The sequence below is a fragment of the Quercus lobata genome, chromosome 3 (assembly GCF_001633185.2).
Source record: "Quercus lobata isolate SW786 chromosome 3, ValleyOak3.0 Primary Assembly, whole genome shotgun sequence".
In the NCBI taxonomy this organism is placed as follows: Eukaryota; Viridiplantae; Streptophyta; class Magnoliopsida; order Fagales; family Fagaceae; genus Quercus; species Quercus lobata.
This window is the reverse complement of record NC_044906.1, coordinates 4071748-4132926: the sequence shown is the minus strand read 5'-3', so window position 1 is coordinate 4132926 and position 61179 is coordinate 4071748. Positions and strand designations below refer to the sequence as shown.

The following is a 61179-nucleotide window of genomic DNA, read 5'->3' as shown; positions in this document are numbered from 1 at the left end:
TCTCCCTAGACTTTACATCATCATCATGGATGGCCCTCCCTAATTATTTTGGTGTAATTGATAAGGACATAATTATTGCTCAACTTTTATTTACTTAATATCCATTGTTCTATGATGGCATCATTCAGATTTCTTCAACTTCTTACCAAATTTGCACAATAGCTGAAAAAAAAAAAAAAAAAAAAAAAAAAAAAAAAACCATGAAAAGTGATGGCCTTTTGCCAAAGCCAATTTAGTAGAAGTTAGGCTTTAGTTTAACATGCATGTGTCGTGACACATTTTCAAAAAAAAAATTTGATTTTCCTATCAATTTTTTTTTTCTTCAATACGATTGAAAATCTTAATGGAATTGGCAAAGTGCTTGTTACCAAAATTTATATAGTACAAGACTGCGTTTAAAACTAAAGGGGGACATTGCAATAGTGTAGTATATATATACTTTTTTTTTTTTTTTTTTTTGAGAAACATAGTATATATATACTTAAGAGTACAATTTACTTAAAAAGATATTTAAACCTTAAATTTTTTATTGGGTTGTATTTATTTAAAAGGTAAAATACTATTTTAGTTTCTAAACTTTACCAAAAATTAATTTTAATATGTCTTTAAACCATAAAAAATTATTTTTTTCATCCTTTAACTTTGTAAAAAGTTTTTTTAGTAGTTTTGAGACAAAACTATGGATGAAAAAAGAATTTTGTCTATAGTTTAAGGATGAAAAAAAAGTTGATAAGATTTAATGACAAAAGGTAAAATATTTTCAATAGTTTAAGGATACAAATTAAATTTTCAATAGTTTAAGAATGAAAATTTTAATTTTTAAAGTTTATGGACAAAAAAAAATTAGAGACCAAAATAATATTTTACCCTTCTTTGAATTTTTACAAAATAAATACCATTAAAAGTGAGGCAAAAAATACAGACAAAAATGTTGACGCCAAAAACGTATTGGTTGGCAGTTGACACCAAAAAAATTTATTTATCGGTCAAAAGTTGACATTTAGATTTTAGGTGTCACAATTTAATTACCGCATCCTATCTACGCAAAAAAAAAAAAAAAAAAGGTTTTTAACGACAACATATTATTTTTAGCTTCAACTTTTAGTTGATGGCAAAAGTAACTTTTTCTGTTGTGTACAGACAGGATGTACTGTTTCTCTTAATTACCTGACCAACAACATTTGGCTTTAGCTTAACAAAAAAAATTTCTTACAATTCAAGACCTTTTCTTTTCAAAAAGACTCGCCAATGTATCCCAAAGGGAGAACAATGTACAACAATGAAGAATTGTGTTAGCTTAAAGTTCAGATGCATTTCAGCTCCCCATATGGGATTCAATACCCAAATAAATAAATTCAATGAAAAAAGTGAGTTGAAGGTTCTTCCATTGGCAAACCCCATCATGGACAATCTTTTATAGGCTCCTAACTGATGACCTTGAATGTTTTTGTTTGCAAATTTGACTGTATCCCTTCAAATTTTAACTGGTACAAAGTGGAACTTTTTTATGTGAGTGAAGTAATTGAAATTTAAAAAAAAAAAAAAAAAAAAAAAAATCTATAGAATAAAGTAACGATGCATCAAAAGAAAATTGGTATCAAGACAAACTGTAATATTTGCATTGAAGAACAATGATGGGAATGTTACTCTTTCCCAGTTTGGATTATACAATGGAATCCTTATAATCGAGTAGGGGCATATAAACTGGACTATCTATACAATGCTTCTATTTTGTTACACTGAATATGCCTATTATAACATTACAGATTCTCTCTTGTTTTCCTAAGTCATCAACAATCAGATAGACTACAGAAGAAACCCAATTCTCAAATGGTTTGCTAAATATCTAGTCTACTCCCAATGCCATGAAGTCAGATAATTGAAATCACTACCAGAGCCTAACAATGTGCATAACTTATAAACTTTTATATGAGGATCTCTAAGAGAATTTCTAGCTGAAAGATTCATGCTTTTGGAAATCGATGTTAATGGAGTTATCCTTAAGATTGTCCTGGTGTATTCTGGTCCAAATAAGCCAATGTGTATAGGCATCAAATTATATGGATGCCTTCATTCTTTTCCCATTAATGTTAGCTTTCAAATGAAGTTGTGAACTGGGTTTAAACTAATGACCTCTTGAAGAGGGAATGTGAATTGGAAAGCTATGAGGTTTAGAATCTTAATAGTAATTACATACGGTACGCTAAACATCATCAAAGATCAATGATGCCATATGGCAATAGATGGATTTCTACTGTCATGGAGGCCTCAGTTTACCTCGTTGAGCGTGGGTTCATAGTTGTCTGTATTTCTTCAAGTGTTTGCCCCTTCGTCTCTGGTACTAGCTTTGCAACGAATAGAACAGTTAAGCCTGATATGCTTGCAAATATGAAAAACGTCCCTGATAAGAAGTGGAGTGAAATGTTCACATTAGGTAATGGACTGGAAGAAAGAGAGGGCTGGAGAGGATGGGAGAGGTATCACCTGCAGAGCTCCATTCCATTAAGAAGTTGAAAATGTAGGACACAATCCAAGAACTAAACCAGTTTACCAAAGACACTAGGCTTCCAGCTGAACCTTTCATGTTTATGGGAAATATCTGATATAGCAAACTAACATTAAACAATAATATTTCATAGTAGACTAACTTTATAATATTTCATTAACAATATACAGAGTTCATGATTAATGAATTAACTAACCTCTGACATTATAAGCCATGGTATTCCTGCAAGCCCTAATCCAAATGATCCATTATATACCTAAAAGCAGAACAAAAATTTTCAGTATATGAAAAAAAAAAAGTTTGACAAAAATGAAAGCCCAGAAATCTGCATAAACATTCATCAGAAATTAATAAGTTCATTCAAGGATGCCTGATGCCCTTTACTCCATATTCTAATCAAGGGTGCCCTTTAAAGAAATTGGACAAATACATCTTTGTGTATATTTCTTTGGAGAACAGGGAAAAGTGACTTGCAAGTTTGAATTATGTTACCAATGTGCCAACAAACACCAACACAGGAGTGACCTCTTTCCACAATTGGTAGTCCTGATCATGGAAAAGATAAATTTTAGAAAATGAAATGAGGTGAACTAAGAGTGTCCAAAAGAGAAGAGCAATGGGATTGAAAAGTATTCTAGGAGTAACCTGCAACAAGAATGATAACCCTGTAATCAAGCAACCTAAGCATGTTCCCACTGCTGAAACCTGTGTATATGTTAGCAGAAGTCAGTGTGGGCATTTTGTTCAACAATAGACAAGCCTGCTTCTTGATTGTTAGCGAATAGTGCTTCTTGATTGTACCATTAGAAGCGGTTTCCTTCCGGCTTTATCCATTATAATTACACTCAGTATGGATGTTGGAATCTACAAAGAACATGTACATTTATCTCAAATCACATCAAGTAAAACCAGCTTTGAAATTACAGTTTTTATGAGAACCTGAGCAACAGCCATTGCTGTAGTCCCAACCTCAGTTGAAAAACCTGCAATAAAAAAGTGATATAAAGTTTTTGTATTATGTTTCCCTAATATCGTCACCCCGATGTATAGTGAAATATTTAAGAATCTTTCAATACCAGCTAATTTAAATATAGAACTTGCATAAAATACTATCCCATTAGCACCACCAAATTGCTGCAGTATCATTATCCCCACTCCAACCTGTAATTTTGCATGAGCTGAAGACAAATTAGATATCATGGAAAGGCCACAACACTAGTATTTGTTGGGAACACTCACAATTAGTGAATGAGCATATATCCTCTGGAACAAGTCCAAAAATCTACCCTGTGGAAGCTGTTGAAGGGCCTCTGTGTATTCCTGGAAGAAAAGAAGGCCAATCGTTTTTTCTTTGCATTTATACCAAAGAAACTAAAGTGCAGAATTAGAAATTGGGAATTTGTGTCTTTCTAATTAAAAACAGTTCAAAATTTACTCTAATCTCAGTTGCTTCCTGAAAAATATCAGCATCTTCTCCCCTAAGGTGCCGTAGAGAAGCTTCGTAGTCTTTCTCTTCACCAAACTTTACCTGTACAAAGTTCACATTCATCATTTAAACAACTCAAGTAGAACTTATATTTTTTTCCTTGTGATATTGCAAGAATATGCTTCTGTTCTAATATGGTTCTTTATTTGTATTAACACACTTTTGGCTACAAAGCAGCCTGGGTGTTATAGGTGTAACAACAAGATGTAGCTAAATATACTCTTCTGTTTTTATTTATTTAATTATTCATCCTTATAATACATCCAATCATCATGTTAAAATTAATTTCGAAGAGTTAAAAATCTTGACTCACCAGCCATCTTGGAGATTCTGGAATAAAGAATAGACCAACAAGCTGTACTAGACTGGGAATAGTTCCTGCAAATAAAATCCACTAAAAGCTAGTTGATAAAGCTACAATATTCAGCTTTCTACAAGAAAACAGTGGACTGAAATTACCTATGAGAGCCAATGTGCGCCAGTTTACAACAGTTCCAATAAAATATGTAAGCGCTAAGCCAACAGAAAGCATGAACTGTAGAGTAATCAATAAATATACACATTAATCATAAATGTATTCACTAGAACAAATTCTTAGTGGTTTTGTCATACCTGATGAGCAGTAGTGAAACCTCCACGAAGCCTTTTGGGTGTTATTTCTGCTATATATACAGGTACCTATTTTTTAATGGAAGAAATATCTTTAGCCAACATATGAATGAGTAATGAAACATAAATTTTGAAGTTGCAACTTGCAACAACTGCTATTACCACATAAGAAAGAACCCCAACCCCGCAGCCTATCAACAGCCTCCCAAGGTCAAGTGACCAAGCACCCTATGAAAAAACCAAAAACTGGTTAACAGTATGAATTGACTCCATGAATCTCCTAGAGTTTGATTAATTGAGATGCAATAGTCATTATTCTTGGTTGTTATGAGGCCTTACATCTGTTCATCAAAGATAAAATGAGAAATTGCCATTTATATTTCCTAGGCAAATAGGCAAATGTATAAACATATGATGTGTGTTAGATGCAGGGTTCCTGAGAAAAAAATGGCTTCTATAGACCTGATCCATGACATGCTATTTTTCTTGATCTTAAAAGTTAAAGTTCAAAAATTAGATGTGACAAGTTTTAAGTCTTTCTTTCTCAAGTTGTTCATAGGAGACCTCATGTGTTAATTTGAAAATCAGCATTTTCCTCTTCTGTCAAATGGAGCATAAATGGAACAATGGAATCACATAGGGTTACAAGGAAAACACAAAGAACCTTTGAGAACATTATTGCAAGCCATCCCACAACACAAGATATTTCAGATAATCCCATTGCCTGCCTCACAATCAAAACCAAAATTGAGAAGAACAGAAGAGTCAATGAAGATGTTGCACCTAAAATCTTTATATAGACCTAGAAATGTTGAGGGGTTTAGCAGAAAATACCCATCTGCAGCCAAGGAGATCTGCTATCTTCCCACTAAATGTTGCACCCAACATTGCTCCAATTGTCATCACTGACCCAAATACCGAGAACTGCAAATAAGAATGTACAAAAGAATAAAAGAATTTGAAGCAAGAAATAGTTAATTAAATATATAATACCAGTTGAAGAAAAATCTAATTCGTTTGAATTAGATGATACAGCTTTTGACCTCAGTGTGACATAAGGTACAGACTTGTATTTCATCATATCAAACAGCTCAAATACATATAGCTTTGATCTATTAGTTTAAAAATACCGAAAACAAATTGCTGCATTTAGCTTTGATCTATTCGTTTCAAATACTAACTAATAAATTGCTATTGTCTTACTTTCAAAGTGATAAATCAAGGCCAAATAATGCAGTAAAGCACCAAAAAGTGCATTTTAAAGTTCATGGAGCTGCCAATGGAATTTCTTTTATAGAACACTACCTCAATTAACTTTATTCATAACATTATTCAACAAAACAGCTTAACTTAAAGTACTAAGTTGTATTTCCTGTGTGATAAGCATAGACAAAGGAAGACACCATCTGAGACCTTGACTCTAAGACCTCCATTACACTCAAACATCTTATTTGGAATTGGAAGAAAAAACTAAGACCTTCTACTAGCACTCTTGAATGTTACATTACAAATGTGGTCTACAAACTTAAATCCAAAGCAAATTGGACTTCAGAAACTTAAAAAGAAATGCAATGAATGATAGTGAAGTATGAGAGTTTTTTCACAAAGATTAGACTAAATTGCACTTTTAAGTCTTAAAATTTTGGGTTGTTTTTGTCTTGGCCCGTTAAGTCTGAGATTTTTCACTTTGGTTCACTAGTCCACCGAGTTTAATTCTTGTTTCAAAATGGTCCTTCTATCCATCTCTGTGACTGATCTGGTCGTTGAGAGAGAGAGGACATCGTTTTGTTGGTACTTGATGGCCGTATCAAGTCATGGACATGGACGGAAATACCATTTTAACAAGGAATCAAAATTAACGTACCAAATTGAAAAATCTCAAACTTAAGAGACCGAGACCAAAATAAAAGCAACTACAAACTTTAAGGATAAAAAATTGTAATTTAGTAATATCCCATTTAAAGTGTCTAAGCTGTGTTATACAATCAAAGGGTCCAATGTAATAGTTACTAAAAGATCTTGTACTTCTGCAGCAGTAAGTAATGCCATAGAGATAGTGCAAAACAAATATCATCATTACTTTCCATTTTTCAAAACAAGTATTACTCACTACCTACCTGTGCCAAAGAGATACCCAAGTCTTCCATGATTCCAGACATAGCTGGTGACGAATATCCAATCTGTAAAACAAGTCATATCCATTTCTTTAGTTTCAAAATGCCATCCCTTTTTATTTGGATGCTTCATGGCATCTCTTTTGGTTAACAGTAACACAGAAATCCATACTAATGATCTTTTGTGTATGATGAAACATAAGGTCTATAGAAATAGGACCCACTATCTGAGGCCCTTTTTATGTATAAAATTGAAAAAGAAAAAGTATTGCATATGATTGGTTGTAAAATTTGAACACTTCTTGAATCATAAAATCCAAATTAAAATGTAATTTGTCCAACAGAAAGTTTTCTGAGTTCACTTAAGTTGAATTATGATAGTTGATCTTCTAAATTAGGACTCGGTTAAATGGAATATATTTTCATTTACAAGGCACAGAACTTCAAAAAGTTTTCTACCATATACCAAAAGAACTACATTTAGGTCACACATGGCATTTAGTACATTTACAGCTCCTAAATGATCCAAATGGGACAGGTTGGAAATTCATGAACCCCAACTACTAGAGATAAATTTGTTCCATGCTGCAATATATATTTGTGAAATTCAGGAAGGAAAAATCATAAAAGCTCAATTGATCTTGATTAAAATTTATAAAAAAATTAAATAAATAAAAAAACATATACATAAACTCGCTATTCCTTTTTGGGCTTTGAAAGAATTATGACAATTATACATGGGGCCAAATATATAATAAATTTGGCCTAAAGTGGGGCTCCAACCATCTAACTGAGCCCAGAATGAAACCCAAAAATGTTAAATAAAATCAATACTAAGATTATAGTAATAGTATAATAATACTCACAGCAGCACCAAAAACATAGGATCCACAAACGGCAATGAAGGTGCTGAACACCACCATAGCTGTGGCGGCACCGCCACTATTCGCTGCAACATTTCTGCTGCTACTAACGCCATTAGTGTCAAGGTTTTCTTTAGCAAGAAGGGAACTTGTAATGTCTCCGTCTTCTATGTCTTTTCTCTCCATATCCTATTTTCTTTGGAAACAAACAGAACAACTAGAAAGAAGAGCAAGAAAAAAGTCAAAGAACACGTTGGGAGTAAGGTGAAACAAAGAGGAACATGCGTTAATATTATATACTATAATGGTTGTTGTACCATAATTTCAGACCATTGTTTAATCCACTAGTGGATAAACTATAGGACAAGAGTTAACCTTGATCATAAATTTAATTACAATGTATCCCCTTAATGCTGAGTCTATTGTAACAACCTAGTACATACGGACTCTACGAACTAGTTTGCTAGACCACTAATTACTATTGAATAGCTAAGTTATACATTATGGCATACGCTCTAGCTTAGGGATGGAACTAGGTCAGAGCCCAACCTGATATTAAGAAAGAAAAAGTTTTAGGTATGCCCTCTAAATTTTATAATTGGGCCCCATTTTCAAAAAGCATGGCCCACCTCTCCTACCATTTTACATTGATCTCATTGTAAGATCATTTGCATTAGTTGTTGTAAAACAACTTAAGGTTTCAAATTTGTCCAATCAACCCCAAAATACACCTACATCAACCTGCATCAATCTATATATCATTGTGTAAAAACAAATTTGTGCTATAGTAACTATGTAAATTTACATGGTCACTATAGTTATGCAAATGAATATTTTAGTAATTTTTTAGATTGAGGGTAGTGGTTTTCGATTAAAGAATAAAGAAATATGATTTGAGATAATAAAAAATAAAAAAAAAGTGACAAGGAAATAGTATTTTAATGAATTTTGTGCAAAATAGATAATCGAATGTAAAATATTTTGAAAAATGAATACATAAAATAGAAAAAGTCGGTTTTTATATTAAAATAGACAAGAATTATTGCACAAGCTAATGCAAGTGCCCTTATGTAGTTAAAAACAATGGTATTTTGATGTCGCGAAAGCTTAAAGAAAGTACACTCGATGCTCTCTTAATAGAATGGAAACTAAACTGTTAGTTCCTGGTAGTAAACCTCGAAATCCATGAGGGGTTTCCTTGAATCCACAAGGAGAAGAAAACTAAAATCTACCAGAGAAATAATTTGACAAAAGTCTGTGTTTATTGATAACAGTCTAATTTTGCCTCTAATGACTACAAAACATATAAATACTGAGGAAAAAAAGTCTAAAACTTTAATTCACACAAATTATGTGATTAGATGATATACCGAAATTTACCAAAAATGGGAAAATTGAGTTAAATGCAGAATCATAAACTAATGATCTTAAGGGCCATCCCAAAATAGATGAGACATTATTTTGACTTTTTAACTAAAAGTTATTAAGGAAAAAAAAATATTACTATAAATAACAAAAACATTATTTTCGGGGCCTTAATAAAGGAATTTGCCTAAATTTTAGCGACGATCAGGACATCATGAATCTAGATCAGAACGCCGTTTCCCTTTAACTTGCCAAATTTCATGCAATTACGACATTGTCACGCCGATAGCCTCTATTGACACCCCCCTTTGATCTAACGTTGTGACTTCCTACACCCCTGCTGCTCCAAAAAGGCATGTGCTGTCTGTTCTACATCATGTTTTGTGTCTGTCTTTATTGGTGAATGATTGCATTGTAATTTATTATGAAACAATGATTTTGTGTCTTTGATTTTGTTGATAATTTGTTAATACTAAATGAACGCTTATTTGGATTTTCATTTTCTTTTTTTTATACTTCCGCCCCCTAATTCAAAATATTGGCTTTATCTTTGCTCTAGTTAAAATCATATTTCAAAAATACGATTTTTTTTTTTTTTTGGTTGTACTGTTGTCCCGTGCAAACAGTGGGTAATTATCACCGCTCCCAATAAAATATCAAACTCACTTCACACGCCAACTGACTAGTATATGAACTAGTGAGTTGTGGATTTGATTTTTTTTTTTTTTTTTGGGTGCTGAATTGGGAGTTCTTGCGGGTGTTAATTGTTTTTACTTTCACTTGCCCACTTTGTTATGAAATAATGCGGTTATCTTTGAAGAACTTGTATTGGTAATTAAGTGTAAACCAAATAAAATGTGTAGCATCTAATCGTTTTCACGTTCTATGTGCCAAGGTTTGTGTGATATGCACGTCTACATGCCTAATACATTTATATTCTCTAATTAACCAGATTTATATGATGCTTGAGTGTGGAAGAGAAAAAAAGAGAGAATTTTGGATTAGCCTTTAAAAAAAAAAAAAAAATGATGCTGGGTTTCCTTTTTAAGAAACTAGTGGAAATCTTGCGCGGTGCATTTTGATAAATTTAGTAAGAAATTGTTTATGATCCATTAATTTCATGATACCATTATTGTTTGTCATAATTAATCTATGAAGTTTTCTAGTAAAACAAAATTCAAACTAAATAAATTGGGGAAAAATTCCTCTGATTCATGCAACCAACAAATGTCACCATATTATGTTCACATTGTCACCTACAAACCTAGTGGTTCTTAGGTGTCTTTATTGTATGATTTATGCCTTATATATAGATTTTATAGTGTTAATTTCTACACTTCTTATGCCACTAAAGTCTCTATCTCCACTATATCAACACCTCTAATTTTTATGTTAGTGAAAGTAACTTTTCTTTACTTTCAGAATTGATATGAGAAAAAATTAAGGCCCATTAATATTTTAATTGAAGAAAAGTTTGATTTTCTAAGACCTTAATTATAATAGGGTGAAAATTGAAAGAATGATATCTTAATCAATTACCTATAAAAATTGCTAGAATTTCAACAATAATGCCATAATGACGCAATAATACTACAATTTAACCTCCAAATTTTAATTGAGCTAAAAGCAGCCAAAACACTAAATATACTACAAATCCTTACCAGTATATTCATCATACGGAAAACCCAAAATCTAAACTAGCACATAATATGAAAAAACCATCCTAACCACATTACAATGCTACATCAGTAAAAATGAATACATAAAATCTAAACAACATATTAAAGACGAACATAATATTTTGGAGAAATTATGGAAGTTTGATTTTTAAATCCAAAGAAAATGGGGATTTATATTAGACAAATGTGGAAACAAATAATCATATTACTTAATATTCATTAAATTTTACTCTTGCAATTCTGCATTGAAGTTATTCTTATGCATAAAATTGAAATTTTTTCTTAATTCCTATTTACCATGACTTTTAAGATCCATCTGTATCTAGATCCATTTGTATCTATCCAAAGCATTTCAAATTGTAAATGTATACAAATTCTTTGAATTTTATTAATGCATCGGAACAAATGCATATGTCATTACTTAATAGTTTGATATAAATGCTAAATTTAGATGAGGTGGAAGCCCAAATGAAAAAAAATGTCATACAATCATGCTCTTGTACATGAGGTCTTTGCTTTTATATATTTGTTAATTAGGCCTGCTGTGGAGTTTGAGATGGAATGTGCCTATGTATGGACATGTCAATCATCTGGTGTGAGCTTTTCTAGTGAGATTACGTACAGTGACTTTACCTTAGGCTTAATTTGTGTGCTTATGAAAAATAATGACATATGATTCATGCATTACATTAGCGACTTGATAAAAACTTGAGGATGAAGGAATTTTTTTTTCTTGTTCCTTTTTTCTCCCAACAGTTTACATTATTAGGAATAACTCTCTCATTTAGTATGAGGGATAAGCACTGAGCTAATGCAATGAGATAGACTTGTACAAATTTTTTACTTAATTCGTATTATGGTATAAATTTGAGATGGCAATAGATTGGAGTAGGTTGGATCAAAGAGGTTCAATCCCCACCTTGTCCCCTCTTTCAGGTAAGAAAATTTAGTGCTACCATAGTGGGATAGGTTGGGGGTGAGGCAAGTTGGAGATATATTGTTATCCCTAATGAAGTAATTCCAAGAAATGAAAGAAAAAGGAGATGGGCAATCATGAGAGTGATAAAATGAGAGAAAACTAGTGTTTTGGGAATAATAATAGAAAATGTACAAAATAAATAGATTATAAATATATAGATACACACAGACATTCAAGGCGAGAGGAGATTGGCTTGCAAGAGCAAGTTAAGCGGGTTAATGAACTTTTGTCATCTCTAGATATAATGCTTGCATTAAGATCATTGTATCATAATCGGAAAAATAGAATAGAAAAGAAAATTAGATTGACGTTTTGTCTAAACTAATTTGTATGCAGTTAAACTTAGCTGAGTGGATTGTACCATTTCTTTTAATTGAACAACTTTTGGGTTGGTTTTTCGCAATAGTATTGGAGTTACTTTTATTTTTTTGGGGGAAAAAGCAAACATACTGTTGAAGGCCAAAATTTCACAAGAAAGCCCATTCCATGAAAAGTAAAGAAGGCTCAATTCAAGCAGCAAGAAGAATCAACATTAAGGCCCTATTTATGTTCAGATTTCCAGCAAAAAGGCCATTAAAAAATCCAGTAAAATCTAGTGAAAGAACTGGACCGGGATACCCAGAGGCTGCCAGAGGCCCGGGATCCTCAAGTAATGCAGCACAGCTAATGTGGGATTGAGACAGCTCAAGAGAGGTACCACGAAATACAAGAAATGAAGAACAGAGATGTCCTTCTCAAGTACCCAGTGGTGCAACAAAGAATCAGAAAGTATGAAGCAAACGTTCATGAACAAAGGAGCTGTACCACAAGGAACCAAGAATGAGAAAATCATAAGTAGAAGCGACTGGAAGGGAACTTTCAACCCAGCAGTAAAAGATTCCAACTATTTGGGAATAATGACAGCAAGGGAATACAACCGACAGCTGAGTCTGAAAAGTGAAAAACCTTGAAGAAAGAGAGATTGAAGGCTAGTTGCCCAAGGACGCCCCGGAATGGAAAGTCAACAAGTGATTTTTAGAGAAACAGCACTAAAAGATGAAAATCATGAGAAAAAAGGGAAGAGACCAGCCCCTAAGCAACTGTCACAGCACGAGCTCTGAGGGGCAAAAGAGAGAAATCACTAGTACCTCGGAGCCCTAGAAAACACACTATAAAAGGAAGAGAAAACCCATGTTGGGGGGGGGGGATTTTTCAGTAGGAAGAATATCATAACAGAGTCATTAGAACTCTGTAAAATTTAAGAAAAACAGAGGAACGTCTCCCGGTATCCCAGAAACAGTAACTATAGTACATACTTGGATTCAAAAGGATTCAAAAGGATTCAAACTTTGCAAGTCTTAGAGGCTTGAATAGCCATCGAAGTCTGTAATTTTTGAGCTTATTTGAACATTGTATCACGTCTTAGTGAGCACATTTGTAATCCACAATTAAGAAAAATAATGAAATATCTTATATTGATATGAGGATTTCTAACAATTACTTTGCATATTTCTTTATTATATCATCTTCCTTTATTGCTTCTTGCTGCTCAATACATATATTCTTGCTTGTTAATTCTTCCTTTTACTCAGCCAAAAGCTGAGTCCTTTGCCCAAGCAAAGCCACTCAGATTTGAGTTCCAAATCCCACAAGTCTTGTGCAAAAGCACTAAGTCTGTGAGAATTGGGGCCAGGATCCTCGTGGCTGAATCATTCTCATGAAATTCATTTATATATATATATATATATATGTATGTATATGTATTAATATATATATCATAATCTAAGAAACTAACAATTATTTGAAGATATGTGCATTGTATAGCTGTTCTTGTGTAGGACCTATAGAGGTAAAAGGAAAGAACAAAACTCCATTGCATAACAAGCATGGAGAAAGATTGTATAGTGCAGAGAACCAAAGATTCTGGGTTCTTACAGGCCTAATACACCTCGGGATCCCACGACATTACGCCCGGGGTACCAAGTGAAGGAATTCTTTAAAATATTTATCCGATAAAAGATAAGCCTTAAATATTCTATTTCAATCTCTTTCTCACTGTGAATATTATGAATATCTATTTTACTTATTTTGTAAGAGTAAAGGGTCATTTTATGATACTAAAACACTTATAATGGTATTTTATTGCTTAGGAGGAATCGTATTTTTTTGCCTTGAGGAGATTTATGTGACTTGCGCACAACTTGGTTTGTAATCAGCCCTTATTTAGCTGCGGTGAACCAAGCCCAATCCACCAAACTACAACTATTTGGCCCAGGATCCTTGGGCCTGTGTGCTAAAGAAAAAAAGCACTCTCACACATACTATATGTTACAACATCAATATAGAATCAAGTGAAGCACAATTTTTTTTTTCTTTTTTTGGTCTTTTTATTTGGGCCCTAACATCTATAGTTTTTATGTCTGTCATTATAAAATTTAGTGACATGGTGTGTACTAATGATTCTCTATGGAGCACATGCTAATATTATTAAAGCATTTCTTTCTTAATTTGATATCTCGTTTTTTATTTCTAGTGATTCACTAATTTGAATTTCTCATGTATCAATTTATCAATGCAAAAATGTATAAACAAGTTCATAGGTCTTAATAAAAAATAAAAATAAAAAAGTCATATTTAGGAATTGAGTAGCGTTAAACTCTGACCTAAATGTAAAAAGATGTGATGTTTGTTAAACTCATGAGCATGTGAAGTTGTAAGAGCCCTAACATGACCGAGACAATTTTCAAATCCTGTTGCTAAAACTCTCTCAATTATAATTTGGCATTCAATATATTATTTTAGATAATAAAGTTTCAAAAGGAAAGAATTAAATATTATAATTTCAAAAATAGAAAATATAAATTTTTTATAAAATGTAATAAGTTGAACTCGTCCATATTGAACCTCAAACACAATTGTCCTGCTTAAATGAGTTAAACTTTAATTTGTTATTTTTCTAATAACCCAAATATTAATCTATTACTCTTAAATTATTACATATTCTAAGATTTAAAAAATAATATTTTTTGTTTTAGAAAAAAAATTATATTAAAAAATAGAAATTTAGCTTTAAGCCTTTAACATATTAATGAATTGAAAATTTGAACTTTTCAAAGTTTATATATTTATTTTAGTGCCCTACCCTTTTTAGCTAATATGACTTAGGGAATCTCCTCAAGACGTTTATCTTTCTAACCATCAAGGCTTTAGAAATAGTACAGGTGAAAGGAGAATTAGTTGCATGAGACGCATTTCACGACTCTATCAAGAATTACTTTATGAATTATCAAACCTATACTACTTATCTTTCTAACCATCAGGCTTTAGAAATAGTATAGGAACCATCGGGGCTTTAGAAATAGTACAAGTGAAAGGAGAATCAGTCACATGAGACGCATTTCGCTATTTCGCGACTCTATCAAGAATTACTTTATGAATTATCAAACCTATACTACTTATCTTTCTAACCATCGGGCTTTAAAAATAGTATAGGAACCATCGGGGCTTTAGAAATAGTACAAGTGAAAGGAGAATCAGTCACATGAGACGCATTTCGCGATTTTGCGACTCTATCAAGAATTACTTTATGAATTATCAAACCTATACTAGGTATCTTTCTAACCATCGGGCTTTAGAAATAGTACAAGTGAAAGGAGAATCAGTCGCATGAGACGCATTTCGCGACTCCTATATTACTTCTAAATTTTTTATACAAGATAGAATTTATACTCTAGCCATATATCCTATTAATCAACTTCTAAATTTTTGATACAAGATAGAATTTCTACCTAATCTAAGTGTATCCTATTAATCTATACTATCTATACTATCAATCTTTTTAGTGCCTATACTACTTCTAAATTTTTGATACAAGATAGAATTTCTACTCTAGCCATATATCATATTAATCAATCTTTTTAGTGTATCCTATTAGCCTTTTAGTGTATCATATTAGCCTAATCTAAGTGTATATGTGTGTGAAGGTCCCTCTTGGAGACTTGAACCCCGGCCCTTGCCCTCCACACCCCTACACCCTACAAGCACTTATACTTGTGAAGTGACCAACGCACCAAGGGTGTGCAGTGGTCCTATACTATCAATCTTATTAACCTATACTAGGTCTAAAACTATGGGATGTAGTTTAATTTTTTATTAGTATTTGTAATTTTTACAAGAGGGTAAGACTAGAAGCGTTAATTTTTTTCTATTAAATTATAAAACATAAATAAATCATTTTCATTTTAATTAGATATATTATCATGTTTTTACATATTTATTAATATTTTATTCGAACATAAATTTTGATAAAAGGGTTGAGATTCAGAACCAAGCGGGTGGACCAGGGGCTAGAGTGGGTCACACATGCAATGTTGTTGGTAATTTCCTTTATGTTTTTGGGGGCTATGACGCTAATAGGAACTTCGCTAATAGTGTATTCATCTTTGATACTAGTAGGTCTTTTCGTAATCTTTCTTCAAAATTCCCATTCTTGTTTGACACTGCTTCTTTAACATCTATGTTTAATTTCTATTACCCTTCTTTCTATATTCAATTATGACATTGTTGTGTCTCTTGCAAACTTCTATTTTACTTTACTTTGCTTTCTTATCAAATTTGTGGAATTTTCATGGTTTCACATTGATTAATCTTTGTTTGGATGCTTCTTCTTCCTTTTTGTATACCCATTTTATCAAACTTATATTTTTTTTCTTTGTTTTCTTGTAAAATTTGTGGAATATGCATGGTTTGACATTGATTAATCTATGTTGAGATGCTTTTTTTTTTTTTTTAAGGGTTTCTTTTTGTTAAATTTTTATGTCATTGTTGTGCATCATGTTTTCATTTTTTTTTTTTTTTAATTTTATTAATCTCTGCAAACTTCTATTTTTCTTTGTTTTCTTGTAAAATTTGTGGAATATGCATGGTTTTAACCCAAAAAAGATGAACTAATGGATTGAATTGATTTAAGCTAGCGTGTAATTAGTGCGAGAACAAAATAAAACCATAATTTTGCATGAAAATTGTGCTCCTAACTTTTTCTTTTGAACTTTTAAGAGAGATTGATTTCCCCTCCTTTTACTATAGAAAAGATGAAACCCTATTCTGGTTTATTTCTTATTTGCAATTTGCATTTATCTTTGTGCACCACATATTTTACAACCAAGCTATTATCCTGACAATTTTATTTAGTTTTACAATACTTGGGGTAGAACTTTTTTTCCCACTTTGGTAGTTTTTCCCTGAACTGGCGTTTTATTCTCATATAGTATGATATGAAATGATTTGTGAACAAGATAGGCCTATTAACTTTCTATTAGGTTTGTGCTATGATGTATACAGTATACATGCAATAACATCTGGATTGATAATTTGGATTCGGGTCATATTATTTTTGCACACTGATTTGTGAACTCTTGGATTAGCTAGCCCTCTCCAACCCATGAACCAACCCAGAGTCCCAGACATGTTGAGTAATTTAATTGAATCCAAACTGACCCATAGTTCTTAGAAACCCATCCGGGACCTGTCTTGTCTTTTTGAATGTTAGTCGCATAAAACCATAAGAACTATTCTCTCTCTCTAAAAAAAGTTGTGGGATGGGGATAATCTCTATCTACACTTGGTTTCAACCTCTAAATGAAACTGTTATATTCATATGTCTAAACTTTATGGAGTTGTCATGGCTAACACCTTTTGTCCATATAAAGATATGACTCACATGTCTGTTTCCTCTTATTAAATTGCCACATTTGTTCTGGTAGATGTAAGAATGAACTTGTGAATTGAAAACATTTAGGCTAGTGTGTAATTAATGCATAGGCACGATAAAAATTTAATCTTGCCTGAGAATTGTGTTTCCTTGTTTGTGAACTTGTAAGATAAATTAATTTCTTGTTTCTTTTTTCCTTTTTCCTTTTTCTTTTTTTTTAATGGGAAAGATGAAACCTTGCTCCTTTGTGAGGTTTTTATTTATTTATTTATTTATTTTGCACTGCATAATCCACAAAAAGCTACTATGTTGGGGATATTGAAGGCTTCAAAACCTGCTGAGTGTTGATGATTTTATTTTGTCTTACAGTGCCTAGGGTAGACTTATTTTTCCCACTTTGATGGTTTTATTGTGAATTAGCTGGTTATGTATTTTTATGTAGAATGACAGAATATATGACTTGTGAAGAAAGTAGGCCTATGATCTCCTTATTTTGTTTGTCTTAGTTTGTATATATGCAATAACATCTAGGTTGATATTGATAATTTGGATTTGGGTCAAGCATTATCAATCTGACATTATGGTAAGGTTGACCATACTCATGGCAACATGAGTTTTGCTTCTACCTCCTAGCTGATGCTGCTTTTGCTGTACTCCAGAGCTTTCCATTAGGAAAGAATAGTGGAAAGCTTTTTTTAGGTTTAACTACTGGTTAAAGCAGTTAATTTCTTTACTTACATCCATCTTGCCTAGAATCCGGATTATTGTGGTAGTGTGGTATCCCACTTGCACAGAATATGGTATGATAGGATTAGTCCTTTGCAGCTCATTTAGTCGCTAAAACCCCTTAAGGAAGTTTCAATTTAGAATTCTTACAAATTCATTATGATACTTAGATTATTTAACCCATGCATATTGGTTGGATTAGTGATACAGCGATTTAACTTATTTTTCATAGGACACCTAGATGGCATATTGCTTAGTGTTAGATTCATATTTTGGGTGGTGATACCATTGCTTGTCATACTTTTTGTTAGTATTGATTGTTTATATTCTCTCTTTGACTTCTTGTCTTTGAACAACCATGTGATGTTAACCCTTTCCTTGTGCAGTTCAAAGACTTAGGCAAGCCTAGGAAAGAGAAAATGGAGTATTTTTTTAAAGGGTTTCTTTTCGTTAAATTTTTATGCCATTGTTGTGTATCTCGTTTCATTTTATTTTATTTTTTTGTTTTTGTTTTTTGTATACCTATTTAATTTTATTAATCTCCGCAAACTTCTATTTTACTTTGTTTTCTTGTAAAATTTGTGGAATATGCATGGTTTTACATTGATTAATTTTTGTTGGGATGCTCTTCTTTTATTCTTTTTGGGGTAAATTTTCGTTAAATTTTTATGCCACTGTTGTGTATCTTGGCATTATTGTTCTTTTTTCTCCATTTCTCTTATCTCATTTCTTCTTCTCCTTCTCTCGGTAACTTTTTCAGATATTGTTAATAGAACTCTGTAAATTTCTTTCTGTCCTACTTCCTTACTAGCCAAAGTCAAATCCTTCCTCATCTTTTGAAACCCTTAAACTTTTCGTACTTATTCTATCAAACAGGCATATAAAAAACTTACCAAACTAAAGCCAATTTTGTGTCGTAAAACTTTATTCTATAAATTTAAACCCTATATCCACACGCATATGTAGGCAAATTCTCCAACCTCTCTTTGCGTTGCTGTTAAAGAAGTTAATTAGATTACTTGCATCTAGCTTTCCTAAATTCTGGATTGTGGTTTGTAGAATTCAGAAAATAGTGGAAATGTGGTATAGTGTCCCTAGAAATTAAGATTTTAGTTTATCTATAGATATCTCTCTCCCCTGAAAATAGGCACATCCTTTTCCTATGAATGCACCACATCAAACTTAGAGGAGCTGCCTTCCATACGTCAATGCCATCTCGTTTACTGAACTTTTCCTTCCAACATGCTCAATAACTCTGCCACTGTCTTTGGGATCACCCAATTTAACCCAAAATAAATGAACTTATGAATTGAATTGATGTAGGCGAGCATGTAATTAGTGCAAGAACACAATAAAACCATTATTTTTCATGAAAATTGTGTTCCTAACTTTTCTTTTTCTTTTTTTAACTTTTAAGAGAGATTGATTCCCCCACCCCCCTTCTTTTATTATAGAAAAGAGAAAACCCTGTTCTATCTTATTTCTTATTTGCAATTTGCATTTATCTTTGTGCACCACATATTCCACAAGCAAACTAATATCCTGGGGATCTCCTTTAAAGGGGCATCAAACCCTATTGAATGCTGATAATTTTGTTTAGTCTTACAATACTTGGGGTAGAACTTTTCCTCCCACTTTGGTAGTTTTTCCCTGAAACTGGTGTTGTATTCTCATATAGTATGCTTCTTTTTTTTCTTTTTTTGAAGGGTTTCTTTTCATTAAATTGTTATGCGAATCCTATGTATCTTGTTTCAATTATTGTTATTTTTGTACACCCATTTTATTTTATTAATCTTTGCTGGATTTCCTTGGACTTCTTATAGGACTTGTTTTTCTTAGATTGTTATGGGTCTTGTTTTTAATTGATTTCTCTTGACACCAGCGGCAGAGTAGCTACCCAAACTTGTAATTATATTTCAATAAGCCCTAGATAAAATTCTGGTTAGTGTAAGTGTTTTCATGGATCATATACAAAAAAAATCTGGTTAGTGTAAGTGTATTCATGGATCACATACAAAAAAATTCAGGTTAGTGTTAAGTGTATCTTATAAAAAAGTTAAATAAAATTTTAGGGCTGCCTGACATGCATTTATTCGCAATAAGAACTGAACCCAGAATTTGCCTCTCCTGCACAATTGCATTATATAATTGGGAAATTACTTTCCCTAACACATCCTTCAGTATATTTGCTAAAATTTTAGCCAATATCCTGTACACATCCTACAAACTTATAGGTCTGAAATCGTTGAGATCTGAGTCCCCTCCCTTCTTAGGAATAAGAGACACAAAAGTCTCATTCAAGCTCTTTTTTGAATACACCACACTCATGAAAAGGCTGCAAAGTGGCTAATACCTCCACTCTAACCACCACCCAACAGTGATTGAAGAAAGCAATTGTAAAACCATGAAGACCCAGAGCTTTATCCCCACACGATGCCTGAACCACTTCCTCCTCTGTAAACTGCCTTTCTAGCCAGATGGCATCACAACTGTCCAAGTCTTTGAGGAAATGCCTTCCACTTAGGTTTCCAAAATCTTGTTTCTGCATAAAGTCCCTGTACAAATTTACAACACCCTCCCGGATTGCATCTTGAGTAACCTAGTTGCTCTCCATATTTGTTATATTTGCAATAAAAGTACGGCAATGATGAGAATCAGGAAACCGGGGGAAAAGCTTGTTTTTTTATCACCTTTTAGCCACAAAGCTCTTGATTTTTTTTTTCTCCAAGGGATCTCCTCCAATACATTGTTTTTTCCAAGGTTGCCTTCACCTCCACCATTTTTATCTATCTTCCTCAGACAAATATCCACTGTTCCTTTTCTCCTCCATCAACCTAAGATCATTTAGTAGGTTTATCTTGTTTCAGGGTTTGCAATTTGCTAGTTAGAACAAAACTAGGAGTAACCTGGAAACTATAACTCTGCCACCAGCCTCTAACCTTGTCTGTAAAACCATCCTTTCAAAGCCACAAGTGCTCGAATTCAAAATGAGATTTATTTTCTGTTACACATCTTTTTATTAAATTATGCCATTGTTGTGTATCTTGTTTCAATTTTTCTTTGCTTTCTTGTTAAATTTGTGGAATTATCAAAGTTTGACATTGATTAATATATATATATATATATATATATTTTGGTATACTTATTTTATTTTAGTAGTCTTTTCTGGGATGGCATTGAATATCTTTTTGTTAGATTGTTATTGGTGTTATTTTTCATTGATTTCTCTTGGCACCGGTGGCAGAGTGGCTCCCCGAACTTTTAATTATATTTCAATGAGCCCTAGATAAAATGTTACTTGACCCCTCAAAAAATTTTAAATGTTTAAATTCTGGTTAGTTTAAGTTTATTCTTAGATAATACTCAAACAATTAAGACTTTATCCTCTCTAAATATTTTAATTGTTATTGATCATCTATCTCTGATTTTGTGATTTATAATTGATTCAATTACAAACAGATAATCGTACATGGAGCCAACCCGTAATTAGAGGCAGACGGCCCTCTCCGCGGGCCTTCCACAGCTGCACCACTGTTCGTGATGAACTATTTGTGTTTGGGGGTATAGATGCGAACAACCATTTCAATGATATGCGTATTTTCAACACTTGTAAGTTGTTTCTTTTAATCTTTAGCCGCTTTGCACAGACAATTGATATGCTCACTAAGTGAGTGCTAATAGAAGTTTGAATGAAATCTATATATTTTATCTATTAATTGTGAATTCCACTGCATGCTTGCTAACATGTTTAACATATTTATAGCTTCTCATAGATGGAGATCCCCGCGTGTTGTCGGTAATATACCTGAGCGACGAAAATGGCACAGTGCAACGCTTTATCGTAAAAGTCTGTACATATTTGGTGGCAGTGGGAGATCTCGTGATAATAATGATGAGACATACTATAGAAATGTCTACATGTTCCATACAGGTTATTTTTTAACATAACTGGTTACCAATCAAAAAATAAAAGTATGATCTTTTTTTTCTTTTTTTCTTTACTTGTAGCTCGTTTTGTATGGAAGCGTATTGATACATTTGGCAGTCTACCATCTCCTCGCAACAGCCATATCTGTTCATATCAACTAAACAGGATGATTGTGGTTGGTGGTAAAGATGGGCATGATTCCTTTTGTTCCGATGTCTATGTGATGCAAGGTTATATAATTTTTTTTTATGCCAAATTTAATTGCAATGGTGATTTTATAAAAAAAGTTCATCATATAAAACTTGTGCTGCATACAGGGGCGGAGGGAAGGGGGGGCGAGAGGGGGCAAATGCCCCCTCTGACGCCCCAAAAATTCTTAAGTACTAGTATTGTATATAGTACAAGTAATAATTATTAGTATACACAAGGATAATCAGCTTTTTTACATAAATATAATACTGTGTATTAGTTTCACAGGTAAACCCCATTTCACATTCCCACGGTCCATTGCAATTATTTTAGTAGAATAATGGGTCCCACCTTAAATAATATTATAATAAAATAAAACCACTTGTACAGCTTACTTCTCCACCACTATTTTCCTGAATAGAATTATGAGAAAAAAAATATTTACCTTCACTCACTAGTCACTAAAGCATCTCGAAAAAGTTGACGAACATAAATTTTTTTCCATTTTCTTGTCATAATTGTTACATGGCAAAGTGTGATTGTTGAAAAAAAAAATGGTGGGTTTATGTGTTAGTATTGGTTAACCACTCATAGTCTCTCATGTCAGGGTTTTGACAAAAAAATTATGAAATAATTTGTGATCTAGAACTACTCATAACACCTTCATTTCATATAACAAATTTTTCTTTCTTTACCAACATTTTTTAGTCTCAAGCCCAAGTTTTTTTACAAACCCAAATTTTAATTGTGGACAATTACATTTACATATAGTTGTTTATTTATTTTGTTATTAATATCAATTAATACATTTTCAATTTAATTTTACTCCAATCTTGACTTTTGATCTTGCCCCCCCTAACCTAAAATCCTAGCTCCGCCACTGGCTGCATATCTTGGGGCTATCAATTAAGCGTTTTTTAGGAGCTTATTAATAAATTGAATTCTTGGGTTTGTTTCATTAGGTTTAACTTGGAGAGAGCGGCGAACTTCAGGACGTTTGTTGCCCCCTCGAGCTGGTCATGCAGCTGTTAACTTTGGTGCCAAAGGAACAAAGTTGTATATATTTGGGGGATATACGAATCAATTCCTATACAACGATGTCTATGTACTTGATATTGGTAAGTAAGAAATAAGCTGACAAGATTAGTTGTGTTAATATATATATATATATATATATATAATTATTATGTTAGTGTATTTTTTATAATCCCAAATTTTTTTGCAACTGGTGCAGTTACCGGTGTATGGACAAAGGTGATCACGACAGGCGGTAGGCCTTCACATAGAGCTTTTATGACTGGTGACTCCTTGGATTTACAACGTTTTGTGTTCTACGGTGGTTTCAATGGGAGATCTGAAGTTTGTGATGACATGTACTACTTACACACAGGTATAACATTTTCTTTACATTTACACTCATCACTTAAAGCTTTTCGTTGGTAGAAAAAATCTAGAATCTGTAGCTTTTAGATTTTTTTTTTTTTTGGTTTGGAATATACCTACTCTAATTTGGCTTTTATACATACAGCTTATGTTGAGAGATTTAGAATTCGTGACCTATACATCAGCCCGGAGGATTGGCAGAATGGACATGAATGGTTTGAAGGAGAACTGAGCCACTGTGACATTTTGAATTTTGGATTTATGGGAGAACTTTGGAAGGAGGAAAAAACGTTTAAGGAAACTCGTAATAGAGTTAAAGCAGCAATTGATAGGGTTAAAGATTCAATTAGTCGCATGAAATTATTGCGATTGTCTAGGAATCAATTTGTTTTTCAAAAGATATACTCTAGTATCATAAAGAATCTCCAAAAACGCCAAAATCGTCTAGCATTAGAGAAAAGTTTGCTTTCATCCGCTTTATGGGAAGTGAGATATGAAGTGGGCGTTGTTTTGGAGAAACTGAAACCATCCGAAAAGAGTGTGCTCTTTATTAATAGCCGTTCATCTTATGAGGCAGCAATAAGATTGCGGAACAAATATGAATGCGAAGCAATATTTCATTTTTGCTGTAAAGAAGGGGAGGCGAAAATGATGGGGAAGTTGGCTGAGTCAGCTCACCAATATGGATATCCATATACTGTGAGCGGCGATATGGGTGTGATGTCTAATATAAAATTCTCTGCAGCATATCCGTGGGGATGCAAGTTGAGAGCGGATGAGAGAAAGATGGAAAGGATTTTTGAAGAGAGGGCAAAAGATGAGAGACCTAACAGGAATGCAAATGAGGGGAGTGGGAGAAACAAAAATGTAAAAGAAGAGGAAGAGAGAAAGGAGGGGCCATCAAGCTCCCACTACTCGTATAATAACCATTAACAGGTAGTGCCAGTGCCTTCTTCCTTTGCTTATTTATTTAAATATGCTATGATGTTAGGGATAGGGATGGCCATACTCATTGGGTAATGGATATTCAACCCTACTCGATCCAAATATTTCGGGTAATTCCTGGTTCTTCATAGGTAGAGCTTAACCAGGTAGGGTATGTATATTACCCGAATTTTTCGAGTAGGGTATGGATATTATCCAAACCCGACCCGCAAAAAAAAAAAAAAAAAACCCACTCTGTCGTCAAAAGACAAAAGCACACTGTATAAAAAAAAAAGAAGCACTCGTTGTCAAATGTCAAGTCCTCCAAGCCGTCTGATCTGTCTTCCCCACACCAAATCCAAGCCTTCAAATCCCAACTTAGCCACAATGGTGAAGAAGTTCATGGAAAAGAAGCCGTCGTCTTCTTCGTCGAAGGTGGTAAAGATGGTGATTCCGTCGGATGTGATTGCAGAGGAATGAAATCGTCGTTTTTTCAACGAAGAGGATTCTTTCTGTTATCGGAAAGATTCGCGGCTCCAGCAACGGCGATGGAGGCGGATCATCAAGAAGAACGAAATCACGCTACTCCACCTTGGTCAGACTAGCTGATCTCTCTCTCATCTCCACTATGTCTCCACGCTACAATGGTATCACTCCCGTCGCCGTCATTTCCGCCCTTACCTTCCTCCAAATCTTCGATCGCGTTTACAACCTTCTCCACGGTCTCTCTCTCTCTCTCTCTTAGTCTTTGTTTGCTTGCTCAGAAAATTTTGTGTTCTGATTTTACTTTTGGATTTTCTTTTAACGACTAAAGTGGAGCTAAGTTTCTGTTTGGTTGAGGAGATAATATATATATATATATATATATACACAGTAACAGACCAAAGAGTGGGAAAAAATACACGTGGAAGGGTGGTAAAACTATTGGTTAGTTTTTAAGTTAAAATGTTTTGGATTTAAAAAATAAATAATAAATAAAATAAATGAGTTTCGGGTAGGGTATAGATATCCATGGATAATATATCCGGTAAGATTCGAGTATGGATATTAATGAGTATTGATATTCGGGCATTCATGGGTAAGCTTTTCGGGTAGGGTATGGGTATACCCGATCCATACCCTACCCATGGCCATCCCTAGACTACTTAGGGAAGCTTTTAGTAAGACCTGTGAAGTTTAATTTCATCTCTTATTCATGTAAATATGCTATGCTGTTAGGGAAGCTTTTAGTAAAACCTGTTTTGACTATACAATTAGGTTAATATGGGTTTGGTTTTGGCATTTGTATATTCATTCAGGTACAGGAGCCTGCTGGAAATGCAGTGAGGGACAACAAGAAGAATCGAGGAGTGAACTTGCTAGGAATGGGCAAACTTTTGGGGTCTGTGACTATTGCCAGGGGAGGATTGTTTCCCCATAACCACCAGACTCTTATGCCTATAAGGTTGGCAAAGGGAAGGGCTAACATTGGATTTACTTCTCAGGAGTTGTAATTCTAGTGCTTTCGTATAGATAGGGGCTGTTTACCAGTTTGTAACAATTTTAGTGTTTTTCTGTGCTGTACTTGTTTCAACTGAATTTTCATGTTGAGGTTCTGTTAATATAATGAATCTTCTTGCTTTTGCACGTCTAATGGGCCTTCTTTTGATATCTTGTTTTAATCAAATTAAATTGAAAATTCAGCAAAAAAAAAAAAATCAAATTAAACTGAAAGGGTGATAGATTGTATGGTGTTGCTAGTATCTACAGGACAGAATGGTAATTTGCTACTTCTGTGAAGATGGTTCTGGTGGAATTTGGCGTTCTCTGCAATGCATTTACATCTTTCATTAGATGCTCATTGTGTTATTGCACTTTTGATATTGATACGGCCTCTGGGTTTTTCAGTTAAGTAAAAGAGCTGGTATGTGTTATTGCACTTTTAATACAAATAATTTGTACCACTTTTTGTGTTCTATTTAATGTTCCGCTAATTATGGTTGTAAATGTCTTTTTTTCTTTTTTTTTTATAAGAAAAGTGAAAAGAATACATGATAAGTTGTAATTAGTGGAATATAAACTATAATATTTCTAATATTTATAATAATAAGGATAATGATAAAATGATAATTATTATTATTAATTAATTAATTTATTTATTTATTTATTTTTATTGACATTCATTTTTAGAGGTTGACTCTTGACTATTCTGAAAACCCAACAATTTTACCCCTCACTAATATATTTAATCATTTATTTAAAAAATTTTAAATAACAAGATACAAAAAGTCTGAAATAACCCAAAAACTATTTTCTTCACCTAAACTAAACTATAGTAGTACTAGCCTTGTCACACACCCTTTACGCTTATGATGAGACTTTTTTTTTTTTCTTTTTTTTTTCCTAGTGTCATAATTTTCTTTTTTTTATTTGAATAAGTTTGTTTTGAAAATATAGATTAGTAGGAAAGTATCCTATTTGTAGGCATTTAAAGTGGAGTTAGAGATATATTTTTACCAGGTTGTCCTTAAGTTTTTTTTTTTTTTTTTTGGTTAAACCTAAAATCTAAAGGTATTTTTGAACTACATAAAAGTCCAGTCCAAAGAAGGGAATCCTCTTATAAATAGTATAGATATATTTTCCTAATTTAAATTAATTATTATTTTTTATTTGATAGTTGGTGGGTGCTGACTAAAATACAAGTTACTTAGATAATTAAAATTTTAATAATATAAAAGGTAATTACACTCCCCTGCCTGCTTTGAGTTTTGAGGAAATGACACTCTACCATAAATTTGGATGAAAAAATACTTTATCCCCTTAACATCCAATTGACCAAACTTTGTTAAATTAATATTAAATTTTGTTCTGAATTTATTGATTTTTTTTTTTACTAACAATGATTAAATATTTTTTTAAGAGATTCTTATAAACAAAAGGGGAGTCCTAATTTCTCTCTCACAAAAAAAGAAAAAAAAAAAAAAAAGAGAGAGGAGTCTTAATTTCTTCAAATAATAAATAAATAAATAAGTAAATAAAGTGGGGTATTGTTCTTATCTCTTTTGATTTATTCATTCCGCGCAAAGTCCAAAAAGGCTCAGATCGACAAGACCTCTAATTCACTATTTAAATGTCTAGAAGTCTGAAAGAGCGTACTCTCTCTCTCTCTCTCTCCCCTTCTTCAACCCTTTGCTAAGGGTATGCTTCCAAAATTATCTTATTTCATAACTAAAACTTATTATTTGAAATTTTTAATTAAAGTGTATTTCAAAATATTAATTACAAATTTTGCTTCTTCTTTTTTTACGGATTATGAAGAGATTTTTTGTTGCAAGTGTATTTTGGTACTTGATAAATTTTGTATTTTATTCTGAATTTATTGATTATTTTTTTACTAACAATGATTAAATATTTTGTTTAAAGAGATTCTTATAAACAAAAGGGGAGTCTTAGTTTCTCTCTCTCTCAAAAAAAAAAAAAAAAAAGAGGGGTTATTGTTCTTTTCTCTTCTGATTTATTCATTCTATGCACCGACATAAGTCCGAAAAGGCTTAGACTGACAAGACCTAATTCACTATTTAAATGTCTAGAAGTCTAAACAGCGTACACACTCTCTCTCTCTCTCTCCTCGTTCAGCCCAAGTATTCTCTCTCTTTCGTCGGGGACCCAATTTCGGTTTTCTGTTTCTATTGCCGTCCTTCATCATTTGTATGTATAATGTTGTTGTTTTGATACATCCTCTAGCTCGTGCATGATAAATCCAATGTATTAGATTAAAAAGGTTTGTCCCACTTATAATATCTGATTCTCGGAGATAAAAGAGGAAAAGGTTTTTTTTTTTTTTTTTAAATTCAGATTGTTTCAATTTTTTATTTGAATTTGTGCTCAAAATTTTGGTTTTTGCCTGTTTGCCTTGTAGAGTGTAATATTTTGAAGCTAAAGTGAAAAGAAAATTCCAACACCATGGCGGGGTTCTCAAGTAAGAGAAGGAAAATAAGGCAGCCTGATTCAGAGTTTCCTCTGCTCAAGGTGACACCTTCACATTTTGTTTCTAATTTCTATGCTTTTAATCTATAATTTCAAAATATTATCTTCAAAGGTTGCACAATTTTTATTTTTATGTGCTTGTTGCTAACATGTGTCAAATTAATTGTCTTTTCTTCAAAAAATTTTAGTGTCACAAGACTCAAAATGACCTGGAGGATTGGATTGGTATTGGTAAATTGCCAGATGAAATACTTGTTTCCATTTTGTCTCTCTTACCTATGAAACAAGCAATTAGAACTAGTGTCCTCGCCCGCAGATGGCGGTATTTGTGGACTTCCATTACTCATTTAGAGTTTGATGATCTCAGCGTAAACTATCTATTGTTTTCTCAACCTCGATCGCCCTCTCCCACTCCCTTTGATATGTGTGCACCCTTAGAACCTACATACCCACCATTTCTTGTTAAAAGGAGGAGATTTGTTGATTGGGTCAATCAAGTATTGAATTTACATAAGGGTTCGCATGTAGAGGAATTCAGCCTTGAGTTTTCCGTGTATGGTCATTATTTTAAAAGTGATATTGATAGCTGGATAAACTTCGCTTTTCAAAAGAGAGTTAAAAGGCTTCATTTGATATTCACATGCACATGGGCTTCCACACAGAGGTCATACACTCTTACGCCTCCAATGCTTCGTAATTACAGACTCGATTCGTTAGTACAACTCCATCTGTGCTATGTGGAGGTGACCGGAGAAGTTCTCGAATGCTTTTTGTCTGCTTGCCCACTTCTTGAATTCTTATCTGTATCAGACTCGCATGTGATGAATTTTAAAATTTCCGGACCATCACTCAAGCTAAAGCAATTAGAGATAACTTACTGCACATTAACAAGTCTTGATATTTATGCTGTGAATCTTATGTCATTTAAATATGTGGGAAACCATGAATGCATTTCTTGGAAGCACACACCCCCACTTGTTAATGCACATTTTGGTGGGCCTTATGCCAGCTATATTATCAAGAGCTTTTTCCAGTTTCAAAGCTATCTGTCTCAGCTAGAGACACTGGTGTTGGACTTAGGGTTTCAGGTCAGTATGTAAAAATCCACTTTTCTGTTCCAAAGTACAAACAAAATAAGATGCTTATCCATTTTGTTGTGATTGAATTTTTCAGAAGTTAACCTGCTTTCCCAAACTGCCCAAATTAAGGAATCTTAAGCAATTGGAATTGCAACTGAATTACCGTGTGTTCTGCCTCCTCCTTTGCACATCCCTACTACGTGCGTCTCCTTCATTAAATAGATTTAAAATTAAGGTGAATATTCTTACTTTTGAGAGCTTTAATTGTGGATTTTATGATATTGTTTATTTTTGGGTAAATTTCATTCTTACGACCCTAGATTATTATTGATTTTGCAGTCTTCCCCTAAGATAATGATTTGTGCATTTCACAGCCCAATTTAAAAGAAGAAAAAAAAGATTAGCAATTCACCCCTAAAGAAAAAATATGCCTAAATTACCCTTAACTCAAATAGTGGGATGGTAGTTTAGTACACTTGGCATGTCAACTGAAAATAAGAAATTTTATTTTCTTAGATTTCTAATTAAATCTATTAGATTTTTTTTTTTTCTTTTTTGACGCAAATGTCTGATGTGCCATATGCTGCCATGTCACCAGTTGTGTCAGGCATAGCTTTTGTATTTTTTTCCCTTGATTTATGGGGTATGTTGATACAATTCTTTCAAATTGGGTGTTAATTGAAAATTTGATTATCTAGGGGAGATTGCAGAAGGGGTGTGTGGAAGTATGGCTCTTTTGGGGGCAGTTTGGGTTGGGGTGGGGGGGGGGGGGGGGGAACCACATTTATATTCGGAGGGGCTGGGAAAAGTCTTCAAGGTTTATTGCTTTTGAAGTGGGAGGTGGTACTAGATTTAGTTTTTAGAGTGATTTATGGTGTGTTGAATACATGAGAAGAACCCTAAACAATATTAACATCTTGAGTTAAAAGATCTAGAACTGCATTTATCTTTTGCTCCACATAATCCCAAGCGAGCTATTATCCTGGGGATCTCCCTTAAGGGGCATCAAACCCTACTGAGTGCTGACAATTTTTTTTTTTTTTGGTCTTACACAGTTACACTACCTAGGGTAGACCATTTCTTCCCATTTTTATAGTTTTTTTTTACTGAATTAGCTAATTTTGTATTGTTGTATGTTATGATTTCAATATGACTTGTGAACAAGGTAGGCCTATGAACTTTCTGTTAGGAACTTGCTGTTAGTTTTGTGTTATCATGTATGATCAAATATAGTATACACGTAATAACTATCTAGATTGATAGTTGGATGTGGGACATATTATTGTGCACTCTGAGTCTCTGACTCACTATTGGATTTGCTGCCCCTCTCTAACCAAGAAACAAACCATACAATACGTTCAAGTAATTTAATTTGAATCCAAACTGACCCTTAGTTCTCAGAAACCCAAGCAGAACCTGTTAGGTTGGGTTGCCTGCAATTTGTTGTTGAGGTCCTAGTGTGTGTGTTTTAAATTTATAAAGGACTTGCTTTCTTTTCTTTTTGAATGTTAGTTGCATGGTTTCTTACAAACTATTCTCTTTCTCTGAAAAAAGGTTGTGGCATGGGATAATCTCTACACTTAATTTGAACCCCTAAACGGAATAGTTGTATCATGTGTCCCTATCAAAGCATGACTCTCATGTTAGTTTCCACTTATTAAAACGCCACATTTTGTTCCACTAGATGTAGAGATATATTTGTGTGTTGAAAAAATTTAGGCTAAGGTGTAATTAATGCAAAGGTGCAATGAAACCATAATCTTACTTGAAAATTTTGTTTTCTTGCTTGTTTGTAAAATTGTCAGATAAATTGATTTCTTGTTTCTCTTTGTACCGGAAAAAAGATGAAACTCTACTTTTTTATGGTTTATTTGTTTCATTTTGCCTTTATTTTATTTTTTATTTTTGAATGCACCAAACAATCTAGAAACAAGTTATGATTTTGGGGATCCCCATTGAGGACTTCAGAACCTGCTGAGTTTTGACAACTTTATTTTATCTTATAGTGCCTAGGGTAGACTTAACCTTCCCACTTTGATGGCTTTTCCCTTAATTAGCAGGTTATATATTCTTACATAGGTTAACAAGATATATAAATTGTGAAAAAGATAGGCCTATGAACAATTTTTTTTAATTTAATGTTTGTGTTAGCGTTTAATGTATACATGCAATAACGTCCAGTTGATGATTTGGATATGGGTCAAGCACTATCAGCACTCTGACCTTATGGTAAGGTTGAACATATTTTGTTTTCTTTCCCTTGATATGGTGGCAGTAACCAGTAGGTTGGCCAGAAAATTTCTCTGTTGAACCTATCTCCTCATAGCAATATGAGATTTGCGTTTAACTGACAGTAGAAGATGCTTTTGCTGCACAAAAGAACTGTCCATTTGGAAGGAATGGTGGAAAACTGTTTTTTAGTATTAACTGCCATCCATCTTGCGTAGAATCTGGATTATTGTGGAATGCAGGAATTGAAATGGGAATGTTTTATCCCACTTGCACAGAATGTGGTATGTTGGGGTTAGGCCTTTGCAGCTCATATAAATTAATCACTTTCTTTTTATGTTAATTTTTATGCAATTTTTAAGACGGGCTTGCAGTTTAGTATGCAAGGAAATCAGGTACTTTGGTTTCAAATCATACCACTCCCCCAATGGGCCCCTGAGCCCACATGGGGGCCCTTTTGTAGGCAAGAAGTGGGCATAAGGCAGTATTGTTGATGCTCTAGCTGGACTTGTTTATTTTGTCTGTATTGCTTTTGATGTGGTAACCTTTTGTTATGTGCTACAGCGATTTCTTTCACTTCTTTTAAATGGGACAACTAGATGGTTTATTTCCTATTACAAATCACTTCTTCATGTTAGGTTCATATTTTGGAGTGAGAGCACTATTGCCTTTTCTACTTATTATGAGTATTGATGGCTTATATTCTCTCTTTAACTTCCAGACTTTGAATAACCATGGGGTGCTAACCTTTTTTCTTATGCAGTTCTTTGACTTGGAGAAACGTACGAAAGAAAAAATGGAGATTAAAAAGTCTAAATGTAAACATAAATGCCTCAAGGTGGTTAAATTAAGTGGCTTTGTTGGGTGTGGAGTTGATCTGGAGATTGCAAGGTACATATTGAGTCATACTTTGTCACTTGAAAAGATAATTATCAATCCCCGCCATCCATTTATAGTGACAACTGAGGATACTGATGAGCATCTAAAGGCAAGAAGTCGTGCTAGGCAACACCTTGAACATATATTACCTCAAGGAACACAATTAGTGGTACTCTAAATATGATCAACTTTTGACGGTGAGGCTGGGATGGTGCTTCTGAAGTGCGCTTTGTTTTTTGGTAGTAGCAATGGATTTTGAATCGTATCATGTGTATTATTATGTTATAGAGCTCGGTATTTTTTTTTATATTATTTGGTTTTTATTTATTGTTATAATATGAGCTTCTTTCTTCTTTCTTCTACTTTTATTTTTTTTATTTTTTATTTTTTCCACAATTGGGCAGAGAACAATTTTTGTGTTAAAATATATTATTTGCCCTAATGGATGTTGAAACCATTTATCTACCCCAAGGTCCCTATTGTTGAACATTATTCTAGCCATGCCTCCCCATCCCAATAATCATCTTTCTGTTCAAGATTTTTAAATTTGGAATTCTTCTCCCTTTAGTTTGTTCCCTTTATTATAGTAAGACTTATCCCAACTCGTTCTTATATCTATACCTTTAACTTTTATTTTGGCCATATGTCATGTTAGCAATTTCCATCGAAAAAGTAACAGTAATGACTAAATCGACGATGCACTTCAAGGTTAGAGACTAAATTTGCACAATTGAAAAATTAGGGACCAAATTGAAATATGATGTAAAGAATAAGAACAAAATACGTAATTTACCTTAGAAAATATAAAAAATGTAAAAAAAAAAAAAGTTTTAATTTTTTTTTTTTCCAATAAAGAGTTTCTAAAAATGTTTTTTAAACTAATACCCATTAGGTATTTGTTAACTTTTGCTAATCTATATATGATCAATCTATATATGTGTGGTTGCAAGCTGCAACTCACCTTTCACCAATCTCTACAATTCACCTTCCACAAATCTCTGTGGAATATTTTGACCTTATAACTTTCAGGATGTGGTTCTCTTATTCTATACACCATGTGTAACAAAGTTACTTCCCTTTTGCACTTTCTTTCATGAATGAAATCCATTACTTATTAAAATAAATTAAAAAAAAAAAAAAAAAAACAAGTTTGTTACTACATTTAAGAAAACAAAATGCGGCATTTGAAATTAACAACAAATATAATTTAACTAACTCTCATGCAATGATTAGTCAAAACAGATATATGAGTCATGTTTTGTTATGGGCATGAAGTATTAGATGTGGAAACTTTAGAACATTTAGAAGTAAGAATAAAAAAATTTCACATCAAGTGCAGAAATTTAAGATCATCCATGTACCACTACTAATAATAAAAAAGGTCAAACTGAAAATAAAAGAAAGAATGTACTTTCTAATTTCCCACCCTTTATTATTACCTAACCCACCATGCCAAATTTAGAAGAGAGCTTTTTCCTCTAGTAGAAAGTAGGCTTGTTGAAGAATCAACCACTAAACTACTCCATTGTTTTTTGTTACAATAAAAAGCTAATAAGTATTTATTCTCAAAAGGTTTTGATATATTTCAAACAAAAAAATGTATGAGGTTTTTTTTTTTTTTTTTTGCTTCTTAAAAATTTTTAGTTATGAAAACCCGAGATGGTGAATTGGAACTTTGAACATTTTCGTCAAAAACATCAAAAAATGCCAGTTAGCATATACAACTAAAATTAAAAAAAAAAAAATTAACATAATTAATATTTTTATTAATTTTATTGTATATATAATAAAATCTATAAATTTATTTCCCTAAATTTTGAGATTATATGTTTGTTTATGAAATTATGCCACATTTTTTATTTGTAGAATAATTTATCAATAAAAAAAATAAAGTTTTGTTATATATATATATATATATATATATAGTTTAACTCATGTAAATTTAGGGGTGTGCATGGGTCGGGTTAAGGGGATTTTTTTATCCAACCCACCATGGTGGGTCAAAGAAATTCAACCCAACCCAATCCACATGGGTTGGGTTGGGTCGGGTTGAACCCATGGGTTGGACAAATTTATTGTTATTATTATTATTATTATTATTATTATTAATTGAATAGAAAAAAATATAAATATAAATATATTAAAAAAACCTAAAGATTAGTATTAATGTAACTCCTTAAAATCAAACAACACTAATGACTAAATAGTAATATACTAAGTTTTGTGTGAACTAATTGGTTTTTATATAGGATAGGAAGAGTAAGTTATTTTAAAAAATTTATTAATTATATAATATATATGGGTGGGTCGGGTTGGGTTTGTCGGGTTGGGTTTGGCGTGAGATGAGATTAAGGAAAACAATAAGCAAAACATGGCCAAATAGAGAGAAAAATTGAAGTAAAAAAGAGCTCACTTCAAATCTATCTACTGTTGTTGTTGTTGTTTGTAGTGAAATCTGAAGCAAAGAGGTGAGTGAGAGGAGTTTCTTAACAATGATGATAATGGTGAAAAGAAGAATAACACAAAATTGAGAGAATTGGAAAACTAAAGAAGAAGAAATTTGAGTTTGAAAACCAACGTGAGTGTACTAGGAGTGTGTTCTAATTTTGTAGATAATGTTTTACGTGGAAGTTAAAGAAGCGTTTTTACCAAGTTTTGCTCCTACTTAAACATAGGGTGTAGGGGTATTTTGGCACAAAAAAAAAAATCCGGTCCAAACAAGTGCAGTCCCTTAAATAGTAGTATAGATGAGGTTATTTTTCTCTTTGCAGCAAGTAATATATTGTGTCTTAATACAAGTTGCAGCAAGTAATATATTAAGTCTTGGATTACCGTTTAGCAAAAAAAAATTCTTGGGTTATCAGATTATGTGTTAATTTTCTTCTCCATGTTTTGGTTTACCAATGAGAAATTAAATTTATGTGGTAGATTTCAGGAATAGGATAATTATTGCTTAATTTGTAAAAAATGATTGTTTTATCTCCAACAAAAACTTATTATTTTATCATGATTTAGATTCTAAAAGGAAAAAAAGAAAAAAAAAAAAAATTAACTCCCACATAAAATAGTGCCTACAGAATAGGACTACACTTTGTTATCATTATCTTATCTTATCTTTTTTTATTTTTTTCTTTTATTTGGTCAGTTTGATGGATGTTTAAGTATTTTCTCTAATTAATGACTATTTTTCAAAGAATAGGAATGATATATATTGATTTGTCCTTTTTTTTTTTTTTTGGTGGTTATCGGGTTTCACTCATTATTTTAGTGTATGTGTTCTAAGTAGTGCTCTCTCTTCCTCTTATTATTTTTTTTGTTGTTGTTTTTCTTACATTTAAGCCTTACTCTCTATTTTTTTGTATTTTTTTTAGGGTGACATATCAACAATTTGGTTAGATTGCATAGCAGACACATTGGATGAATTCGGGTGAGTGAAGTGGTAGTCATTCTATCAAGTAGTTGTTAAAAAACATTTTTTGTAAATATCCTACGTTTTAAAATTTAATATTGTCCTTTTTTGTGCCTTTCATTGCACATTTGATGATTTTTAATATTGTCCTTTTTTGTGCCTTTCATTGCACATTTGATGATTTTGTAAGCAATTGTTATATACGCAAATTTGCTAAAGCAAGAATGAAATTGGAGAACTTATCTTTAAAAATAAAATTTTAAAATTGTGGTGAAAATTGCTTCTAAATAATAGACTAACTTTTAGGGTTAAAAACCTACACCCTTAAATATATCTTATATTTGATAGTTTAAAATATTACTTCATTATCTATCTATACTACTATTTAAGCGGCTGCCCCTGTTTGGACCGGATTTTTTTTTTGTTCCAAAATACCCCTACAGCCTATGTTTAACTGTTTAAGTAGGGGCAAAACTTGGTAAAAATGCTTCTTTAACTTCCACGTAAAACGGTATCTATAAAATAGGAACACACTCCTAGTACACTCACGTTGGTTTTCAAACTCAAATTGCTTCTTCTTCAGTTCTCTAATTCTCTCAATTCAGTGTTTTCAAACTCCTTTCACCCACCTCTTTGCTTCAGATTTCACTACAAACAACAACAACAGCAAATAGATTTGAGGTAACCTCTTTCTTAGATCAAATTTCAGCCCTTGCTCTCTCTCTCTCATCTCTATTTGGCCATGGTTTGCTTATTGTTATTTCAAAACTTACTGGATATTTTCTGATCTATTGTTTTACAGGCCTTTTGGTTTAGGAGGGGCCGCAATTTAAAGTTGGAAAATTGTAGGTTGTGTGTTCATAAGGCTTTCAACCATGGGTTTCTATGTTGCCAAATTAATTGAGACTTTAATTCTTGCGATTGTGTTGTGTCAGTGGTTTTTTATATATTTTATTTCCCTTATTATGCATTTCTGACTTAGTATTGTGCACTTCTGTTTTCCTCCTTTTTGTTGTTGTTTGAGTTTGGCTGCCAAATTGTTGATGCATAACCTAACCTTCATAGTGATCGTCATATATATGTTTGGTGTAGAGGGAAGAAACATCACGATAATGCTACCGTATTTTTTTTTATTAAAGCTCAAAACAAACGTGTCTTCTATTTCCATCAGGGCCACATCGAAACAGGTTCATTTTTAACCCTAAAGCTAGCATTTTTCACCTTACCTTAAATTGTTATGGTTTGCAAGTCTGATTTTGGGCGACAGCTGTGAAAGCTTGAGTTTTTTTTTGATAGTTTTGGTTCGTTTTTAACTCTAAAGCTAGCATTTTTCACCTTAGCTTTAATTGTTATGGTTTGCAAGTCTGATTTTGGGTGTGACAGCTATGAAAGCTTGAGTTTTTCTTGATAGTTTTGAGCTTTTGTTTCTGGCTTTTGTTTCGGGAATAAAATCATATGAGGTTCTCAATCTCAAATGCTAGGATAATTATTGCTTAATTTAAAAAAAAAGGGTTGTCTTATCTCCAACAAAAACTTATTATTTTATCATGATTTACATTTTAAAAGGACTACACTTTCTTATCATTGTCCTTTCCATATCATTATCTTATCTTTTTTTTATTTTTCTTTTCTTTTATTTGGTCAGTTTGATGGGTGTTTAAGTATTTTCTCTAATTAATGACTTTTTTTTAAAGAATAGGAATGATATATATTGACTCTTTTTTTTTTGGTTCTAGCTTTAGAGGGTGGTGAGTCCTTTAATGTTGGTTTCCTATTTTTTTGCAACTTTAAGGGAAAAAAAAAATCCCTATGTTTTAGGTATTTTAATAATATGCCAGCACTGTTTTACATTTAAATTTTTTTAAAAAAATTGTTTTAAGTATTTTTATTCCTAAAATTTTGCCTATTATTTAGATACTAAAGCAAGAATGATACTGAAGAACTTATCTATCTTTAAAGATAAAATTTTAAAATTGTGCTGAAAGTTGCTTCTAAATAAATAATAGACTAACTTTTAGGGGTAAAAACTTACACCCTTAAATATATCTTATATTTGATAGTTTAAAATGTTACTTCGTTTTAAATTTTAAAATTTTAAAAATTGGTAATAATCTGATCCAAACTAACTTACCAAAAGACAAAAAGACTCCAAACAAACCATGCCTTTTGAATTTGCATCAAGTGTTACGTGTTCTTAGTTAATAAATTTGCATCAACATTTTTATTTTTTATTTATTATTTTTTTTTTGAGGGTGGTGAGTCCTTCAACATTGGTTTCCTATTTTTTTACAACTTCAAGCCAAAAAAAAAAAAAAAAATCCCGATGTCTTAGGTATTTTAATAATATGCCAGCACTATTTTACATTTGAATTAAAAAAAATGTTTTAAGTATTTTTATTCCTAAAATTTTGCCTATTATTTAGATATTACTTAGAAGTAATTTTTTCAATGATTTTATACTTATATATTTAAAGAAAAGAGGAAAAAAAAAAAAACCACGTTTTATAGTCTATTATATTTTAGGGGTAAAAATTTACACCCTTAAATATATCTTATATTTGATAGTTTAAAATGTTACTTAATTTAAAATTTTAAAATTTTAAAAATTGGTAAAATTTAATCTGATCCAAAATAACTTACCAAAAGACAAAAAGACTCCAAACAAACTATGCTTTTTGAATTTGCATCAAGTGTTACGTGTTCTTAGTTAATAAATTTGCATCAACGTTTTTTATTTATTTATTTTTTTGAGGGTGGTGAGTCCTTCAACGTTGGTTTCCTTCTTTTTTTTTTTTTTTTTTTTTTTTTTACAACTTCAAGCAAAAAAAAAAAAAACCGATGTTTTAGGTATTTTAATAATAGCCAACACTGTTTTACATTAAATTTTTTTTTTAAAATGTTCTAAGTATTTTTATTCCTAAAATTTTGCCTATTAACTATTTAGATATTACTTAGAAGTAATTTTTTCCATGATTTTATACTTATATATTTAAAGAAAAGACGAAAAATAAAAACCACGTTTTATAGATTTTCAACCAATTAATAACATGAAGACTTTTTAATACAAAAATAAATAAATAAATAAATAAATATCCTTCAATAGTTAGGGGAGGGAAATTTCAACCAATTCAGCTATTATTTAAAAAAAAACAAAACATTATATTATGGCTAAAATATTGTGTTTAAATATTTTTAGTGTCAGACTATTGCAACTCAAAAATAAGGGCGCGATATTTTTTTGCAAAACTTTTATATAACAAATTTGACTACAAAATTTTAACATAACACATGCTTCCACTAAATATTGCACTAAATATGTGTTAGGACCCAACTTGGGAGACAACCCAAGATGAATGGACTAAAGCCCAAAAAGCCAAAAATAATGAATTTGTAAAGAGTGGGTTGGAAAAACTGGGTCAGAATGAGTTGGACCACAAATATAATAGGCCTAATTCACAAAGATAAAAACAAAGGATTAGATTAAGTTTAGAAAAGATGTCCTCGACACATGTCCTCGATGGTCAGTTCTTATGTATTCCTCACAAGTACGATTACAGGTTTGGTTCTTGGTTGTTATAATGTTTTCCTTTTGATTTTTTTGATCCCCTTTTCATGGTGGGTCTTTTCCCTTATATAGTCCACCTTGAACGATTCTGGCCTTCCATTTGTAATTCTTTAATATTTCATAACCTTTCTGGAGAAAAACTGTGCTAAAATCACCAATTAATTTATCATCAATTCATCACACGTCCACTCACTTTATGTACTTTAAGTTAACAAAATTAAAATTAAGAATATATGAAGAAGTGAAGAAGTGCTCGACAAAACATTCACATAACATTTCCATCAAAAAAAAAAAAAAAAAAAACTAAAGGAAGAAATCCCTCAAAAAAGTAAAAGACTACAAAAAGAAAAGATATAAGACTAAAGACAAAAAAAGGAAAAAAAAAATTGTAAAATCAACTATTAGGTCGCCTCTAATTGTTTATTTATATATGTGTGTTCTTCTCAAGAGGAAAAACACAAACATACAGCACTACTATTTAGATCCCTCGTGAGATGAGATTAAGGAAAACAATAAGCAAAACATGGCCAAATTCGTTTATATATGTGTGTTCTTCTCAAGAGGAAAAACACAAATGTACAACACTACTATTTAGATCCCTCGTGAGATGAGATTAAGGAACACAAAAAAAAAAAAAAAAAAAAAAATCCCTCGTGAGATGAGATTAAGGAAAACAATAAGCAAAACATGGCCAAATAAAGAGAGAAATTGAAGTCAGAAGGAGCTTACTTCAAATCTATCTACTGTTGTTGTTGTTGTTTGTAGTGAAATCTGAATCAAAGAGGTGAGTGAGAGGAGTTTTTTAACAATGATGATAATGGTGAAAAGAAGAATAACACATAATTGAGAGAATTAGAAAACTAAAGAAGAAGCAATTTGAGTTTGAAAACCAACGTGAGTGTATTGGGAGTGTGTTCCTATTTTGTAGATAGTGTTTTATGTGAAAGTTAAAGAAGTATTTTTACCAAGTTTTGCCCATACTTAAACATAAGATGTAGGGGTATTTTGGAACAAAAAAAATCCGGTCCAAATATGTTCAGCCCCTTAAATAGTAGTATAGATGAATGTAAAGGTTAATTTAGGTTTAAGACTTGGAGATATGCATATATTAAACAATTTGGAATTGCAACTCAAATGAAATTAATGCATATATCACTGGGCTGGTTATCATAAAGAAAAAGGAAAAATCGGAAAAAATAAATAAATAAAATGGAAGAGAGTTTCGGTCATGATTAAGAAAATAGGAGGAAAACAAAATTATATGAAATACTAAGGGTAAAGAGAAAAGTGAAGGACATGGGGGAGAGAACCGCGACCACTACTGGTCGCATATTTGAAAACACCATCATCTTCTTGTGAAGATAAAGTAACCGGTGATCACAAATCTCTAATATTTTCTTAGACAAAGAGAATCAGGCAGAGGATATCCGAAACCTTTTGACGCAATTGAGGCCCTTTTTCAACTCCATCCCCAAGGCAAAGATTATTCAACAGGGTACCATAGATTTGCATATGCTGAAGAAAAGAACCGCAAAACAGCTGTTGAAGCTTTCAATGCTGTTGAAGAAGATCCACGTGCTGTGTTTAGCCTCAACTATATGTTGTTATAAAAAATAATGGTGAATTAGGCTAATGATGTTTCAGGAATAATAAAAAAGTTCATATATTTGCCCCCATTGTTTACACAAGACCAAAATATGTTCATAGAACCATATGAAGCTAGCTTTGCAAGGGCTTCTGTTTCTGTTAGCATTGTTCCTGGAACTTTCATAACACACAAAAAAAACCCAAAAAAGCTTCTTCCTTTCCTACTCAAAAGTCTCACAAGAAAAACCGCCATATCACAGCCCCTCCAAAACTCCAGAAAATAGAAGCCAAAACAGAAAACACAAAAAATCTCCTCCCTTTCTTTTACAAACCCGAAGACACAGAAAAATCCTTAACCCTCATCAACAACAACAATATCAGCATCAAATGAGACAAAGAAAGGAGAAATCATTGACACTAAAGAAACAGAACAGAGGGAGAGGAAACAGAACATTCAGAAGCAGAGAACACTCAAAAAGACAAAAGCCCCAATAAGCTTTCTTTTCTTTATTGTTTTGGTTCTCTTTTTCTTATTTACTTCCTAATTTAGAGATTCATGTCTACTTTCAGCCTGAGCTCAAAATGTCAAACAAACAACACAGGAAAAGAAGAGAAGCAGAACAAGAGATACAAATGACAAGAAAAAGGGAAATATATATCTATCCTCTTCTCATTTCTTTCTTATATGGCTGTTAGTGTCAGTTTCATGTAGGATGCTGTACATTTTCATCAACATATCTTTTTGCATGATTTGTATACACACAGACACAGTTCACAAACACATGAAGACATAATCACAAACATACACCTATACCCAAATACCCATCTCCCCAAACCAAAGCCACCAAATTTCCGTACACCCGAATCCCACAAACAGACCCACTGGCATATATTGCCAAATAGCATAATTCTTTGAAATATTTAAGAAAAAAAGTATCGGGTCAAACAAATTTTGAATCCCACTTGTTTTAACAAACCCGAAACCCAATCACAAAGATTCTGTTTGAATATCGCTTATTTTGCTGAAACTGAAAATTTATTACTGAAAGTACTATAGATAAAGGTAAAAGTTAGTTGAAATAGTATAGTGAGACCCATAAATAATATCAAAAAGTATAGTAAGATCCATAAATAATAGAAAAAATAAGTTGAATAGTAAAATAATTTTAATTTTCCATTCTTATCCAAAGGCATGCAAAATCAAATCCACAAATAACCAAACAAACAAAAGAAAGGTTAGGAACATTGTAGATTAAGAGGATGGTGGGTATTCGGCTGAGAAGAAATAAGGTTTGGGCCAGGTCAACCCGACCCATTTAGGAAGCCCAATCTGCTCTATTTGAATTTAGGCCTAATTTTCATCCCAAGCCCAACCTTACACAGCCCAATCCACTAAGCCCATCAGTTGCTTAAGACCCACAAATACGAATTACACTTCTGTAAGCCCAAGTTCTCACTCAAAACAGTAGGACCACAGCTCACCTAAGCCCATCAGCTACAGGCAAAGATTGGTCAAGAGTAAAAGTGTGAAGCTGCTCTACAGTCTAACAGCACCTTAGCCTTAGTTTTTCAGGAAGCAACTGAGATTTAGAGTAACTTTTGAATGGTTTTAATTAGAAAGTCACAAATTTCCCATTGGTACAGCTTTCAAATGATTGGCCTTCTTTTCTTTCAGGATTATACAGAACCCCTTCAACAATCAACAGCTCCCAAAAGGGTAGATTTTGCAAATTGTAAATTGTAAGTCAAGAACCTGGACAACAGCCATTACTATACTCCCAACCTTAGCTGAGAAACCTGCAATAAACCAGTGATATGAAATTTTATCTACATTTTCTTTTCCTAATATGATTTCTATACTTAATATGAAAAAAAAAAGTACAATTTTTAACTTGATGTGATTCTGATACAATGTATATCTTCAATGCAGATCCCAACGCCCAACCTCTTTTAATGTTACAATTGGGGAGACACTTTTTTATCTGTGTTTTGATGAGGCTGACTTTTATCCAATGCTAGCACTTACAGGTTTATTGGGGACATGCTTGGGTTGCTTCATCACAGGGTTGTCATTCTTATTGCAGGTTCCTTCTAGAATATGTTCAACCTCCATGCTCTTCTCTTTTGGATACTGTTTGCTACTTTTACCTTATGTGTCATTTCCTGAGATGTAAAGCTTGTTGTGATCAGGACCTTCAATGGTGGAAGGAGTTCACTTCTGTTATGGTGGTTGTACTTGTAGGTATATACTGGTAACGTAATTTTACTGTGGGCACATGCTTTGGTTTCTTTATTTGGTACCACTTACTTACCACTACAAGATAACCACATCATATCATAAAGCAAGTGACAGTAAAATCAATTAGCACCCACAATTTTCCTATTCTGCCATAAATAAATTCCACAATTTTTTTTTTTTTTGGGTAAATACTCACAATTCCCACATTAACATATTCGGCACGATAAGTCATTCTGATATTTTATTAGAGGCTCATTACACAATACTAATAGACATATGATGGACTACGTACACACTTTCTCTTGTAGTGGACAAAAAAAGAAAAGAAATTCCTCTTCTGAAATTAAAAGTTGAGGAAGTTTGCTGGCCGAATCAAACCTAGAGCTTGTTAACTACTTAAAACATTATTAATGTTCAGAAAAGGGGATATTTCAAGCATCCAGGATTGAAATTGTTAACGGTTAGACAAAAGGGAGCTGTTTCATGACATTTGACAATGAATATAGTATCTTGTGCCGTTGTGCTGTTTTTCTCAATTGGACTAGGCCTTGCAGGAAAAACATGGCTCATAATGTCAGAGGTCAGTTATCGTGCAAGAACTGTTGGAAAAGTATATGGTTACGATGAAGGAATAACAATAAATAGATAGATAACAAAAGGCTTAAAGGCCCAATCACTCTGCTATTCTTAAACAACATTTGCCCCCATATAAAAGATACCAAAGGGTTACTACAAATTTGTTCCCAAATAAAAGTATAAAACTAAACTTGGAATTCTTCAAGTAGTATTATTGAGAGAATTTTGTGAATTTTTATGAAAAATGGTAAAAGGAGGTAGTTACAAAAATGAATATGAATCACTAGTTATTAACCAAGGGGTTATGACCCTTCAAAAACACTATTGGAGAGTCACTTTGTTTGACTATAATATTCACATAGAATATTAGCTGTTTGACAAACCAGAAAATCCCCATCTAGAAAACTGCAGAAAAACAGTTTTTACTATCGATCAAGAATTCCTTTGTCATCAAGCCAGGAATTGAACAAAGAACAGGGTTCTCATATTATACAGGCTTTGACTTATCGAGCCATATCTCAATTGACCAAAATGAGTTTGGTCATCAAACAGGAGTCATAGCTCCTTAAACCAAGACTTAGCAGCACTTTCAATGGGAAATCTCTCCCCTTTAATCTAAAATATATTACAACCTACATTGTATATACCTTTATATACAAGAAACTCTGGATACTTCAAGGAGAACTTCAAAAATTAGTCCACTAAAGCATGGCTTCTAACTCAATTGTAGCTTGCTATTCCAGATATTTCCAATAAACATGGAAGGTTCAGCTGGAAACCTTGTGTCTTTGGTAAACTGGTTTAGTTTTTGGATTGTGTCGTATGTTTATAACTTCTTAAAGGTATAGAGCTCAGCAGGTGATGCTTCCTTCTCTCTCCATTGTCCAGTAAAATTTTTTTAGTCCACTTTCTTGCCTAATGCGAAATTTTCAAATATATCAGGATTGACTGTTCTATTTTTATCAAAGCTAGTACCAAAGATGAAGGGGCAAACACTTGAAGAAATGCAGACAGCTATGAACCCTTTTCCAGCAAGGTAAGCCAGGTTTCTCACACAATGGCAGCAATCTAATGTGTGCAATATTTTATCATGGATGATGCTTAGCTCACTATACTTGGTTAGTGATAAGGTTCTTAAACTCATAGCTTAGATAATTTATGTCCCTAGCCAAGGGGTCACAAGTCCACACCTAGTTTACAGTCATTTGACCACTGAACATTTATCACGCAACGGAACTTTTATGGATATCTCCATTGGGATTTTGGATCAATTGCCAGAAGCATAAACAGTTAAAATTTAATTCTTCTCGACATCCTAATACAAAATTATGTGATTTATGAAAATTGATAGCCTCTGTTAGTGATATCAATCCGACTTCATGACATTGGCCAAACACTAGTTCTATAGTAAAGCATTTGAAATCAGGCTTTCTTCTACGGTTTATTTGATTGCTGATTAATTGGGAATAATAAAGAGAATCTGGAACATTAAAAGTATTTGGGACTAGTATTTCTTTTAAACCAATGGATAAGATAGCATGTTTAAATAGAAGATTATTGAAGTTTGTAACTAAAAGATAGCATTAAGTAGATAGGCTAGGATTTTTGTGGTGTTGTTGTTGAATAAATAAGCTAGTTTATTTTTGGTGTACGCCATACTCAATTGAAAATCCAAACCGGGAAAGAGACGCATCTCCATCATTAATCTTTAATGCAAACATGATTTTTATAGAATCTTGATAGCAATATGCTTCTGATGCTGCAGAACTTTATTCTATAACTTTCTTGTATTCAAACTGATTCACTAAACTAAAAGGCTCCACTTTTCTTTCTAACTGAAATTACAAGGAATAGAGTTAATTTTGCAGACAAATAAAAATCAAGGACATTGTCTTGTAATCATTAAAAGACTGGAAACGATGGTTTTCCAATGGAGGAACTTTTAACTCGCTTTGTTAATTAGATTGATGTATTTGAGTCCATGTGGAAGGCAGAGATGCATCTGAACTTCTTGGGGTAACACAAGTCTTGTCATCTTTAATATTGTATGCATCATTCTCCATGTGAGAGGCATCAGAGCTTACAACTGAGAGTGTTTGAAATGGAAAATTTCTATCAATGATTTTGAATTTTGTTAGGTTCTAAAGATTTAGGTTTTTATGTATTCAGAACTCTAATGTGTATTGTTGGCAAACCATGATCAAAACAATTTGTTTAGTAGTGTTTAGACTTGCTCAAAGTTGTATCTTTTATGTAAAGTTGGAATCGAGCTGATGTAGAAGTTACTGTGCATTTCGACCTGGCTTGATCAATCGAAGCTTAGGCTCGATCGATCGAATCTCGGGCAGAATGCGTTTTTCTGCAGAATTCCAACTCAGCCCTAGTTTGTTTAAAATGTTTAGGGTTTTCTAATTTGTCCTAAGTATAAATGGCAAACCCTAGCCACGTTTTAGTGTTACTCATATTGCTATTTATGTAAATCTCTTGTGAGATCAAGAGGAGCTTTCCTTTACACAAACTTAGGGTTTTCAAGGAGGAGATATTATCTACACCTTGATGATCAACTCAGTTGCTGCCATTGAAGTTTAAAGAAATACAAGCAGGTGTGCTTGTATCTAATGGTGAATCCAAGAAAGAAGGAGTCCGTGCAAGTGGTCGTGTCAGTAAGTTCTACTAGTGGGTAGCAATAAGAAGTCGAGCGTGGGGGCTTGTAAGTCTTATTGTATGAACTTCGATTCTTTTAAGATAGTGGATTCAAGTTTATCTTGAGGATAGCTAGGTTATATCCTCCCCAGGTTTTTATCGGTTTGGTTTCCTGGGTGATCATATCTTTGTATTATTTATCTTTCCACTGCTTTGCATGATATGTTTGTTTTGATTGTGATAACCTAGTTTTGTTAAATTGGACTAAGTAACAACTTGGCTAATTACCTAAGTTAATCCAATTGTGTTTTTAAGGGGTCTAAAACCTAACAAATTTGATTGTGCATCAATATGTGGAATAAGGTAGGATATTGAAGCATTTGTGTGTTCTTAGTTGTATGATATGATCACAGTTTGATGAATTTTTGTATTTTGATGACATGGAAGTTGGGAACAAAACTATCTATTTGGAGTGGTATTTGAGAGAGAGAGAGAGAGAGAGAGAGAGAGAGAGAGAGAGAGAGAGAGAGAGAGAGAGAGAGAGAGAGAGAGAGAGAGAGAGAGTAGATTTAAAAATCAGTAAAATAAATCTATTGCACACACCAACATACACACGTCCATACACACAAGAAAAACAACTAAAATCTTGTGTTGAAGACACGACACACAATTTTAGTTGTTTTTCACCTATGTGTACCAACATGTGTGCAAGTTGGTATGCATAATAGAATCAAAATTCAATTTTGCTCAATTCCTAAATACTACTTAACTTTTATTATGGATCATGTGAACTTGTTCATGCATTTTTGCCTTGACAAATTGATAATTTAGAAATTCAAATTATTGAATCACTAAGAAAAGAAAATAAGACATTTTATCTCCAAGACTTGTAGTTTTCAAAAGAAATGGTACATTCCGACACCTTCTACAACCAAAGATCTCGATAACATAATAGACCAAAAACCCATATCCAAAATCATGCAATCAACCCAGCACTCCGATAAAAGCATTTGTCTTGATGAAAGGTCTGCATGATAAAAGTAAGCTTCTAAATTTATGAGCAGTTAAGAATGATGGTGTTATAAAATACGCCAACTCCTAAACTCATCCATATGGCTCGTCGTAAGGAAATGATGGATGGCATGTGGCTTATCCGTCCAAGGTAAGTTTGTCCGTCCACAAAGTCGATTGGACGAACTCTCTGCATCTTGAACATGTTAAAGCTACTTCTGTTTTCCTGTCAGGCTACAAACCTCTCCCTGATGTAGATTGGTTAAGGAAAAATAAAATATTTTAATATTTTATGTTGTTTTTTCTTTCCTGGTGGAATTAGGATTTATTTGGTTTTACAAGTTCAATTAAAATCTTTTTCCTAGTTGAATTAGGATTTTAATTGTTTTTCTTTTCATACTTAAATTGTTTTTCCTTTCTCAAGTGGAAGTAGGTTTTATAATATCTTTTCCTAAAAGGAGTAGGAGAAATTCTATTCCTATAAATACTCTTTATAGAGGGATTGATTGTTATTGTTATGCGTTGATTAATAAAAGTTTGTTAGAGATATTTTCTCTATTATTTTTCCTACTAGCCTAGTGTTCTTGTGGAACTTAGGTTTCGTGGAAGAGTTGTAGTAATTATGTGTTACAGATTCTATTTCTACACGCTTATGCTGTATCAGTTGGTATTAGAGTAAGACTAGGTTCCTACCATGGCACAAAGAGGAGCATGTGGGGGAAGACCTGTTGCCATAGATGACATGTATGAACGCGATGAGGTTGCACGCAATGCACAATTAGAGGCATTCTTTCAACGAACAGAGGAGTGGTTTGATGCGTTTTCAAAGCAGCTTGCCGTCTTCACCATTGAAAACCAACCTCAAAACTGCCATCCAAATCCATGTTATGTGAAGGAGGAGGAGTATTTTGATGTCAAGGAGGAGGAAGACGATATCAAAAATGAGGATGAATACATTGAAAGAGTCTGTGTAGTAAATTGGGATTCTCCACCAATTTATGATGACTATCTTGAAGATTATAATCAAGGAGACAAGATTGAGCTTGATGAAAATAAAGTCATATACATATGAGGTGAGTCCATAACTCACACCGTTGATGAGACTTTCAACATTAAAAAACAAAAGGTTATTGATTTTACTGATTACAATCATAGGTTGGTACAATCGGTTTGTTCAGTAGTAGTTGAGTTCTCAATTGATGAACAAAGTTTCAATCTACTAAAGCTTAAACTTGAACACATTAGACAATATGATTTCATTGGGGTTTATAAGCTTCTCTCAAATTTTTTTTTGGTAATACAGTTAACATCAATTTGGAAAGATTAATGGAAAATGTTATTGATACCTTCTGGGAGGATTTTATTGAACAAGAATTGATAGAGGTCAACAAGAGGCGTGAACAAGTAATTTTAAGTAATCTGTAAGGTTGAATTTAATCAACCATCTTGTTAGCTTTATTCCATGCCAAATTTGCTTGTATTTCAGCAATTAGTAACCCTGTATTTAGGTGGGATTCTTGTAAGGGTAGTAAGTGAGATAATGTGAAGAAATGCTCAAGAGTGTGCAAGAAAAACAGGGAGTCGCGACTGGATCTTGGGGGTGACTCACGGCTGCAAGCTGTCAGAAGCTGCACACATGCCAGGCATGCCAGAAGTTGAAGCGTCATGCTAGCTGGAGCACTACAGGACAAAATAGGACAACTGGTCATTCAGTTACCTCGTGGTTGGAACTCGTGACTCAGTCAAGCCGCGAGCCAGCCTTATTTTGAAAAACCTGACTCTTCACATTCCATTCTCACCCTAGTATAAATACCCCTTATACCCACAAAAAAAACAGAGTTTCGAGAGAGAATTTTGAGAGAGAAACCTTAGAGAAAAACAAAATTGATTCATCCCCAATCTTCATTAAGAGACTCTTCAAATTCTTTAACTCTCTTCCTCTCCCTTGTTAAATCCTTGAAAGGCTTTTTATCAAAAACTTTTCTCACCATATCTATTACTGTGAGAGGGCTGTTTGGTGTTTTGGGAAGCAATTAGGAAGGAACCAATTTCACATTGGTTGATGCTATGGTCAATTAGCGAAATCCAAGAAGCTAGAAAAGAAATAGGTTCGGCACAACTTCGTTGGAGCAAGAAGCTTGGAGGGCTTAGGTACACTGGGTAGATTAGGCTTGGAGGGTCTATTGCTGTTTATATATCCTAACTACATTTTCTAGTAGATTATTGGTCGCTTAGAGGGCGGCGGAGAGGTTTTACACCGAGGGCTTGGGTTTCCTCTTCAATTAACACATCATTGTGTTGTCCTTGTATTTGCATCTCTCTTTCTTTAATCTTTGCCTTTTATTTTCTGCTGTGGATGTGATTTTAATTGGCTTAGATTGTTAACCAATTCTGTTTATAGCTTGTGTTTATTTCCCGCACACTTATTGTTTGTCATAAAGCTTGAATTGGTATTTTTGTTATTGAGGGTCTAAACGTTCAATGGTGTTTTATACACTATTTGAACTTTCAGTTGGTATCAGAGCGGGTGCACTTACTGTGGTTTAATTACCTAAGTGCGATCCTAGATCCTTTAGCTATGGATGAAGCTATGAAAAAGGGTATGCAAAATTGTGGTTTACATGTTTGTGATAATGACTCTATGAGTATGTTTGAAGGATGTCCTAACAATGAACTCTTAGAGTTATTAAAAACAAAGAAACATGCTAGAATGTTTGTTCACATGCTGAAATATTTTGAAAATGAGAATCGCATCTTGCACAATAGTCTATATGAATCTAATTTGTTGGTTAAGAAGTATAAAAGAAAAAATAGAATATTGTGTGATAAGGTTGATAACTTGAAAAAGAAAATTCAATCTAGCAAAAGCATGGAAAATGAAGATAAATTTCTGTTTGAAGGTCAAGAGTGCTTATCCCATGCTTGCCTATTTGTACACACCTCTTTAAAGGTATTTAATTCATGTCTATGGTATCTTGATAGTGGTTGTTCTCGTCATATGACAGGTGATAAATCACTGTTTAAGTCACTCAAAGAAAAGGTTGGTGATTAGGTAACATTTGGCGATAGGAGTCATGCTCAAGTTCTTGGCAAAAGGACCATTGAGATTCCTGGATTACCTCTATTGAAGGATGTCTTATACATCAAAGGGTTAAAGGCAAATCTTTTAAGCATCACTCAAATATGTGATGAGGATTTCCTTGTTCAATTCTCAAAGAAGGGGTGCATAATCACTGATGAAGAAGGGATTCAAGTCTTGGAAGGAAAGAGGACTACCGAAAATTGTTATGGAGTGGTTCCTATGGCACCAATTTCCTGTAGAATTGCTTGTGTTGACATGTTGGAACTTTGGCATCAAAGATTCGGACATGCAAACTTCAAACAAGTGGCTAAAGTCTCCAAATTTGAAGCTGTTGAGGGACTTCCAAAATTTGGAAAGGTGGAGAAGACTTTTTGTGGTGCATGCCAAATAGGGAAGCAAACAAAGGCAAGTCACCACAAGGTGAATGTGATCACCACTTCACGATGCTTAGAGCTTCTTCATGTAGATCTAATGGGGCCTACAAGAACTGAAAGTCTAGGAGGAAAAAGGTACATTATGGTCATTGTTGATGATTTCTCAAGATACACTTAGGTTGAATTTCTTAGAGAAAAATCAGAAGCATGTGAGAAATTGAAAATTCTTCGCAAAAGACTACAAAACGAGAAAGGGGTTCCTATTGTCAAGATAAGGAGTGATCATGGCAAAGAGTTTGAGAATGCAAGATTTGAGTCGTTTTGTGAGAAGAATGGAATCAAAAAGGAATTTTGAGCTTCCAAAACTCCTCAACAAAATGGGGTGGTTATGAGGAAGAATTGGGTGATTCAAGAAATGGCAAGAGTTATGCTACTCAACAAGCAAATTCCTCAAAAGTTTTGGGGAGAAGCCGTTCATGTCACATTGGTATTAGAATATTCTTCCGAGCGGGAACAAAGAAGACCGCTTATGAAATTTGGAATGGAAAGAAGCCAAAAATGAAGTATTTCCGTGTATTCGGAAGCAAGTGTTGCATTCTCAATGATCGTGAGAACCTTGGGAAGTTTGATGCGAAAAGTGATGAAGGCATCTTCCTTAGGTATTCTACTAATAGCCGGGCATATAGAGTGAAAGTTCAAAAACGTGTATAAAACACCTTTGAACGTTTAGACCCCCAAATTACAACTTAATCAATTCAAGCAATATGTCAAACAACTAGTGTGCGGAAACTTAACATATGCTATAATACGAAATTGATTAAATACTATCTAAGCCATAACAGATTAAAATCCACAGCAGATAAATGAAAAGGCAAAGATAGAGAGGAAGGAAGATGCAAACACAAAGACAACACGCGATGTGTTATCGAAGAGGAAACCGAAGCCCTCGGCGTAAAACTTCTCCGCCGCCCTCCAAGCGGTAAGCAATCCACTAGAAAATACAGTTGGGATACAAGGACAGTAATAGACCCTCCAAGCCTAATCTATCCAGTGCACCTAAGCCCTCCAAGCTTCTTGCTCCAACGAGGTTGCGCCGAACCTTTTTCTTTTCTAGCTTTCCCGGATTCCGCTACTAGACCGTAGCATCCGCCATCCTTGGCATCTTCCAATGCTTCCCAAAGCTCCAAAAACACTCAATACTCTGAATGGGTGTGGGTAGTGTTTGGATAGAGATCTCCTCTCAATAGGTATGACAATGAGAGAGGGAATGAGAAGAGACTACAAAGATTTCTCTCTAAGAATGAGTAGCTCTCTCTAATTGGGTGGGTGTTTTTAAGAAACCTCTCTTAGGGTTTTTCTTTCTGAATGGCCACACATATCTTGTGGGAATGAGGGGTATTTATACTGGTGTGAGAATGGAATACGAAGAGTCAGTTTTTCCAAAAACAGGGCTGGCTGGCGACTTGACCTCGCGACTTGACTAAGTCGCGAGTTCAAGTCGCGAGCTAACTTAATGGCCAGTCTGGATTTTTGTCGTGTAGTGCTCCAGGTGGCGTGACTGTTCAACTCCCCTGCATGCTCTGCACGTGAGCAACTTTTGGCGGCTTGCAAGCCGCAAGCCACCCGCGAGTCCTAGCCGCGAGTCTCTGCTTCACTGCACTGTCTTGAGCATTTCTTCACACTCTCTCACACACTACCCTTACATGATTCCCACCTAAATACAAGGTTTCTAAGTGCTATATTACAAGCAAATTTGTCATGGAATAAAGCCAACACATGGTTGATTAAATTCAACCTTACAATCTCCCCCTTTGACTATTCCATGACAAAACACCCTAAAACAGACTCTAGACTTAAACGTGAGTTTGGGAACAATGGCAAAACTCACTCACACCTAAATCTAGAAGCTGTGCAGCTCTTGAATCATATGAACATGAATCTCAAAGGCACATGGGTACAAACACATTATATTGAATAAAAACTTAAACAATATAAACTAAAAGTGCTTAAAGTTTCTCCCCTTCAAAATGATGAGAAGCTGTGATGCACTAGGAACATATATTCTTGTAACCTGAAACACTTGCACAAAACACATTAGACCCTCAAGGTAAAGCAAGTAGTAAAAGGACAAGTATAATGTAACAAGTAAATTGCGATCAAGTAAACATGATGTGAAAAATGTGAGCAACTTGATCATACACCAAAACAGTCATATAGAAATGACTACAATGATCACATAGCAAAGCAAATTATCATACGAACATGCATTCAAAGAAGCACAATAGTATAGAGATATATGCATGTCCAAAGCACAACCATGATGCAATGAGAACAACAAAGCATAACTCAAAGCACCATAAAGCCAACAAGAAAAGTTTTCTAATTAACACAATATCTTCTCCCCCTTGGTATATGCATCTCCCCTATGGAATATCTCTCCCCCTACAAATATGCATGAGAAATAGAATTTCTCCCCCTAAGGATGTGCACAAGAGTCATATAGAAATGACAAAATACTCCGAAACATTCTCTAGAGTATACTCTCCCCCTTTTTGTCAGGAATAGACAAAGGGTCAAGAAGAAACGAGGGCAAGAGAAGAATGTATGAACAATGCTAATGATGCATGAGGGGTGCAAGATGAATGAGAAAATGAAACTTAAACCCATGACAAAGTAAAATGCTACAAAGCATAAGACAGACATGACATGCTAGGATGAAGAAGCAAGGTATAGACCAATGCATGACAAGGGTAGCAAAGGTGTGTGCAAGAGGTGGCTAAGTGCAATGCATGACCAATGCATGAAAAATGCACATGTGGGGCAAGGTGTGTTGAATACACAACCAATGAACCAAACATGTTCCTAATGAGGAAACATGAGAAACCCCAAAGTTTGGTACTCATCGGAGTCCAAACAAGCGAGAAAATGTCTAAGAGGCATTTTATCAAACACCTAGCATGCACACTATAAACAAAAATGTGAAACAATGCATGAACATCATGAAATCCACCCTTAATACATGTTCTTACTGCCACAAGGGGCCAACATCCAATGCATATCAACAAAAGAAACCAATCCCATGAAGAAAATTGACAAAAAAAATAAGTTTTCCCAACCCCTATGATGAAAATCCCAACCAAGAGCACAAAACTCTCCAAAACATAATCTAAGGATCAAAATCAATGAAAAGAGTTTATAATTACCTTAGAGATGTTAATGGATTGAAAAACCATTCAAATTGGTTGGGTTTTGATGTAAAAATATTGAAAGAGGGGTTTTAGAGAGGATAGGAGAGGTTTAAAACAAGTTTCCCACAAAAAGCCCTTTAAAAAACTGTTTCTGGGCGTTTCGCGACTGGGCGAGTCGCGAGGTTTAGTCGCGAGCAAGCCGCGAGCTGCGAGTTTCAACCGCGAGCCGCGAGTTTCAGCCGCGAGCCGCAAGTTTCAGTCGCGAAAATTTTCGCGAGTCGCGAGTGAGCCGCGAGCAAGCCGCGAGTGAGCCGCCAAAAGCTTCTGGATGAACTCGCGACTGGGGTTTCGCGACTGGCGAGTCGCCAGCTGAGCCGCGAAAAACTCTGACACCTGTTTTTCAATTCAGAACATGTTTAAACATTGAAAAACAAAGTAAACACTAAACATGAACACAAAGAGTGATAAAAATCACTTCCAAAAACATATAAAATGATCAAAAATCTTTTTAGATTAATCCATATAAGATTGAGCACACACACATCACATTTAGACAAGTACAATCTAACAAATGAATAAGACATTCATTGAACATTAGGCATGTGTGTTGTGTGTGTGTATCAAATGTGGAATAGTCCTTAGTCTAGAGTGAAGCTTCAATGATCAATTCAATCAAGTCATACACAACTAGTACTAAGTCAAGTGGTCTATCTCAATTATAGAAATGAACATATATGACCTCCCACAAGAAAATGATTACATATGATGAAGCTTTTCATTTGGCTTCTTTACAATTCATAACATTTGATCATTTTGAATCAAAACATCTCATTTTGAGATCGATGCCTGAAATTTGTGATATTTCAATTTGATGAACAAGCCTTTGGCTTTTTAGGCATCATACAATTTCATTTAAGTCGCTTTCCCTTTTTCCTAGTCGAATACTAGTATGTGCGACGGCTTTTGCAGCTCATTATCTCTTTTCATTTTGAGATTTACATTTATTGAGCTCTTTAAGCAATAAAAATAAAAGAGTGGGAAGAGATATAAGTACAAGTCTACGCATGTATCAAGACCAACATGACTATTGACTAATCATTCATGACAAGCTTGAAGATCGATTTACAACAATCACACAAAGATGTCAAGATTTTTCCCACAAAGATATAAGTGCAAAAATAACAAGCTAAGCTCGTAAATGCACAAAACCATTTGTACAAAGGTATAAGGCCAAACTCACATGTGATATGTGCTCAAACATATACGATCAAACTTTTTGAATTTTTCACTTTTTATGTGGTTTTGGATTTTTTTTACTCACACAAAACAAAAACATAAAAGTAAGATCAAAAACGAAACAATGCATACAAATAAATGCAAGATGTAGAAAATGCATGAAGTTATGACATTTAATGCATGAAGGGTCCTACAAAGATCGAAAGAATTAGATCAAGGACCAAAAGAGCAAAAGCTCAACCATATGAACCCTTCCTCATCCAAACAGAATGATTGTTTGGAATGAGTGTCTCATGGGAAGTGAGACAAAGGTTGGAAGAATGAGAACCGGAGATGCACATAGTCAAGGAGTTAAGAGCATTAAACATTTTCTTTAACAACATGCTATTTTCACTCAAAACCGGTTTACTCTTTTTAGCACTTCCAAAAAGCTCAAGTTTCTCTTTTCTTTTGATTCTTTTAAAAGCATGAAACTTAGAGCATTGAGGTCTTAGATGACCAAAGGCACCACAATGGTGGCAAACAATGCGTTTAGGTCCACTAGGCTTTTTGGAAAGGGATCTAGTAACATGGTTTTGTTCCCTCTTCAACTTATGACATTGAGGTCTTATATGACCAATCACACCGCAATGGTGGCAAGTTGGAACAAACTTAGATCCATTCAAAACCTTAGGTTGAGACCTAAACGAAGGCTTTGACTTAACAGCCTTTCTCTCCACCTTTTGATTTCTTTTATGTGGAGAAATGTACACCGATTTGTCCTTTAAGGTAGAACACACACTAGGCACAAAATCGGGTACCACAACATGATTGCAACAAATATTATCATCCATTTTATCAACGGGTTCAGCAATCAAACACTTGGCATGCATCTTAAGAAATTCATTTTCACATTTAAGATCATCAACAAGTTTGTTAGACAAAACAAGTTTAGCTTCCAAGTCCATATTCAAACATTCAAACTCTTTCAGCTTTTCAAGAGAAATTTCAGCAAGTTTTTTATATTTCTCAACCAATTTGTTGGATTCATTGAGCTTAGCAATCAAATCATCCTTTTTACAAAATAACTTGCTCAAATTCTTTTGAAACTTCTTAGCATTTTTCTTCAAGAGTTTGTCAACAACACCCATGGATTCAAATAACATGTCATCACACTTATGAGGATTAACACTCATAGAGACATTTTCACAAACATGTGGCATGTTACATTCATCACCAACCAAATCATGCAAAGAGGCATACAAAGCACAATCCATGGCAAATAAACACAAGGGGTCAAGGATCACACTTAGGTATTTAAACCACAACAAGTGTACCCGCTCTGATACCAATTGAAAGTTCAAAAACGTGTATAAAACACCTTTGAACGTTTAGACCCCCAAATTACAACTTAATCAATTCAAACAATATGTCAAACAACTAGTGTGCGGAAACTTAACATATGCTATAATACGAAATTGATTAAATACTATCTAAGCCATAACAGATTAAAATCCACAGCAGATAAATGAAAAGGCAAAGATAGAGAGGAAGGAAGATGCAAACACAAAGACAACACGCGATGTGTTATCGAAGAGGAAACCGAAGCCCTCGGCGTAAAACCTCTCCGCCGCCCTCCAAGCGGTAAGCAATCCACTAGAAAATACAGTTGGGATACAAGGACAGCAATAGACCATCCAAGCCTAATCTACCCAGTGCACCTAAGCCCTCCAAGCTTCTTGCTCCAACGAGGTTGCGCCGAACCTTTTTCTTTTCTAGCTTCCCGGATTCCGCTACTAGACCGTAGCATCCGCCATCCTTGGCATCTTCCAATGCTTCCCAAAGCTCCAAAAACACTCAACACTCTAAATGGGTGTGGGTAGTGTTTGGATAGAGATCTCCTCTCAATAGGTATGACAATGAGAGAGGGAATGAGAAGAGACTACAAAGATTTCTCTCTAAGAATGAGTAGCTCTCTCTAATTGGGTGGGTGTTTTTAAGAAACCTCTCTTAGGGTTTTTCTTTCTGAATGGCCACACATATCTTGTGGGAATGAGGGGTATTTATACTGGTGTGAGAATGGAATACGAAGAGTCAGTTTTTCCAAAAACAGGGCTGGCTGGCGACTTGACCTCGCGACTTGACTAAGTCGCGAGTTCAAGTCGCGAGCTAACTTAATGGCCAGTCTGGATTTTTGTCGTGTAGTGCTCCAGGTGGCGTGACTGTTCAACTCCCCTGCATGCTCTGCACGTGAGCAATTTTTGGCGGCTTGCAAGCCGCGAGCCACCCGCGAGTCCTAGCCGCGAGTCTCTGCTTCACTGCACTGTCTTGAGCATTTCTTCACACTCTCTCACACACTACCCTTACATGATTCCCACCTAAATACAAGGTTTCTAAGTGCTATATTACAAGCAAATTTGTCATGGAATAAAGCCAACACATGGTTGATTAAATTCAACCTTACATAGAGTATTCAACAAGAGAACAAAAATGGTAATGGAGACCATCAATGTGGAAGTTGATGATGCTATAACAAAGGTAGAGATGGTTGATGATGGAGAAGGGCCAAGCTCCAAAGAACTCACAAATGAGGGCGAAGCCCAAGATATTGAAGTTAGAGAACCTACACTAGAAAAGGAATCCATTCCTGTGAACTCAAAAATGGAAACAAGATCAATGTTTAGGACATCAAGTCCTCTCACTCCTCCGAAAGTTCATCCTCCCATCTCTCGGAATGATGAAGTGCCTACCTTAAAGAAGCCATCATCAAGAGTGATCAAAAACCATCCGAGTAGTAACATCATTGGATCTTTAAATGAAGGTCTCCGTCTTAGAAAGGGAAACTATTCTGCACTCATGACCATATCTCATGTTGAGTCTTCGGAGGACTTGAATTTGCTTGTGCAAGAGCTTGGGGAGCATAGTGATGAAGAATCAATCGGAGTTGTTGAAGAATTAGATGCTAAAAAGGATGAAAGCACAGTCGGTCTTCAAGAGAACTACAACTCACTCCTTAAGAAGTCGGGAGAGCATGCAAGGGTGGCCATGGCAGCTGTGAAGAAGGCTGAAGAGGACTATAAAAGTCTTCTAGTATGTTATAAGAAGGCCAAGAGTGAGATAGAGATGCTGAATGGTGAGTTGACTGAAACTTACACAAAGGTAAAATTTCTTGAGCTTGAAGTGGTTCAAGCAAATGCCAAGATAGAGAGGTTCTCCACTAAGAAGCTTGATGAAGTCCTTTCTCAACAAAAATCATTCTCTGATAGAACCGGATTGGGATATACTGGAGAAAGTAGTTCAGCTGTGAATATCTCCAAAGAAGTGAAGTTTATGAAGGCCAAAGAGCCGGTTGTAGTTGCCCCTATGTGGAGAAGGCAAAGGATGAAAAGAAGAAGATTGTGGCTGACCAAAAGGTGTTGAATAAGCCCCGAAACCAATCTATGGTCAGGTCTGAAGCCAGAGGGAAATCTCTTCTAAGATCACAAAAAGGTTCTAGAACGAACCATGTTTGCCATCACTGTGGACTTCAAGGACACACCCAACCAAAGTGTCATAAGCTTAGAGCATTGAAGAATGCAACTGATCAAAGGTCAAGAGGACCAAGAAATGACAAGAGAAACTGGGCTGGTGAACCATCAAGAGACCAAAATGGTGATCCCGGAATGATGGATGTGATGAAGATGATTGGTGCATTTACCAACTACTTGGAAAGCTTCACACGAAGGTTCGAAAACCCTAACTTCCGTACTCAATCCTATAAGGATATCACCACAAACGCAAGTGACGTGTGAGTGAAAAAGGGTACTCATGTATAAGCATTACAACATGTCCATGCATCAATACTTCCTATGCTTTGTGACTTTGTTTGGTTGTTTGCTTATTGATTGTGTGGGTTGAAATTTGTTTGTTTGTTTTTGCATTCTTTCATTCAAAATGTTTTTTCAATGTTGCTTTTGATCAATCTTTTCCTTCTTATGTGTCAAAAATCCAAAAACCACATAAAAAGTAGAAAATCAAAAAGTTTGATTGACGTTGTTGAGTTTTGTCTCAAAACTTATTTTGCCTTGTACCTGTGTGCTAATGGCTGTGTGCATTTACGAGCGTAGCTTGTTCCTATGCACTCTTATCACTGTGGAAGAAATCTTGAAATCTATGTGACTGTTGTAAATAGATCTTCAAACTTGTCATGAATGATTAGTGAATGGTTATGTTGATCTTGAGACATGCATAGACTTGTGCCTATATATCTTCCCACTCTTTATTTTTTGTTTTTACTAAAAAGAGCTCACCAAATGTAAAGAGATATTGAGCTACAAAAGCCTGTCGCACATACTAGTATTCGACTAGGAAAAAGGGAAAGCGACCAAAAATAAAGTGTATGATTTTTCAAAAAGCCAAAGGCTATCTCATCAAGGTGAAATATCAGACATTATTCTCACAATAAGATGTGTTTGTTTCAAAAGGATCTAAATGATCAAATGACTGAATTGTAGTGGAGCCAAATGAAAAGCTTTCATGTTATGTTATAATGTTTTTGTGGGAGGTCATATATGTATACTTCTATAATTGAGATGAGTCACATGATCTAGTGCTAATTGTGTACGCCTTGATTGAATTGATCATTGAAGTTTCATATTAGACTAAGGACTATCTCATTGTTGATATTCACACACAACACACAAGTTTATGTTCAATGAATTCCATATTCATTTGTGTGATTGTACTTGATAAAATGTGTTTTCACATGCTCAATCTTTGTTGATTCAAACACAAAAAGATTTTTGAGTGTTTTAGTTGTTTTTGGAAAGTATTCTGTTTTTACAAAAACTGAAAATTTCAAAAATAGTGTTGCCCTGTTTTGGCGACTCAGTCGTGGGTCAGACAAGTCGCATGCCACAATTGCAAGCTCACAGGTCGATTTTGGCGACTTGTTCGTGAATGGAAGGTCCAATCACGAGGTGTACACAGAGATTTTTGCGGCTCAGCTTGCGACTCCCTCACGAGTAAGTCTTTCCAGTCATGAAAAACACTTAGAAATTTTTTTCAAGAATCTTGTTTTCAAAGTGTTTCGCGGCTTACCCTGGCAACTTAACTTAGTCGCAAAAATCGCGTGTTTTGCATATTAAGGGTTATTTTCAAAGTTGTTTTCAAAAACTTTTCATTTTTCCTCCTACATTATTGTCATTGTTCATACCTTCATCTCTTATCCTCTTTTCTCATTGACCCCTTTGTTTATTCGTGTCAAAAAGGGGGAGAGTATACTTTAGAGTAGTATACCGGAGAGTTTTTGTCATTTCTATATGACCCTTGTGCACACTCTTAGGGGGAGAAATTCTATTTCTTGTGCACATTTGTAGGGAAAGAAATTCATTATACTTGTCCTTTTATTATTTCCTATACCTTGAGGGTCTAATGTGTTTGTGCAAGTGTTTCAGGTTACAAGTACAAATGTTCCAAGTTCATTACAGCTTCTATGATTCATGATAGGGGGAGTGATATGATAGGGGGAGACAGTGCAAAAAGAGCTTTGTGTTATATTAACTATGCTTTTGCTCTGCTCATAGTTCATGATTATGTTTAGCTGTTTAAACTATTTTTAAAGTTTGTACCCATGTTGCTTTTGTAAGCTTTTAGGGTTTGTTTTCATATTTTGTAGGCTTTATGGTTTGTACCATGCTTTATGCAGCCTTTATGCTT

General features: G+C 33.9%; 3 protein-coding genes across 11 annotated transcripts; 2 read left to right on the top strand and 1 right to left on the bottom strand.

Annotated features, from left to right (window-relative positions):
* Window positions 1-1120: 1120 nt before the first annotated feature.
* LOC115981735 (sugar transporter ERD6-like 5) lies at window positions 1121-8002 on the bottom strand. Of its 7 annotated transcripts, none has more exons than XM_031104062.1 (18): window positions 7582-7986; window positions 6719-6781; window positions 5436-5525; window positions 5266-5325; window positions 4764-4829; window positions 4605-4670; window positions 4452-4527; window positions 4306-4370; window positions 3942-4034; window positions 3746-3826; window positions 3446-3667; window positions 3308-3370; window positions 3152-3211; window positions 2999-3052; window positions 2703-2762; window positions 2485-2599; window positions 2278-2401; window positions 1121-1484 (listed from the first exon to the last, which is right to left on the bottom strand). In XM_031104062.1, the coding sequence occupies exons 1-18, from the start codon at window positions 7762-7764 to the stop codon at window positions 1481-1483; spliced, it is 1545 nt and encodes a 514-aa protein (XP_030959922.1). In that variant the 5' UTR covers window positions 7765-7986; the 3' UTR covers window positions 1121-1480. The 7 variants fall into 7 exon arrangements, 6 of the variants coding, with proteins under 6 accessions (XP_030959922.1, XP_030959926.1, XP_030959925.1 ...); XM_031104066.1 differs by lacking the exon at window positions 1121-1484 and having other exon boundaries at window positions 2042-2401; window positions 3476-3489; window positions 3583-3667; window positions 7582-7975; XM_031104065.1 differs by lacking the exon at window positions 1121-1484 and having other exon boundaries at window positions 2042-2401; window positions 3446-3489; window positions 3583-3667; window positions 7582-7974.
* Window positions 8003-11494: 3492 nt separating this feature from the next.
* LOC115980134 (kelch-like protein 10) lies at window positions 11495-26066 on the top strand. Its single transcript, XM_031102417.1, has 8 exons — window positions 11495-11558; window positions 21476-21625; window positions 21780-21947; window positions 22025-22174; window positions 23096-23251; window positions 23368-23523; window positions 23662-24452; window positions 25739-26066. Exons 1-7 carry the CDS (start codon window positions 11495-11497, stop codon window positions 24447-24449), a joined length of 1632 nt encoding a protein of 543 aa, XP_030958277.1. The 3' UTR covers window positions 24450-24452; window positions 25739-26066.
* Window positions 26067-27981: 1915 nt separating this feature from the next.
* Window positions 27982-32949, top strand: LOC115981736 (F-box/FBD/LRR-repeat protein At5g53840-like). Of its 3 annotated transcripts, none has more exons than XM_031104068.1 (5): window positions 27982-28022; window positions 28339-28448; window positions 28595-29494; window positions 29580-29720; window positions 32478-32949. In XM_031104068.1, exons 2-5 carry the CDS (start codon window positions 28383-28385, stop codon window positions 32769-32771), a joined length of 1401 nt encoding a protein of 466 aa, XP_030959928.1. In that variant the 5' UTR covers window positions 27982-28022; window positions 28339-28382; the 3' UTR covers window positions 32772-32949. The 3 variants fall into 3 exon arrangements, with proteins under 3 accessions (XP_030959928.1, XP_030959927.1, XP_030959929.1); XM_031104067.1 differs by having other exon boundaries at window positions 27992-28060; XM_031104069.1 differs by lacking the exon at window positions 27982-28022 and adding an exon at window positions 28106-28200.
* The last annotated feature ends 28230 nt before the right edge of the window (window positions 32950-61179 follow it).

What these genes read in the sequence shown, in the direction of transcription:
- LOC115980134 (XM_031102417.1), top strand. Translation starts at nt 11,495, where the DNA reads ATGGCAATAGATTGGAGTAGGTTGGATCAAAGAGGTTCAATCCCCACC. An exon ending in TATGCGTATTTTCAACACTT is followed by an intron (nt 21,626 to 21,779) that starts GTAAGTTGTTTC and finishes ACATATTTATAG; the next exon opens with CTTCTCATAGATGGAGATCC. An exon ending in TGTCTACATGTTCCATACAG is followed by an intron (nt 21,948 to 22,024) that starts GTTATTTTTTAA and finishes CTTTACTTGTAG; the next exon opens with CTCGTTTTGTATGGAAGCGT.
- LOC115981735 (XM_031104062.1), bottom strand. Translation starts at nt 7,764, where the DNA reads ATGGAGAGAAAAGACATAGAAGACGGAGACATTACAAGTTCCCTTCTT. An exon ending in GGTTATCATTCTTGTTGCAG is followed by an intron (nt 3,053 to 3,151) that starts GTTACTCCTAGA and finishes TTCCATGATCAG; the next exon opens with GACTACCAATTGTGGAAAGA. An exon ending in TGGTGTTTGTTGGCACATTG is followed by an intron (nt 2,763 to 2,998) that starts GTAACATAATTC and finishes TTCTGCTTTTAG; the next exon opens with GTATATAATGGATCATTTGG.
- LOC115981736 (XM_031104068.1), top strand. Translation starts at nt 28,383, where the DNA reads ATGGCGGGGTTCTCAAGTAAGAGAAGGAAAATAAGGCAGCCTGATTCA. An exon ending in CAGAGTTTCCTCTGCTCAAG is followed by an intron (nt 28,449 to 28,594) that starts GTGACACCTTCA and finishes AAAAAATTTTAG; the next exon opens with TGTCACAAGACTCAAAATGA. An exon ending in TGTTGGACTTAGGGTTTCAG is followed by an intron (nt 29,495 to 29,579) that starts GTCAGTATGTAA and finishes TGAATTTTTCAG; the next exon opens with AAGTTAACCTGCTTTCCCAA.